We start from the raw sequence: 72,089 nt of genomic DNA, 5'->3' as shown, positions 1-72,089 counted from the left end.
CATATTCATTTTACTTGGCCAATTTTATCCTCATATCTTAAACCTTCTTCCTGGAACCAATTTCCACTTGCCTGAAGTGTATCTTTTAGAATTTCTTCTAACTAGGTTTTGCTGGTGGTGACTTAATATCTTTGTTTCAAAAGTTTTTCTCTTTAAAATTTTAATTAATAAACTTTTTTAAACATTTTTAATTTCACAGAAAAATTGAGAGGAAAATACAAAATTTGCATATTTCCCTGCCCTCCTCCACACTTGTAGCCCGCTCCCCCGCTTAGTTGACATCACTCACTGCAGTGATAAATTTGGTCAAATCATTCAGTCTGCATTGACACATCAGTGTCACCCAAAGTACCTAGTTTACATTAAGGCTCACTCTTGATGTTGTATGTGCTGTGCATTTTGGTGAATTGTGTAATGACATGTAGCTGTTATCACTGCTGTGTCAAACAAAATTGTGTCCATGCTATAACAATTCCTCTGGGAATTCTTCCTCCCTTCCACTAACCCATAGCAACCCTGTCCCTCTTCTTGTCTTCATTGGATGTCTTTTTTTAAAAATATTTTATTTATTTATTTGAGAGGTAGAGTTGCATACAGAGAGAGGGAGAGACAGAGAAAGGTCTTCCATCTGCTCGTTCACTCCCCAGATGGCTGCAATGGCTGGAGCTGGGCTGATCCAAAGCCAGGAGTCAGGGTCTCCCACGAGAGTGCAGGGACCCAAGCATTTGGACCATCTTCCACTGCTTTCCAAGCCATAGAGATACAGAGAGCTGGATCAGAAGAGGAGCTGCCCAGACATGAACTGTCTCCCATAGGGGACACTGGCACCAATATGGGACGCCAAAGGCGCAGTCAAAGGCTTAGCCTACTACCCACAATGCCGCCCCTCCATTGTATGTTTTTCTTGTGGATATCATACATTTGGAGTCCTACCCAAGTAGCTTTTTCAAATTTGTTTCTTTCACGCTGTAATATGCATTTGCAATTCCTCTGTCTTTTGCTGACTTGATAGCTCAGTTAGTTTTAGCACTGAACACTATTCTACTGTCGGTATACCACAGTTCACTTATCTGTTCATTTGCTGAAGGAAATCTTGGCAGCCTCCAAGTTTTGGCAATTATAAGTAAAGTTGATATAAGCATCCATGTGCAGGTTTTAGTATTGACCTGTTTTAAATTCCTTTGTGTAAACCTCAAAGATCTTGATCATGAATCATATAGTAGGAGTATGTTCAGTTTGGGGGCCAGTGTTTTGGCACAGCAGGTTAAATCACCACTTGTGATGCTGCCATACATATTGGAGTGTCAGGTTTAAGTCCCAGTTGTTCTGTTTCTGATCCTGCCTACTGCTGATGTGCCTGGGAAGGCAACAGAATATGGCTAAAGTGCCTTGTCCCCTGCTGCCCATGTGGGAACTCAGTATGGAGTTCCTGGCTTCTGGATTTAGCCTGCCCCAGTGCTTGCTGTTGTGGCCATTTGTGGAGTGAACCAACAGATGGAAGATATCTCTCTACCCCTCTCTCTTTCTTCCCCTGTTTCTCTCTGTGCCTCTGCCTTTTAAATAAATAAACTCTTTTAAAAAGAGTGTATGCAGTTAATTTCACTTCTTTTTTAAAGAAATTTAATTAACTTTAAAGAAGCACCCAAGATACAAACTGTTGAAATATTTACTTAGTATTTACCAAGTTGATCTTATATATATAAAGATAATTGAAAATGAATCTTGATGAAGAATGGGATGGGAGAGGGAGTGGGAGATGGGATGGTTGTGGGTGGGAGGGAGGTTATGGGGGGAAAAGCCACTATAATCCAAAAGTTGCACTTTTGAAATTTATATTTATTAAATAAAAGTTTAATAAAAAAGATAAAAAGAATTCATTATGGTTAGAAGTCCATGAGCATGCACATGGTATCTTTGGATACTTTTACATTACTTTTTTTTCTAGGTAGTTCCTGAATGCCTTTTAATGAAGTTAATAAATGACAAAATACATTGAAAAATCTTCATAAGTTCTTATATAACATTTGCCTTAAGAATATCTGAATTTGCATTTTTTTTAGATTTTATTTATTTATTTTTTTTATTTTTGACAGGCAGAGTGGACAGTGAGAGAGAGTCAAAAAGAAAGGTCTTCCTTTTGCTGTTGGTTCACCCTCCAATGGCCGCCGCGGTAGAGCGCTGCGGCCGGCGCACCGCGCTGATCCGATGGCAGGAGCCAGGTGCTTCTCCTGGTCTCCCATGGGGTGCAGGGCCCAAGCACTTGGGCCATCCTCCACTGCACTCCCTGGCCACAGCAGAGAGCTGGCCTGGAAGAGGGGCAACCGGGACAGGATCGGCACCCCAACCGGGACTAGAACCCGGTGTGCCGGCGCCGCAAGGCGGAGGATTAGCCTAGTGAGCCGCGGCGCCGGCCTGAATTTGCATTTTTCATGAATAAAACTAAAAATCAGAAAAAAAGGAAGCACCCAAGAATGATACATCTTTTGCAGGCACTTAGACATAATGATAATACAATTCTTTGAGGATAGAGGTTCTGCATGGAAAGTTAGTGCACAGTGACTCTTGTTAATTTAATAATTAACACTCTTATGTACGACTTTAGTGACCACCGGAGGCTCTTGACATGAGCTGCCTAGGCTATGGAAGCCTTTTGAGTCCACAAACTCCGTCAGTATTTAGACAGGGCCATAAGCAAACTGGAAGTTCTCTCCTGCCTTCAGAGAAAAGTACCTCCTTCTTTGATGGCCACTTCTTTCCACTGGGATCTCACTCACAGAGGTTCTTCATGTAGGACAGTTTTTGCCACAGTGTCTTGGCTTTCCATGCCTGAAATGTTGTTCTTGGCTTTTCAGCCATACCAGAATGCCTTAAGGGTTGATTCTGAGGTCAGGGTACTATTTAAAGCATTTATCATTCTATGTGTCTGCTATGTGGACTGCTTCCCATGTTGGAGCATTCATTTCTTTTTAATTCTGTCTATTATTATTACCAAACCCTTAGTCCTATCCATATGATTACTTTAACACTTAAGATGATATTTTTACCATCCAGCTTAAGAGGATTTGAGGTCCCATGGCAAATTTTTAAACTGTACCCTTAGAAGTAAGTCTTGGGGCCAGCACTATGGAGCAGCGGGTTAAAGCCCTGATCTGAAGTGCTGGCATCCCATATGGATTCTGGGTTCTAGTCCCAGCTGCTCCTCTTCCAATCCAGCTCTCTGCTATGGCCTGGAATAGCAGTAGAAGATGGCCCAAGTCCTTGGGGCCCTGCACCCACGTGGGAGACCTGGAAGAAGCTTCTGGTTCCTGGCTTCGGATCAGTGCAGTTCCGGCCGTTGCAGCCATCTGGGGTGTGAACCAGCAGATGGAAGACCTCTCTCTCTGTCTCTACCTCTCTCTGTAACTCTGTCCTTCAGATCAATAAAATAAATTTTTAAAAAACAAAAAAGAAGTCAGTCCATAGGAATGTATGCAGAGCTAAACAGCTTTACAATTATAAACATCACACACTTAATAATTACAAATTTAGGAACATGGTGATCTTTCCCACCATGTCCACCCTCCCACCCATACTCCCAACCCCTCTTCCTCCTCTCTCTTTTATTCCCATTCCTATATTTTTTTTACTGAGATCTATTTTCAATTGACTTTATACATATATGTTTAACTCTATGTTAAGTAAAGAGTTCAACAAATAGTATAAGAAAACTTCCTCAACAGTCAAGATAAGGGCTGTACAAGTCATTGCTTCTCAAAGTGTCAATTTCACTTCTACAGACTGCCTTTTAGATGCTCTATTAGTTCTCAAAGATTAGAGAGAACATGTGATTTTGTCCCTTTGGGACTGGCTTATTTCACAAAGTATGATGTTCTCCAGATTCATCCATTTTGTTGTTAATGACCAGATTTCATTTTTTTACTGCTGTGTAGTATTCTGTAGTGTACACATCCCATAATTTCTTTATCAAGTCTTCAGCTGATGGGAATTTGGCTTGATTCCAAATTAATTTCCTTTGGGTAAATTCCAAGGAGTGGGATGGCTGGGTTGTAAGGTAGGGTTATGTTCAGGTTTCTGAGGAATCTCCAGATTGACTTCCATAGTGGCTTAACCAGTTTGCATTCCCACCAACAGTGGGTTAGTGTCCCTTTTTCCCCACATCCTCTCCAGCATCTATTGTTGGTAGATTTCTGAATGTGAGCCATTCTCACCAGGGTGAGGTGAAACCTCATTGTGGTTTTGATTTGCATTTCTCTGATTGCTAGTGATCTTGAACATTGTTTCATGTGTCTGTTGATTCCATGTCTTAGCTGCAATGGGGGTGCAGATAACTCTTTCTTTCATATACTGATTTCATTTCCCTGTGTAAATTCCCAGGAGTGGGATGGCTGGGTCATATGGTAGGTCCATATTCAGATGTCTGAGGTATCTCCATACTGTCTCTCATAGTGGCTTTACCAGTTTACATTCCCACCAACAGTGGATTAGGGTAACTTTTCCCCACATCCTCGCCAACATTTTGTTGTTTGTTGATTTCTGTATGAAAGCCATTCTAACTGTGGTGCAGTGAAACTTCATTGTGGTTTTGATTTGCATTTCCCTGAAGGCTAGTGATCCTAAATATTTTTTCATGTGTCTTTTGGCCATTTGGATTTCCTTTTTATAAAAATGTCTGCTTAAGGGGCCATCACTGTGGTGCAGCCTGTTAAAACCCCAGCCTGCAGCGCCGGCGTCTCATGTGGGCGCCTGTTTGAGTCCTGGCTGCTCCTCTTCCGATCTAGCTCTCTGCTATGTCCTGGGAAGGCAGTGGAAGATGGCCTAAGTCCTTGGGTTCCTGCACCCACGTGGGAGACCTGGAAGAAGCTCCTGGCTCCTGACTTCAGATAAGCTCAGCTCTGGCTATTGCAGTCATTTGGGGAGTGAACCAATGGAATGGACAACCTCTCTCTCTCTGTAACTCTGTCTTTCATATAAATAAAATAAATCTTTTTTAAAAAAGAAAATGTCTATTTAAGTCCTTTGCCCATTTCTTAACTGGGTTGTTTGTTTTGTTGTTGTGGAGTTTCTTGATCTCTTTGTGGATTCTGCTTATTAATCCTTTATCAGTTGCATAGTTTGCAAATAATTTCTCGCATTCAGTTGGTTGCTTCTTCACTTTTCTAAGTGTTTCTTCTGCAGTTCAGTAGCTTCTCAATTTAATGTAATCCCATTTATGAATTTTGGCTTTGATTGTTTGTGTTTCTTGGGTCTTTTCCAAGAACTCTTTGCCTATCCCAATGTCTTGTAGGATTTCCCCAATGTTCTCTAGTCATTTTATGGTTTTCGGTCATAGATTTAGGTCTTTAATTCACCTTGAGTGGATTTTTGTGTAAGGTGTAAGGTAGGGGTCTTGCTTCATACTTTTGCATGTGAAAATCCAGTTTTCCCAGCACCATTTTTTTTTAAGATTCTATTTGAGAGGTAGAGTTACAGACAGTGAGGGGAAGAGACAGAGAGAAAGGTCTTCCTTCCATTGGTTCACTCCCCAAATGGCCGCAACGGCTGGAGCTGTGCCAATCCAAAGCCAGGAGCCAGGCGCCTCCTCCAAGGCTCCCATGTGGGTGCAGAGGCCCAAGGACTTGAGCCATCCTCTACTGCTTTCCCAGGCCATAGCAGAGAGCTAGATGGGAAGAGAAGCAGCCAGGACTAGAACTGGTGCCCATATGGGATGTCAGCACTGCAGGTGAAGGATTAACCTACTGTGCCACGGTGCCGGCCCCCCAGCACCATTTGTTGAAGAGACTGTCATTGCTCCAGGGAATAATTTTAGTTCCTTGGTCGAATATAAGTTGGCTGTACATGCTTGGATTGATTTCTGGTGTTTCTATTCTGTTCCATTGGTCTACCCATCTATTTTTACACCAGTACCTGGCTGTTTTGATTAAAACTGGCTTGTAGTATCTTAAAAATTGGTATTGTGATGCCTCCAGCTTTGTTTTTGTTGTGTAAGATTGCTTTAGCTATTTGGGATCTCCTGTGTTTCCATGTTTCCATATGAGTTTTAGTATTATTTTTCTATATCTGAGAATATACTTGGTATTTTGATTGGTATTGCATTGAATCTATAAATTGCTTTTGGGAGAATGGACATTTTGATGATATTGGTTTTTCCAATCAATGAATATGGAAGATTTTCCATTGTTTTGTGTCTTCTATTTTTTTCTTTAATGTTTTTTAATCCTCATTTGTAGATATCTTTAACATCCTTCGTTACATTTATTCCAAAGTATTTATTTTTTTGGTAGCTATTGTGAATGGGATTGATCTTAGAAGTTAAAAATGTAATGGCTTTGGGCCAGTGCCATAGCTCCCCGGGTTCTAGTCCCCATTGGGGCGCTGGGTACTAGTCCCGGTTGCTCCTCTTCCAGTCCAGCTCTCTGCTGTAGCCCGGGAGGGCAGCGGAGGATGGCCCAAGTGCTTCAGTCCCTGCACCCGCATGGGAGACTGGGAGGAAGTACCCGGCTCCTGGCTTTGGATCCGTGCAGTGCCAGCCGTGGCGGCCATTAGGGGAGTGAACCACCGGAAGGAAGACCTTTCTCTCTGTCTCTCTCTCATTGTCTATAACTCTCTCTCTCTCTCTGTCTCCCTCTCTCACTGTCTAACTCTGCCTAGCAAAAAATTTAAAAAATTAAATAAAAATAAAAAAAATGTAATGACTTTGAGCAACACTTGTCTATACTGTTTAGGAATGGGGGTTTGTTTTGTTTTGTTTTTGTTTTTTGTTTTTATGGTTTAAATTGAACACCTTACTTATTATAGAGTTGGTCTTCTGTGCGTAAAGTTAATCAAAATGGACGTTAGTGGAGAATGGGACTGGAAATGGGAGAGGGAAGGGAAGAAGGGTGGGAAAGTGGGTGAGAGGGCGGGTGTATGGGAAGAATTACTATATTCTTAAAGTTGTACTTATGAAATGCATGCAGTTTCTTTGAGGGGAAAAATAAATTTAAAATGAAGAGAAAAAAAGAAAATACATGAGTTATAAAAAAATATGCAGTTTTGTAAGAAACTGAGAGACCATCTTTCTTTCCAAGTTTTGCATCCCTATTACTGTGAATGAGAGAGTGTTTTGCTCCATTATCGTCTCCATCATTTGATGCTGTCAGTGTTCTGGATTTTGACCATTTTAATATATGTATAATATATCTCATTGTTGTTTTAACTTGCAATTCCCTAAAAACATATGATGTCATGTGATGTTTTTCACATGCTCACTTGTCATCTGTATATCTTCTTTGATAAGATGTGTATTCATGTCTTTTATCCATTTTTAAATCCAGTGATGCATTACTTTATTGCTGAGTTTTAGGAGCTCTATATGCATTTTGGATCAGTTCTTTTTCTTTTTATTTATATTATTTATTTGAAAGGTAGAGAGAGAGAGAGAGAGAGAGAGACTTCCATCTAGATGGCAGCAATGGCCAGGGCTGTATCAGGCTGAATCTGGGAGCCAGGAGCCTCCTCCAAATCTCCCACATGGGCATCAGGGGCCCAAGCACTCAGGCCATCCTCCACTGCCTTTCCTAGGCCACTAGCGGGGAACTGGCTCTGAAGTGGAACAATGGGGACTTGAACCATCATGCATATGGGATGCTGGCATCACCAACAGCATCTTTATCCACAACACTGCAAAGCCAGCCCCTTTGATCAGTCTTTTATGAGATGTGTCTTGGCAAACATTTTCTCAAAGAATCTATCTTGTCTTCTCACTTTTGTTTTTGAAAGATAATTTCATTGGGTGTAGAATTCTAGTTTGGCAGTTATTTTTCTTTTGCACTCTAGTCATTTTTGCTTTCTTTTGGTCTCCAAAAATTTTTTAGTCTTTATAACATTTTTTGGAAGAGAATGTTTTCTGTTTTAGATGCTTTAGAGGTTTGTCTCATTGACTTTAGATTTCTAGTTTCACTAGGATGTGCCTGAATAAAGATTTCTTTTTTGTTTATTCAGCTAACTTCTTTAGTATGTTCATTTATACTTTTTATTTGTTCTGGAAAATTCTCAGAAATGTTTGCTCTTCTTTTTGTTATCCTCCTTCTCCACAACTCTGCTTAAATATTTGTTAAATATTTTGCTGTATCCTTCATGTTAAAGGATATCTTCTGTATTTCTACCTTCTCTATATACTACAATGTACTTTCTTACTAATATTTTTCTGTTTTATCCTCTAGTTCACTAATTTTACCTTCTGCCATATCTAATATGCTTCAAAATGTATCCTCAAAAATTTCATTTTGCTTATTATATTTTTAATTTCTAAAAACTTAAAAATTTTTTTTATTTGTTTGACAGGTAGAGATATCTATATATATATATAGAGAGAGACAGAGAAAAAGGTCTTCCTTCCGTTGGTTCACCCCTCAAATGGCCGCTACAGCCAGTGCTGCACTGATCCAAAGCCAGGAGCCAGGTGCTTCTTCCTGGTCTCCCATATGGGTGCAGGAGCCCAAGCACCTGGGCCATCCTCCACTGTCCTCCGGGGCCACAGCTGAGAGCTGGACTGGAAGAGGAGAAACCAGGACTAGAACCCGGCACCCATATGGGATGCCTGTGCCACAGGTGCAGGATTAACCAAGTGAGCCATGGCGCCGGCCCCTTAATTTCTAAAAATTTTAATGATCCTCTTTTATATATTCTTTTGCGGCCGGCGCCGTGGCTTAACAGGCTAATCCTCCACCTTGTGGCGCCGGCACACCGGGTTCTAGTCCCAGTTGGGGCGCCGGATTCTATCCCGGTTGCCCCTCTTCCAGGCCAGCTCTCTGCTATGGCCTGGGAGTGCAGTGGAGGATGGCCCAAGTGCTTGGGCGCTGCACCCGCATGGGAGACCAGGAGAAGCACCTGGCTCCTGGCTTCGGATCAGTGCGATGCACCGGCCACAGCGGCCATTGGAGGGTGAACCAGTGGCAAAAAGGAAGACCTTTCTCTCAGTCTCTCTCTCTCACTATCCACTCTGCCTGTCAAAAATTAAAAAATTAAAAAAATAACTATATATTCTTTTGCTAATGTCCTATTTTGTGTGGGTATTTAAAAGTTTATTATTTACTACTTTGAATATGATATAAACTTGATTATTTATAAATTATATGAATTTAGTTATTTATAAATGTCCATTTGGTAATTCCATTATTTGGTATTTGTATGAGTCTCTGTTTGCTATCTATTGCTTTTGTTGATTTTCACTTATTGAAAATGCACTGAGGCCGGTGCATATGCCCTAACAATTAAGCTGCTGGTTGGGACACTTGCGTACCATAGTTGAGTACTTGGATTTGAGTCCCAGCTCTACTTCTGATTCCAGCTTCCCACTAATGTGCACCTCAGGGGCTAGCAGGTGATGGTTCTAGTACTTGATTCCCTGACACCCACAAGGGATACCTGGATTGAGTTCCCAGATTCATCCCAGGCTAAAATTCTTTAGGTTCTCAGTTGGAAGATCTTTCTCTTTACGTTTACTTTTGCTGGGTACTTATGGGCACCACTAGTCAGGAATCACCTCAGAGTAAACGTGCAGCCTGAGAGTTCTCAGCCGACCTAAGCTATGTTTAACCCAGGTGTAAACCACAGTGGGGGCAAGCCAGGCTATGGCTCTCACTTCTTACATCTGGTTGTGTCCCTCCTCAGTGTTATACTCTGCTTCTGTCAGGGCAGTTGTACTGCTGACCCATGTTGTGAGCTCTGAGGATCTACCCTGAACTTGGGGGTATGAAAAAGAAGTATGGCTTTTCCTCAAAGGAAGACATGCACATGGACAGCCAGTACATGAGAAATGCTCTACATCACTGTTCACAGAAAATGCAATAAAGCTCACATTGAGATATAATCTCACTCAAGTTAGATCATTTGCAGCAAAGTGTGTGGAACAGGAGGACATCCTGTAAAGTGAAACAAGCCAAACACAGAAAGACAAGTACCACGTGAATACCACGTAAATACCACATATTCTCCCTCCGAAGTGGGGGACTCTCAACATAGAATGTGTTCTAAATGCCAGTAGGGGTGGAGAAGGGATAGAGAGAGTTCATATTTAAAAAACAGAGGAATATGGGTGTGGTTCATTAATTTTGATACATATATCAAACTAATATAAGTTGTTAATCATAGGAAGCTAGGTGTGGGGTATATGGGAACTCTGTACTACTTTATAATTTCTGTTTTGTAAATTTAAAACTACTTTGAAATAAAGTGTTAAAAAGAAAAGACAAAAGTAATGAGTGTTGGCAAGGATGTGGAGCAAAGGGAACCCTTGCACACTGTTGATGTAAATGTAAATCAGTAAAGCCATTGTGGGAAATGATAAGGACATTCCTGCAAAGACTAAAACTAGGATTACCATAACATTCAGCAGTTCTAATAATGTGTACAAATCCAAGAGAAATGCTGCAGAGATAACTGCACTTCCATGTTTATTGCAACATGATTTACAACAGACTAGAAATGCAAACAACTTAAATGTCCATCAACTGATGAAGGATAAAGAAAATGTGATAGGCCGGCGCCGCGGCTCACTAGGCTAATCCTCCGCCTTGCGGCGCCGGCACACCGGGTTCTAGTCCCGGTTGGGGCACCGATCCTGTCCCGGTTGCCCCTCTTCCAGGCCAGCTCTCTGCTGTGGCCAGGGAGTGCAGTGGAGGATGGCCCAAGTGCTTGGGCCCTGCACCCCATGGGAGACCAGGAGAAGCACCTGGCTCCTGCCATCGGATCAGCGCGGTGCGCTGGCCGCAGCGCGCTACCGCGGCGGCCATTGGAGGGTGAATCAAAGGCAAAAGGAAGACCTTTCTCTCTGTCTCTCTCTCTCACTGTCTACTCTGCCTGTCAAAAAAAAAAAAAAAAGAAAATGTGATACATATACACAGCGGAAGACACACAGCTGCCAAAAAAAGATGAAATGTTGTCATTCTCAGCAACACGGATGGAACTGGAGGTCCTCATATTAAGTGAAATAAGCCAAGCATAGAAAGAGGAGTACCTTGGGGCTGGCGTTGTGGCACAGCAGGTTAAGCCTCCTCCTGCGACTCCAGCATCCCATATGGGTGCCAGTTCGTGCTCTGGCTGCTCCACTTCCCATCCAGCTCCCTACTAATACACCTGGGAAAGCAATGGAAGATGGCCTAAGTGCTAGGAGTTCAACGTTACTGGCATTGGCCTGGCCCAAACTCAGCCACTGAGGCCATTTGGGGAGTGAACCAAATAAATAATAAATCTTAAAAAAAAAAAAAAAGGCAGGTACCACACAATCTCACTCATATGCGGAGTCTTAAAAAAGATTATCTCAAAGAACTTGAAAGTGTAATGGTGGTTACTGGAGGTTAAGAGGGAAGGAGTGACAGATATGGGGAAAGTGTAGTAAATGGGGTAAGGGACAGATAGGAATAAGAAGCTCTGGAGTTCTCTTGCACCTTAGGGTGACTATAGATAATGTTGTTACACTGTATGTCCCCCCATTTTCAAAGCTAAACTAAAAAAAATAGGGGAATCTGGGTGTTGTTCACTATCTGTGGCAGATGTACTACCGTGAGATATTAGTAACAGGGAAGCTGGGTGTGGTTTATAGGTTGTGACAAATATACTAATACAGACGTATCACTATAAAGTGACCTTTCTCATCGATATAAATGCTGTTTATTCTTGATGCATATTTAACATAGTCTAAATGTCTTTTTATTTCCTTTTGTTAATGCCTATAAGATATATTTTTCCATCTGTTCACTTTCAATTTTGAACTTTTATGTTTTAGATCTGTTGATTTTTAAAACAGCCTGTTGAGTATTATCTTTTCATGGGTGCATCTAGGTATTTACATTATTTGTAATTATTTTTTTAAATATTTATTTATTTGAAAGTCAGAGTTACATACAGAGAGAAGGAGAGGAAAAGAGAGAGGTCTTCCATCCATTGGTTTACTCTCCAATTGGCTGCAACAGCCAGAGCTGCGCCGATCCAAAGCCAAGACCCAGGAGATTTCTCCAGGTCTCCCACATGAGTTCAGGGGCCCAAGGACTTGGGCCATCCTCCACTGCTTTCCCAAGCCATAGCAGAGAACTGGATCAGAAGTAGAGCATCCGAGACATGGATTTGCGCTCATATGGAATGCTGGCACTACAGGTAGCAGCTTTACCTGTTACCCTACAGCGCTGGCCCCTGTAATAATTAATATATTAATGCTTATATTAATCCTCTTGTTGTTTCCTATTTTTACATATTTATTTACATATATTCAGTATATTTTCATTCATGTAATCAATATATTTTACATATATTCAGTATATTTTTCTTTTTATATTCCTTTGAGCTAATTAGGTTTTATAGAATATTTTGTTATTTATCTACTAATTTGTAAATACATGTGCTGTTTCTCTGCTTTCAGTAATTACTCTAGCTAACTTAATGTGTATTTAATGTTAGTTAGGTCCCACTCTCACCATTGCTATTAAATACAGTTCTGGAAGTTTTAGCCACAGCCATTAGGCAAGAAAAAGAAATTAAAGGGATACAAATTGGGAAGGAAGAACTCAAACTACCCCTCTTTGCAGATGATATGATTTTTTATGTAGGGGATCCAAAGAACTCTACTAAGAGACTATTGGAACTCATAGAGGAGTTTGGAAATGTAGCTGGATATAAAATCAATGCACAAAAATCAACAGCCTTTGTATACACAGGCAATGCCATGGCTGAGAAAGAACTTCTAAGATCAATCCCATTCACAATAGCTACAGAAACAATCAAATATCATGAAATAAACTTAACCAAGGACTTTAAAGATATCCACGTTGAGAATTATAAAACCTTAAAGAAAGAAATAGAAGAGGATACCAAAAAATGGAAAAATCTTCCATGTTCATGGATTGGAAGAATCAATATCATCAAAATGTCCATTCTTCCAAAGCAATTTATAGATTCAATGTGATACCAATCAAAATACCAAAGACATTCTTCTCAGATCTGGAAAAAATGATGCTGAAATTCATATGGAGACACAGGAGACCTCGAATAGCTAAAGCAATCTTGTACAACAAAAACAAAGCAAGAGGCATCACAATACCAGATTTCAGGACATACTACAGGGCAGTTGTAATCAAAACAGCTTGGTACTGGTACAGAAACAGATGGATAGACCAAGAGAACAGAATACAAACTCCAGAAATCAATCCAAACACCTACAGCCAATTTATATTTGATCAAAGATCTAAAACCGACTCCTGGAGCAAGGACAGTCTATTCAACAAATGGTGCTGGGAAAACTGGATTTCCACGTGCAGAAGCATGAAGCAAGACCCCTACCTTTCACCTTACACAAAAATCCACTCAACATGGATTAAAGATCTAAACCTATGACTCAACACCATCAAATTATTCGAGAACATTGGAGAAACCCTGCAAGATATAGGCACAGACAAAGATTTCTTGAAAAAGACCTCAGAGGCACAGGCAGTCAAAGCCAAAATTAACATTTGGGATTGCATCAAATTGAGAAGTTTCTGTACTTCAAAAGAAACAGTCAAGAAAGTGAAGAGACAACTGACAGAATCGGAAAAATATTTGCAAATTATGCAAACTGATAAAGGATTAATAACCAGAATCTACAAAGAGATCAAGAAACTCCACGACAACAAAACAAACAACCCACTTAAGAGATGGGCCAAGGACCTCAATAGACATTTTTCAAAAGAGGAAATCCAAAGGGCCAACAGACACATGAAAAAATGTTTAGGATTACTAGCCATCAGGGAAATGCAAATCAAAACCACAATGAGGTTTCACCTCACCCCACTTAGAAAGGCTTACATACAGAAATCTACTAACAAAAGATGCTGGTGAGGATGTGGGGAAAAAGGGACACTAATCCACTGTTGGTGGGAATGCAAATTGGTAAAGGCACTATGGAAGATAGTATGGAGATTCCTCAGTAACCTGAATATAGCCCTACCACATGATCCAGCCATCCCGCTCCTTGGAATTTCCCAAAGGAAATTAAATTGGCAAATAAAAGCGCTCTCTTGCACCTCAATGTTTATTGCAGCTCAATTCACAATAGCTAAGACCTGGAATCAACCTAAATGCCCATCAACAGAAGACTGGATAAAGAAATTATGGGATATGTACTCTATAGAATACAGCAGTAAAAAATAATGAAATCTGGTATTTGCAACAAAATGGATGAATCTAGAAAACATTATGCTGAGTGAAATAAGCCAGTCCCAAAGGGACAAATACCATATGTTCTCCCTGATTGGTGACAACTAACTGAGCACCAAAAAGGAAACCTCTTGAAGTGAAATGGACCCATGAGAAACAACAACTTGATCAGCCCTTGTCCTGACTGTCGAGGAACAACTTACTATTTTATTCCTTTTAGTATTTTTTGTTCTACTTAATACCAATAGTTGAACTTTTTAATTAACACACAATTATTCTTAGGTGTTTAAATTTAACTGAAAATTGATCCCTATTAAATATAAGAGTGGGAATAAGAGAGGGAGGAGATGTACAGTTTGGCACATGCTCATTCGGACTTAACCCTAATGGTAAAGTTAGAAACATGCCAGGGGATTTCAAATCAATCCCATTAAGGTGGCATGTACCAATGCCATCTCACTAGTCAATGTGATCAGTTTAGGTTCATAACTGATCATAAAGATAGGATTAAATGTCAAAGGGATCCATAAAGAAGACCAGTGTCTTGTAATGATAACTGATAGAATTAAAAAGGAGAGAATGATCCAACATGGGGACCGAGATAAACCGCAGACTCATAGAATGGCAGATGTCCTAAACAACACTTTGGCATCAGAATCAGCCCTTAAGGCATTCAGATCTGGCTAAAAAGCCCATGAGAGTTTCACAGGCATGGAAAGCCAAGACACTGGCAAAAAAATGACCAAAATGAAAGTTCTCTGGGAGTGAGATCCCAGTGGCAAAAAGGGGCCATCAAAGAAGGAGGTAACTTTCTATGAAGGGAGAAGAGAACTTCCACTTTGATTATGGCCTTGTCTAAATAAGATCAGAGTTTGTGAACTCCAGAGGCTTCCATAGCCTTGGCAGCTCATGACAAGAGCCTCAGGTGATTACTAACGTCATAAATAAGTGTGTCAATTGTTAAATCAACAACAAGTATCACTGTGGACTTTCTTCCCATTTAGGATCTCTGTCGTTAATGTGTTGTACTATGCGAATTAATGGTAAAACTAGTACTCAAAAAGCGCTTTATACTTTGTGTATCTGTGTGGATGTAAACTGTTGAAATCTTTACTTAGTATAATACTAAGTTGATCTTCTGTATATAAAGATAGTTAAAAATGAATCTTAATGAGGGGTGGAATGGGAGAGGGAGTGGGAGATGGGATGGTTGCAGTGGGAGGGAGGTTTTGAGGGGGAAAACCACTATAATCCAAAAGTTGTACTTCCAAAATTTATATTTATTAAATAAAAATTTAAAAACATATTAGTTAATGTAACATGTTTGTTAGGTATCATAGATCTAAAGTTAATCAATATTCTCACATTTTTCTCCAGTGAAATTACTTTTAATCACATATTAGTCACCTCTCCTCTATTTATGATATTTTACCCTATAAAATGTTATCATTGTTTATAAAATCAAAATATATTTAAATTATTAATATAATATCATCTTACTGGGCTATTTTTTTTTCCTGTTTTAGATTTTCCATCTGGGCTAATTTCTTCTGCCTGAAGTTCATATTTTAGAATTTTTTAATTGAGTATCTACTCTTGATGAATGCAGTTTTATTTATTTATTTTTTAAAGATTTATTTATTTATTTGAAAGTCAGAGTTACACAGAGAGAGGAGAGGCAGAGAGAGAGAGAGAGAGAGAGACAGACAGACAGACAGACAGAGAGGTCTTCTATCCAAAAGGAAAAGAGGCAAAAATTACAAACATTCATGAGGAATGGTTCACTCTCCTGATGGCCGCACGGCTGGAGCTGCACAATCCAAACCCAGGAGCCAGGAGCTTCTTCCGTGTCTCCCACATGGGTGCAGGGACCCAAGGACTTGGACCATCTTCTACTGCTTTCCCAGGCCATAACAGAGAGCTGGATCAAAAATGGAGCAGCCAGGACTCGAACTAGCGCCCATATGGGATGCCAGTACTGCAGGCAATGGCCTTACCCACTATGCCACAGTGCTGGCCCCTGCACAGTTTTATTTTTATTATGCTTTCATTTCACCTGTACTCTTGAAAGATATTTTTTTTTTTGAAAGGTAGAGTTATAGACAGTGAGAGAGAGAGAGACAGAGAGAAAGGTCTTCCTTCTGTTGGTTCACTCCCCAAATGGCTGCTATGGCTGGCACTGCGCCGAACTGAAGCCAGGAGCCAGGTGCTTCTCCTGGTCTCCCATGCGGGTGCAGGGGCCCAAGCACCTGGGCCATCCTCCACTGCCCTCCAGGGCCACAGCAGATAGCTGGACTGGAAAAGGAGCAGCCGAGACTAGAACCCTGCGCCCACTGCAGGCAGAGGATTAGTCAAGTGAGCCATGGCACTGGCCCAGATATTTTCAGTTATTCATAAAAATCTATGTTGGCCTTTATTTTCTCTTGCTTCACCAAAGATATGTAACTGTCTTGGATAATACATTGCCATCATCTGATTTATACTGTTGGCTGTTGAGAAGACCGCTGACAATCTGTTGCTTTTTTGAAGTAAATTTGTCATTTTTTTTCTCGCAGCTGTTACTATTTTCCAAAACTTTAAAATTGTGAGGTGTAACAGTTAAAGATTTTATTTTTATTTATTTGAAAAGCAGAGTTACAGAGAGGGATATATTGAGAGAGAGAGAGAGAGAGAGAGAGATCATCCATCTGCTGTTTCACTCAATGTTTCACTAATGCTTCCCCAGGTGCATTAGTGGGGAGCTGGATTGGAAGTGGAGCAGCTGGGACTCCCACTGGCACCCATTTGGGATGCTGGCACTGAAGACGGTGGCTTTACCCACTAACTCACAGCTCCAGTTCCAGAGATGTAACAGTTAAAAAATGAATAACATCAATATGTGCCATTTAGCAAGTGGTAATAAAGGAATCACTGGTCGCCATGTATATGCTCAGATCAAGAAGGTAACCTTGCTGGCACCCCACAGCCCCTGCACTTCCCTTCCCCACGCCAGCCTGCTCCTCTTCCCCACGCCAGTCTGTTCCCCTTCCCCACGCCAGCCTGCTCCCCTTCCCCACACCAGCCTGCTCCCCTTTCCTACAGGGAGCCAGTCCTTCCCCTCCCTCCATTCTTTCCTCCCTTGCTTTGTGCTTTGGCTGTTGATGACTGCATTCCTTTTGTCCATTTTGAGCATAAGAAGTACATTTATTGTTTATGACCTCCTTATTGCTTAGTACATTTTGTAGGGTTTATATGGGCTATTGTACATATCTGTAGCTTATTTTTACTGCTGCATTATATTTCTTTTTGTGGTTATACCTTAACTTATTTGTCCATTCTATGTTTATGGTTTTGTGAGTTATTTCCAGTCTTGGGCAATTTCAGATACTGTTGCTACCTTCCTGTAGTACATTCCTGTACTTTCTCTTGGTGTGCATAAATGTACATTCATGTTGAATGTTTATTTAGGAATGTAATTACTGGATCGCATCTCCAAGTTTACTAGGTAATGGCACACTGTTGCAAAAAGCAACTGTAACATGAGCCATTTCTATCAGCAATTTATCTGGCCTCTGGAGACTCCATATCCTTGATAAAACTTATATGATTGACCTGTTCATTATTCACTAACCTGATGGGCATACGGTGGGATCTTATGGTGTTTTTTGTTTGTATTTTTTCTGTAGCTAATGAAGTTAATCACCTTTTCTTATATTTATTGACTGTTTGGATTTCCTCTTCGGTGAGGAAATTGTTCCTCATAAATGTTTGTACTTTTTGCCCCTTTTCCTTTTGGATTATTCTTGTTTTCACTGGCTTGTGATTGTCTTTATACAATGTGATTGCTTGTCCTTTGCAAGTTAAACTATATATGTGCAATTAACTTCTCTCATTTTTGAACTCTTTTTTTCCCCTCATTCTTTTCAGGGTATCTTTGGTAGGCACAAATTCTTCATTTCAATGTTAATCTGTTGAGAATTTTCAGTTGTTTACTGTTTTATTTACTAAATTCTTTTCTAACCTAAATATATGAATATATTCTAAGTTATGCTAGGAGACATAAAAAAGTTTGTGGAAAATGCACATTATCTTCTAATTCTATCTTCCTATGAACTTTTTGAAGTACCCTCATATTCTTCCCCCAAAGCTTCCTAAGTTTTTTTCCATCTAAATATTTAATTCACTTGATTTATGAGTTGTTATGTGTGAGATAGGGATATAATTTATTCTTTTTATGTAGACTGTCAAATTTGCCAGGGCTATTTGTGTAAAGGACCTGTGCAAGCTGGGTCAGTGGAATTCAGGTAAGTCCGTCCCAGGTGCCATCACTGAGTCAGATATCCCTGGGACTTAGAAACATCCCAGGCCCAGTGCTGCAGGATGCAGCGGGGTCCTTAGCCAGGTCCTCTGGTGTGAACTCTGGTGACTGCAGAGTATAGCTCCAACACTCACAGTCACAGAGCTGCAGCACTGGCAGGGCGCACTACCCATTTCCCGCACACTGATCTGATCTGATCTTGAGGATTGTGCAGTAGCAGGTGGAAGTCTGGAGCAGAGGAATGCAGATAGGGCCTTCCTCAGGTCCCGCAGGGGAATGCAGGTGTCCTTGGGACTTATCGAATCAACAGCCACAGTCCCAGCATCCCAAGATGCAGAGTGATTCTTATCCATATCTCACAGGCACAGTGCCAGCTATGCTGGGGACTTTGGACTGGCAGCTGCCAGCCTGAAGCAGAGAAGCACGGCAGAGTCCTTCTGCCCGTGAGTGCTAGCTATTCCAGGGACTGCAACACCAACAGCCACAGTTCTAAAGCTGCAGGATGGGGAAGGGATGCCCCTGGTTTCCACAGGGCATGCAAGGGCGATGCTGAGACTTGTGCCTTGGCCACCAAGCACCCTGTGCTAACAGACACACAAGGGGACTGGTCCTTTAGGCCTGTGTATAGGCTGCTGCAGGTGCTGAGCCCCAAGGAGCAGAGGGAACTTCTCTAGATCCCTCAGAGTGAGCAAATCTGGCAGGATGCAGAGGGACCTGCTGTCCACTCCGTGAAGTACCCTTGATTCAGCTCTGGGGCTTCTGGTAGTGATGGGGCTGCTTACTGTCCCTTTTCCTTGCCAGACGGTGTTCTCCTGATCTAGGAGACAGGGTAGGAGCTGTGGAATTCCTCATTCCCCTCTGCTGGCTTTTGGAAGCTCCGTGCTAAATTTCCAGTGCTTTTAATAGCTCCTGGCCCTTTATGAAGTTTTCTTAGGCAGTCTCCCTGGTTGTTGCTGTTCTTTTCTGTGATGGAGACAAGTGTAGTGCCTCTTTCTCCTGCCATCTTTTCTTTTCTGAGCTCTTTTATTATCTATTTAGAGAAGGAATATTTTAAATTTGCATTATAATCAAAAGCTTAATGGCTCTACTAAATAAAGTGTTCAACAAACGAAAAAGTAAGAAGATCATAGTAGAGCAGGAAAATAGGCAGGAGTCATGAACAATAACCAAATGCAAAGATGTTCAACTTTACTCATATAAAGCAAATTTTAAAATGTAAAATTATTAAAACCATAGTAATTTATAATTGCTATGAATTTGTTTGACAAAGAGTTAAAGAAAAGGTTGACAAAACACTGTATTTGCAGCAAAACTGATAGACACTGGCATTTTTTTTTTTTTAAATTTAGCTTCTACATACAAGGGAGAACATGTGGTATTTGTCTTTCTGGGTCTGGCTTATCTCACTAAGCCATTTTTTCAAAGTAGCTCTCTCTTTTTTTTTTTATTTTATGACTCATAAACTTTGCTTGCTGGCTGTTGTCCTTGAAAATTGTTTGTGTGCATTTTCTGAGGCACAAGATGGATTTTTTTTTTCCCTCTCCTCCAGAGAAGTTTGGGGTTTGCTCCTCTCAGGTCTATGGGCCCTGTTTTTCTGGGACTTCTGCAAATCAGGTGTCACTTCTGGGCATCGCTGGTAGAGTTAAGCCTTGCTGACCTGGTGCGCATGGGAGCCTTGCTCTGCTGTGCAAACAACACAAGGAAATTTCACTTTGCTTTTTCTGCCCCTCTCCCTCCCCAACTTGGTTCAAGACCACAGCACCACTCTCTGCAGCTCTCAGACTTTTAAGGAAGTAGAGTGGTTGAAACCGGTTTGTTCTGATGCTGCGGGTAAGGTTCACTGTGGAGGACTCCCACATGATTCCACAGAGTCCCTAGTGGCCCAGCCTAAGAATCAAAGTACAGATCTTTGTTGTGTTGATTCACGCCTCCTAGATGTAGGCAGCTTTGGTACTCTAGTACACCTTTGGGACTCTAGTATACCGCTTCTGTTTACCCATTGCTGAGCAACAATGTCTACAGATTCTTTTCAATTGTTATCTTATTTTTCACCCAGGTTCACCGTGATGCGTGTAAATGCGATTTTCTTTTTTTCCTCATAAAAGTAGTTCATTGACTTTCATTGTACCTTTTGCCAGATTTGGAGTATCCTCAGCCTTATAACTGCAAGTATTGTGTCTACTATGCTTGAGTCTCCTCTCTGCAACCCCAGTCACATTTAGGTGGAGCTGTCTGTCTTCATCATTTCTTCACCTCACCCTCCTGTTTTCTGCTCTTTCCCTGTGCCACTGCTTAGCTGTCTAGCACTGCTGGAAAATGACCACAAATTCGGTGGCTTCAAATAAAAGAAATTGATTTTTTAAAAGATTTGTTTATATATTTGAGGGGCAGAAGCAGAGAGAAAGAGAGAAGTCTTCCATCACTCCCTAAGTGGCCACAACAGCTGGAGCTGGACCAGTCAGAAGCCAGGAGCCAGGAGCCAGGAGCTTCTTCCCAGTCTCCAATACAGGGGCAGGAGCCCCAGGACTTGAGCCATTTTCCACTGCTTTCCCAGGCCATAGCAGAGAGCTGGATCAGAAGTGGAGCAGCCGGAACTCAAACGGGGGCACCCATGTGGGATGCTGCCACTGCAGGAGGTGGCTTAACCCACTGTACCACAGTGCCGGCCCCAAGAAATTGATTCTTTAGTCATTCTGAGGCCAGAAATCCCAAAATCAAAGTGTCCTCAGGGCTGGTTCCTTATGGACACTCTAAGGGAGAAGCCATTTAATGCCACTGCCAGGCCCTGGTGGTCGTCAGCGGCTGCTGGCCTTCCTTGGTTGGTAGACACGTCCCTGTCATCTCCATACTGTCTTCACCAGGCATTCTGCTCTGGGCTTTGCTGGACCTGTTTTTCAAATCTCTTCTCTTTTGTCCTTCGAGGAGACTAAAGATAGGATTCAGGATGTACCCTATGTCTAGGATGGCTTCATCTCAAAATCTTTTTTTTATTTTTTCTATTTTTTTAAAAATTTTTTTTTTATTTTTTGACAGGCAAAGTAGACAGTGAGAGAGAGAGAGAGAGACAGAGAGAAAGGTCTTCCTTTTCCATTGGTTCACTCCCCAATGGCCGCTGCAGCTGGCACGCTGCAGCCAGCGCACTGCGCTGATCCGAAGCCAGGAGCCAGGTGCTTCTCCTGGTCTCCCATGTGGGTGCAGGGCCCAAGCACTTGGGCCATCCTCCACTGCCTTCCCGGGCCATAGCAGAGAGCTGGCCTGGAAGAGGGGCAACCGGGACAGAATCTGGGGCCCCGAATGGAACTAGAACCTGGTGTGCCAGCACCGCAAGCAGAGGATTAGCCTATTGAGCCGTGGTGCTGGCTCATCTCAATATCTTAAACTTTATAGCAGCCGTATAGATCCTATTTCCAGATAAAGCTATATCCATATGCATTAGGAGTTTGGATCTGGACATGTATTTTGGGGGTACCCAATTTAGCTGCATTCTGATTAATTTTCTCTTGTAAATTAATCTCTAATCTCCTGCTTAGTCATCCTTTTTATTTACATCATATCCTCTGTAAAACTCATTCAAATTTAAAAATTTTGAGTTATTATATTTTCAGTTTTCAAAATGCTGTGTCTGTGGCTGGCATTGTGGTGTAGCAGGTAAAGCCACTTCTTATGATGCCAGCATCCCTTATGGGCATTGGTTCATGTCCAAGCTGCTCCACTTCTGATCCAGCTCCCTGCTAATAGCCTGGGAAAAGCAGCAAATGGTCCAACTGTTTGGGCCTCTACCACCACGTGGGAGACCTGAATGAAGCTCCTGGCTCCTGGCTTCGGTCTGGTGCTCCCCTGGCTGTTGCCACCATGTGGGGAGTGAACCAGCAGATGGAAGATTCTCTCTCTCTCTCTCTCTCTCCCTCCCTCCCTCCCTACCTACCTCTCTCTCTGTAACTCTGATTTTCAAATAAATAAATCATTAAAAATTTTTAAAAATCAAATGCTGAGTATTTTATTCTTTTTTTATTTTTTAAAAGATTTTGACAGGCAGAGTGGACAGTGAGAGAGAGAGACAGAGAGAAAGGTCTTCCTTTTGCTGTTGGTTCACCCTCCAATGGCTGCCACAGCTGGTGCCCTGTGGCTGGTGCACTGCACTGATCCAAAGCCAGGAGCCAGGTGCTTATCTTGGTCTCCCATTGGGTGCAGGGCCCAAGCACTTGGGCCATCCTCCACTGTACTCCCAGGCCACAGCAGAGAGCTGACCTGGAAGAGGGGCAACCGGGACAGGATCCGGCGCCCCGACCGGGACTAGAACCCGGTGTGCTGGCGCCGCAGGCGGAGGATTAGCCTATTGAGCTGCGCCACCGGCCTGAGTATTTTATTCTTTTTTAAAAATTTATTTATTTATTTGAAAGTCAGAGTTACACAGAGAGGAGAGTCAGAGAGGGAGAGAGAGAGCCAGAGAGAGGTCTTCCACCCAATGGTTCACTCCCCAATTGGCTGGAGCTGTGCTGATCCAAAGCCAGGAGCCAGGAGCCAAGAGCTTCTTCCGGATCTCCTATGTGGGTGCAGGGGCCCAAGCACTTGGGCCATCCTCTACTACTTTAGCAGGGAGCTGGATTGGAAGTGGAGCAGCGGGATCTCGAACCAGTGCCCATATGGAATACTGGCACTTCAAGCCAGGGCGTTAACCCACTGCGCCACAGCTCCGACTCCTGAGTATTTTATTCTTTTCACATATTTTAATGCTTGTGTTTTTTAAAAGGTTTATTTACTTTATTTGAAAGGCAGAATTATAAAGAGGCAGAGGTACAGAGAGAGAGAGGTCTTCCATCTGCTGGTTCACTCCCTAGATGGCCACAACAATGGCCAGAGCTGTGCCAATCCAAAGCCACGAGCCAGGAGCTTCTTCCAGGTCTCCCACACAGGTGCAGGGGCCCAAGGACTTGCCATCTTCTACTGCTTTCCCAGGCCATAACAAAGAGCTGGATCAGATGAGAAGAGCCTAGGACTAGAACTGGCGCCCATATGGAATGCCTGCACTGCAGGTGGTAGCTTTACCAGCTATACCATAGCACCAGCCCATTTTAATGCTCTTTTAAATGTGCTTAAATATAGAAAAAAATGCCTACTTTTTATTTTATTTAAAGTAACCCTAATATCTGAAAGTTTTGTGATCTGTTTCTATTGTTTGTTGTGTCTCTTGGTTCTTAGTGCCCTGTTTTCTTTTTCATTTTTTAAAAATACTTATTGAGGCGTTATTGACATACAAAGACTTGTATATATTTTTTAACTTTATTTTTTTATTTAATAAACATAAATTTACAAAGTACAACTTTTGAATTGTTGCGGCTTTTTCCCCCATAACCTCTCTCCCACCTGCAACCATCCCATCTCCCACTCCCTCTCCCATTCCATTCTTCATCAGGATTCATTTTCAATTATCTTTATATACAGAAGATCAACTTAGTACATACTAAATAAAGATTCCAACAGATTGCATCTACACAGCCACACAAAATATAGAGTACTGTTCAAGTAATAGTTTTGCCGTTAATTCTCATAGTACAACACATTAAGACAGCTCAGGACTAAACTTGTATGTATTTAATGTCTACAACTTCATGTGTTTGTAGCTAAGTATACACCTGTGAAATAATCACTACAATATATAACTCATATATCCATCTCCCTCCAAACTTTCCTATGTCCTGTTAATTTTCATATTTTTTGTGATAACACTTAACATTAGATCTTTCATGTTAGTGAATTTTATGTATACAATACAGTATTGTTAAGTATAATAGACACTATGCTGTACAATAGATTTCTAGGACTTGTTCATTTTGCATGCTATATACTTAAGGAAAAGGGACACAGTCCGAATGAATGTATTCAAGAAAAATAAATTTGCAGAGGTGGGTGGCCCACTGACAGCGTGCAGACAGACTGAGCATGAGACAGAGGGCCCAGTCCTCCATCAGGCTGGGCCTAATGAATCTTAGGCTAGGCTAAAAGTGTTTATAGATTCCTCCCGGGGGAGGATGGGGAATGTAGACAGAGGTGAATTTCTCCATACAAGCTTTTCAGGTGCAGAGGGTGGGATGGGCAAAGTACACGGTGTGAGACTGAATTGGTCTCTTGAAAGAATACAAGAGTAACGGAGTCCATTGGGGAATTTGATTTACTTTCGGGAAAGGAACTAAGGTGCTGAGGCTCATGTCCTTGTTCCATCATGTACCCTTTGATTAAAGCATCTTTATTTCCCCTTTGCTCTATCTTCTGACCACCATCATTCTGCTTCTGAACATTTGAATATTTTAAAATCCTCATGTCATTGGCATTATGTAGTATTTGTCCCTTAGCATGTTGTTAAGATTAATATATTTTGTCACAAAAGGCAGACTTTCCTTTTTCACAAAGGAAATACTTGGATTTCTTCTGTTTCTAATGTATTTTCACTGTGAGCTGTTCAATATCAGTGAATACTTGCTTTTCAAAGCTCATGAAGACCTGATATTCACGTGAGTTCCTTCAGAAACTGATACATTCTATGTCCACCAGGGCCTGGGATAACTTCCAACTGAACCACAGTAGTTCCTTCTTATCTACAAGGAAGACATTCCAAGATTCCCAGGGAATGCCTAAAACTGCAGATAGCAATTGCTATGGTTTGAATGCTCCCAGCAAAGCTCATGTTACAATTTAATCCCGATGGTGAGGTGCAGGCAGGCTTCATTCTGTTGTGCTTCACGTTAGAGGTGTGTGTTTTGTTTTGTTTTGTTTTGTTTGAACAGGTGTTTGTGCAACCTTGCTTTGAGCAAATCTATAAGCACCGTTTTTTTTCTAACAACATGTGCTCAGGTCTTCTTGTCAGATTTCGGTAACTCTAAAAAATATTTCAAACTTTACCACATTTGTTATGGTAATCTGTGATTGCTGGCCTTTGATTTTGCTATCATAATTGCTTTGAGATATCACAAAACATGTCTATGTGGGGCCAGCCTTGTGGCATACCAGGTAAACATGACACCAGCAACACCGGCTTCTCATACGGGTGCCAGTTCCAGCCAGTTCCCTGCTAACGTGCCTGGGAAAGCAGCAGATGATGGCGTAAGTTCTTGGGCCCCTGCCACTCACATGGGAGACCTGGAAGAAGCTCCTGGCTGCTGGCTTTGGCCTGGCCCAGCCCCAGCCCCAGCCCCAGCCCCAGCTATTGCGGCCATTTAGAAAGTGAACAAGAGAATGGAGATTCTCTCTCTCCCTCTCTCCCCCCTCTCTTCCTCCCTTCCTCCCTCCTTTTCTCTCTCTCTCTCTCTCTCTCTGTAACTCTGCCTTTCAAAAAAAAAAAGTGATAGAGAGAGCAAAACTAGAAGTGATTAAACTTAGTGAGGAAGGTATATCAAAAGCCAAGGTGGACAAAAATATAGGCCTCTTGTACCAGTTAGCCAAGTTGTGACTGCAAAAGACATTTCTGAGGGAAATTAAAAGTACCACTCCAGTGAACAGATGGGTAATAAGAAGGTTAAATGTCCTTATTATTGATACGGAGAATGTTTTAGTGGTATGAATAGAAGATCAAACCAATCACAGCATTCCCTTAAACCAAAGTCCAATCCAAGGCAAAGCCCTAACTCTTTCAATTCTTTTTCTTTAAGATTTTATTTAATTATTTGAGAGGTAGAGTTACACACAGAGAAGGAGAGGTGCAGAGAGAGAGGTCTTTCACCCCCTGGTTCACTCCCCAATTGGCCAAAAAAGCTGGATCTGTGCCGATCCAAAGCCAGGATCCAGGAGCTCCTTCCGGGTCTCCCACACAGATGCAGGGGTCCAAGCATTTGGGCCATCTTCTACTGCTTTCCCAGGCCATAGCAGAGAGCTGGATCGAAGCAGAGCAGTCAGGACTCATACCAGCGCCCGTATGGGATGCCAGCGATGCAGGTGGAGGCTTAGCTTACTATCACAGGCACCGTAACTGTTTCAGTTCTATGAAGGCTGAGAGAAACGAGGAAGCTGTGTAAGAGAAGCTTGGATCTAGCAGATGCTGGTTCAAAGGTTGAAGGAAAGACGCCATCTCTGTAAAATGAAAGTGCATGGGGAAAACTGACGCTTTGAGATGTGATTTCTGAACAGCCTTTGTCTTGACTGTTGAGGGACAGTTTTTTCTTTTTTTCCACACTATTTCTTGAACTCTTTACTTAGTGTAGGGTCAATCTTATGTCTATAAAGTTAATTGAAAGTAGATCTTTGTTAAAAAAAAAAAAGAGAGAATGGGAATAGGAGAGGGAGGAGGAAGAAGGGTGGGAGTGTGGGTGGGAGGGAGAGGGAAAGATCACTATGTTCCTAAATATGTATATATGTAATACATGATTTGTATACCTTAAATAAAAAGTTTCTAGGTAAAAAAAAATGTACCTACACCTCAATGAAACCTTTGAAGAAATAAAAAATAAAAAAGTAACTGCTGCTGCGGAAGCTGCAAGTTACTCAGGAGATCGAGCTGCAATCACTGACCGATAAAGACCACAAAGAGGAATCACCTCACCCCGGTCAGGGTGGTTATTATCCCCAAATAAAAACATACCAAATGCTCCAGGCCCGTGTTGTGGCGTAGTGAGTCAAGCCACTGCCTTGCAATACCGGCATCCCATGTGGGCACTGGGTTGAGTCCTGGTTGCTTCACTTTCAATCCAGCCCCCTGCTAATGTACCTGAGAAAAGCAGCGGAGGATGGCTCAAGTGTTTGGGCCCCTGCACCCACGTGAGAGATCTCGATGAAGTTCCTAGTTGTTGTGGCCTTCTGGGAAGTCCACCAGGAAATGAAAGATTCTCTCTCTCTCTCTCTCTTTCAAATAAGAAAATATAGATATTACTTCACTGAATCATACCATGTGCATGACAATATGCCCTTCTCTCCTTTTGTTTCAATCATTGTCATGAATTCTTCACTTTGTAATACTACTATCTGTTTTCAGATATTTATGGGATACCATGTGCTGTTTCAGTAAATGCATACATTGTGTAGTATATATCATGGGATCCTCAAACAGTTACTATTCCGTTATGGCTCAACTCACAATAGCAAACATGGAATCAATCTAGATGTCCACCAACTGATGACTGGATAAAGAAAATGTATCATATATAAACTATGGAATACTACTCAGTCATAAAAAAGCATGAAATCCTGTCTTTTGCAACAAAATGGACACAACTCAAAGCTATTATGCTTAGTGAAATAAGCCAGTTTCAAAAAGACAAATATTATTTTTCTCTGATATGTGACAGTTAATATAGAATACAAAAATATAGGAATGAAATGAACATTTTGGGATATGATTGTCATTTTTAGCCCTTGTCTATACTCATGTAGAACTGTGGTCTTTATGGGATACAATGTGATGTTTCAATGAATGTGTAAGTTGTGTAATGTATGGTATGCAAGTGTCCCAACCAGTAGCTTAATTGTTAGGGCATATGCTTAGCATTTAAAACTAATGTTTAAAGTTAATTATCAGCTATTAGCCATAGAAAGGCATACAATAAGTGAAAATCAACAAAAGCAATAGACAGCAAACAGAGACTCACACAAATGCCAAATAATGGAATTACCAAATGGACATTTATAAATAACTAAGTTCATATAATCTATAAATAATCAAGTTTATATCATATTCAAAGTAGTAAATAATAAACTTTTAAATACCCACACAAAATAGGACATTAGCAAAAGAATACATGAAACAGGATCTTCAGTTACTATTCCAAAATAGCATAAACGTCTGCAATTATTTCATAATTCTATTTATATACAAGCACATAGTGCCTTAATATTGTCTAAAGTCACTTTACTGTGAAGTAGAACCCCAGAACCTCAAACTGCAACTTAGTACCTTTCCTCACTTCTCTCCTCCTGACTCAATCTCTGGTAACCATTTATACTTTTAACTTGTGTGAGATCACCTGCATTTTAAATTCCACATCCAAGTGAGATAATATACTTGTCTTTCTATGCATGACTTATTTCTCCTAACATAATAACATGCTGTTGTGAATGACAACATTTCATCCTTTTCATGACTGGGTAGTATCCTATTGTACATGTACCATATTGTCATTTTTTGGCAATTGTGAATAGTATTGTAATCAACATAGGAGTGAAGATGTCTCTTCAACAGATTAATTTCTTGGATATATAGCCAGTAGTGAGATTTCTGGATCATATGGTAGATACATTTTTAGTTTAGATACATTTTACCTTCCATACAATTTTCCAAAATGGCTGTACTAATTCACATTCCCACCAACAGAGTGCAAAGGTTCCTTTTTCCCCACATCCTTCCAAATTTATTATTTCTTGTTTTTTTTTTTTGATAATAGCCAATTTAACTGGGATGAAGTAGTACCTCACTGAAGTTTTGATTTGCCTTTGCATGATGATTAGTGATGTTCAGCATTTTTTCATGCATCTATTAGCCATTCATTTGTCTCTCTTTGAGGAATGTCTGTTTACATCTTCTGTTCATTTTTAAATTGTATTATCTGTTTTGTTTTCACTATTGTTTGAGTTTCTCATACATTCCAGATAGTAACCCCTTGTCAGATACAGGTTGCAAATATTTTTCCCATTCTGTAGATTGTATTTTCACTCTGTTGATTATTCCCTTTGTTCTACAGAAGCTCTTTAGTTTGATGAAATCTTATTTGCATATGTTTTCTTCCATTACTTTTGCTTCTGGGATCAAATAAAAATTCCTTACCAACTCCAATTACCTACACTAGGTTTTTGTCACATAGTTTCATAGCTTTGGTTCTTACACTTAAGTCTGTAATCTATTTTGAGTTCACTTTTGTACATAGTGAGAGCTAGGGGTCTATTTCCTAGCAATATTTATTACAAAGTCTTTTTTCCAAAGTGCATTCTTAGAACCTTTGTCAAAGATCCGTTGGTGGGGCTTATGCTGTAACATAGCAGCTAAAACAGCAGCCTGCAGGGCCGGCATCCCATGTGGGTGCCAGTTTGAGTCCCAGCTGCTCCATTTCCAATCCAGCTCTCTGCTGTGGCCTGGCAAAGCAACGGAAGATGGCCCAAGTGCTTGGGCCCCTGCACACGCATGGGAAACCTGGAAGAAGCTCCTGACTCTTGGCTTTGGTTAGGCCTAACTCCAGCTGTTGCAGCCATCTGGGGAGTGAACCACTGGATGGAAGACCTCTCTCTCTCTCTCTCTCTCTCTCTCTCTCTCTCTCTCTGCCTCTGCCTCTCTGTAATGAATAAATTAAAAAAAATCTTTGGAAAATAAAGATCAGTTGGCTGTAGATGTATGAGTTCACTTCTAGGGTCTCTTCTTTTCTATTGGTCTGTGGATCTGCTCTTATGCCAATACCACGCTGTTTTCATTATTATATTTTTGTCATACATTTTAAAGTCAAGTAGTGTAGTCCCACCTGCTTTGCTCTTTTTGTTCACAATTGCTTTGGCTAATCAGGGTCTTTTGTGGTTCCACATAAATTTTAGTGGTGTTTTCTCTGGTTTTGTAAAAAATGGTATTGGGGCTTTGATATGGAGTGCACTGAATCTGCAAATCACTCTTATTACCATGGATGTTTTAATGATACTGAGTTTTTCAATTCAAGATCATAGGATGTTGTTCCATTTCTTTGTGTCCTCTTCAATTTCTTTCACCAATGATTTATGGTCACCAATGATTTATGGTTTTCATTACAGAGATTTTTCACCTCTTTGGTTAAATTTATTCCTAGTAATTTAATTTTGTGTGTCCATGTCTATTGGAAATTGGATTGTTTTCTTGATTTCTTCGTCAGATGATTCGCTACTGGTGTATGACAATGTTACTGATTTTTGCTCACTGGTTGTATCCTGCTTGCTGAATTTGTGTACTAGTACTAAGAACTTTCTGTTGGATTTTGGGGGATTTTCTATTACAAGATCATGCCATCTGCAAACAGTGATAATTTGGCTTCCTACTTTCTGATTTGGATATCCTTAATTTTTTATTTTGCCTAAGATCTAGCTAGTATTCTTAGTGTTACATTGAATAAAAACATTGAAAGTGGGAATCCTTGTCTTATTCATATTTTAGAAAAGTTTTGACTTTTCACCATTCAGTATAATGTTAGATGGTGGATTCTTATATACAGCCATTATTACGCTGAGGTGTGTCCCCTCAATACCTAAAATGCTCAGTTTTTTATTAACCTGAATGGAAGCCTTTTCTGCATCTACTGAGATGATCGTATAATTTTGTCTTTCATTCTGTTTATGTGAGGCATCACAGTTATTGGTTTGTATATGTTGAACTATCCTTGCATCCCTAGGATGAATCCCACTTGGTCATGATGAATAGTACTTTTTTTTAATTAAACTTTTATTTAATGAATGTGGTTACAATGAATGGGTTACAATGGCTTCCCCCTCCCAAAACTTCCCTCCCACCCACAACCCTCCCCTTTCCCGCTCCCTCTCCCCTTCCAATCACATCATGATTCATTTTCAATTCTCTTTGTATACAGAAGATCAGTTTAGTATATATTAGGTAACGATTTCAACAGTTTGCCCCCATATAGCAACACAAAGTGAAAAAAAATACTGTTGGAGTACTAGTTATAGCATTAAATAAGAGTGTACAGCACATTAAAGACAGAGATCCTACATAATATTTTTTTAAAAAATTAATTAATTTTCTATGCCATTTCCAATTTACCACCAGGTTTTTTTTTTCATTTCCAATTATCTTTATATACAGAAGATCGATTCAGTATATAATTAGTAAAGATCTCATCAGTTTGTACCCACGCAGAAACACAAAGTGTAAAAATACTGTTTCAGTACTAGTTATAGCATCTCTGCACATTAGACAACACATTAAGGACAGATCCCACATGAGATGTAAGTACACAGTGACTCCTGTTGCTGACTTAACAATTTGACACTCATGTTCATGGCGTCAGTAATCTCCCTAGGCTCTAGTCATGAGTTGCCAGGGCTATGGAAGCCTTTAGAGTTCACCGACTTTGATCTTATTCCGATAGGGTCATAGTCAAAGTGGAAGTTCTCTCCTCCCTTCAGAGAAAGGTACCTCCTTCTTTGATGGCCCCGTTCTTTCCACTGGGATCTCACTCACAGAGGTCTTTCATTTAGGTCTTCTTCTTTTTTTTTTTTTCTTTTCCATGGTATCTTGACTTTCCATGCCTACAATATTCTCATGGGCTCTTCATCCAGATCCAAATGCCTTAAGGGCTGATTCTGAGGCCAGAGTGTTGTTTAGGACGTCTGCCATACTTTTAAAGTACCATTGGATTTTATTTGCTAGTCTTTTGTTGATTTTTGCATCTGCGTTCACCAAGAATATTGGCTTATATCTTTCTGTGTTGCTGTTGTTGTTGTATCCTTGTCTGGTTTTGGTAACAAGAAAATGCTGGCTTTGTAGAATGAATTTGGGGGGCCAGCACTGTGATGTAGTGGATAAAGCTGCCACCTGCAGTGCTGGCATCCCATATGGGCTCTTGTTCAAGATCCGGCTGCTCCACTTCCAATCCAGCTCTCTGCTATGGCCTGGGAAAGCAGTACATAATGGCCGAAGTCCTTGGGCCCCTGTAACCACGTGGGAGGCCCAAGGAAAGCTCCTGGAAGCAACCAGGACTCAAACCAGCATCCATATGAGTGCTGGTCCTGCAGGCAGTGGCTTTACCTGTTCTGCCACAATGCTGTCCCACCCCAAATTTGGTGGAAGACTTTTATTACTGATTTATTCTCGCCACTCCCTGTTGGCTTGCTTAGCCATTCTATTTCTTATGGCTTCAACGTTAGTGAGGTATATTTATGCAATAATTTATCCAATTCTTTTATGTTATAAAATTTGTTGCCATTAATTGTTCATTGTAATCTCTCACCTTCTTCAGTACTTCTGTTGTATCCATCACAATGTTTCCATTTTTGTCTCTGATTTTGTGTATTTGAATCTTCTTTTTTTCAGTTAATGGTGTGTCAATTTTATCTTATCAAGGAACCAGCTCTTCATTTTATTGATCTTTTTAAAATTTTTGTATCTATGCAATTTATTTATGCTCTGAGTTTTGTTATTTATTTCCTTTTATTAATTTTATATTTAATTTGTTCTTGTTTTTCTGATTTCTTAAGTTCAGTGTTAAGTTTTTTATATGAGCTCTTTCTGCTTTTTTTATGCAGACATTCATTGTTACAAATTTCCCTCTTAATACTGACTTCAGGGGCCCTGTGGTGTATGGGTAAAGCCACCGCCTGCAGGGCTGGCATCCCATATGGGCACCGGTTCATGTCCCAGCTGCTCTGCTATGGCTTTGAAAAGCAGTAGAAGATGGCCCAAGTCCTTGGGCCTCTACACCCATATGGGAGACTCAGAATAAGCTCCTGGCTCCTGGCTTTGGATTGGCGCAGCTCCAGCCATTGTAGCAATCTGGGGAGTGAACCAGCTGATGGAAGACATCTCTCTTTCTCTCTCTACCTCTGCTTCTGTGTAACTCTGCCTTTCAAATAAATAAATAAATCTTTTTTAAAAAAGAAGAAGAAATGGAGCAGCTGGGACTCAGATAGGTGCCCATATGGTAGTCCAGCATTACACGCAGTGGCTCACTCCACTAAGCCACAATGTTGCCCCCCCCACTACATCTTTTAATTGGAGAATTTCATCCATTTATATTTAAAGTAATTATTGATAAATAAAATCTTACTGCTGTGATTTTCATTTTTTTTAGTAATTTTATGTACCTTTTTTCTTTGTCTCTCTTTTTTTATTTTAACAGGCAGAGTGGACAGTGAGAGAGAGAGAGAGAGAGAAAGGTCTTCCTCTGCCGTTGGTTCACCCCCCAAATGCTGCTGCGGCCAGCGCACTACGGCCGGTGCACCGTGCTGATCCGAATCCAGGAGCCAGGTGCTTCTCCTGGTCTCCCATGGGGTGCAGGACCCAAGGACTTAGGTCATCTTCCACTGCACTCCTGGGCCCCAGCAGAGATCTGGACTGGAAGAGGGGCAACCGGGACAGAATCCGGGACCCCAACCGGGACTAGAACCTGGTGTGCCGGCGCCGCAGGCAGAGGATTAGCCTATTGAGCCGCAGCGCCAGCTGAGCTGCTGCTTTCAATGTCAGCATCTGATGTAGAAGCACTGGTTCAAGTTCTGGCTATGCCGCTTTGGATCCAATCCCTGCTAATGTACCTGGGAAGGCAGCAAAAAATGGTTCAAGTACATGGGTCTCTACCACCCATGTTAGAGACCACGAATGGAATTTCTGGCTCCTGGCTTCAGCCTGGCCCAGGTGGAAGGGCATTCTCTCTCTCTCTCTCTCTCTCTCTCTCTCTCTCTCTCCCCATCTCTCTGCCTTTAAAAATGTTGACCATTTATCTGTGTTTTCTTTCAGTTTGTTGAGTTTCCTTAAAGCAGCTATTGTGAAATCTTCATCAGAGCATTGAAGGATTTAATTCCTAAATAATTGTTTTATGTACCTTATTTTACTTAGGTGAGGTCATAATTTTCTGAAAGTCCTTGATGCTTGTATGCCATCATCTGCACATGGAAGGTTTAGTTATACTGACCTGGCTTTGTTTATGGGCGTCTTTCTGGAAATTCTAAGCTGCCTGTTTATTTTCTCTGAACCTATAGATACATTCTTTTTTTAAAGATTTAGTTATTTATTTGAAAGTTAGAGTTACACAGAGAGAGAAGGAGAGATAGAGAGAGAAGAAAGTCTTCCATCTGCTGGTTCACCCTTCAGATGGCCGCAACAGCCAGAGGTGGGCCAGGAGCCAGGAGCTTCCTCCAGGTCTCCCATGAGGGTGCAGGGGCCCAAGGACTTGGGCCATCCTCTACTGCTTTCCCAGGCCATATCAGAGAGCTGAATCAGAAGTGGAGCAGCCGGGACTTTGAACTGGTGCCCATATGAGATGCCGGCACCGCAGGTGGTGGCTTTACCGGCTACGCCACAGCGCTGGCCTCAAACATATAGATATATTCTATTTCATCATTAAATACCCCTTAAGTCAAGGTTTTCTTTGGGTCTGCTGTTGATGTTTTTAAACTTTTTCAGTACTACAGTACTCCCCAAGTTCAGAATTGGCCCCGATCCATGGGTCATATGTTGTTCAGGGTGAACTGGGTGGGGGGGAGGTTGCTTATAAAATATCCCTATAAGCCTCTTCCAGGGGCTGCGACAGTCTCAGACTTCTAGTTCTGTGACTATCACTGCCACAATGTTAAGTAAAACTTGGAACCCACAGCCCACTGTGGCCAGTAGAACCTTGGGGTAGGGCTAAAGCCTACCCTGCCATGATCTGTCTGCTGCTGAGGTGCTGAGGTGCTTCACTGCCCAGTCACTAGTGATGCCAACTAGTGCATTAATACTGATCAACTGGGTCCACAGAATGCCACCCGACATTGAGGCAGGTCCAGAGGCTCTGTCTGTAGGCAGTGGTCTCTGGACAGACACCAACGGGATATGCTCAATGTTGGTTTTTTCCAGCTTGGCGCTGAGTTCCAAAGCAGTCTTGTGACCCCTTGCTGTCTGTACAAAGTTGTAGAAGGAATCATACAGGAACCCCCTAGCCTCCCAGACAGGCACTGGTGGGTCACATCGGGATCCCACAGTCATCAGGCCCTGTGTAACCTTGGAAGTGCACACCATGCCCATGTGAGACTGGTGCTGCTACACACCAAAATGATACCATCCCACCAGGGTGAAGGTCCCCACATGATACTGGGGAAAATCTAGAACCTCCAGGATCCAGAGGCACACCTTGGGACAGGCACCATTAGGTTTGCTTAGTGTTGGTCTTTACCATCTCAGCACTGAGTCTTGAGGCATCATCCTGTGGGTCCTTGCTGGCTAGAGGATGGGATGAAGACACCTCGAGCCACACAGATGTGCCAGACTGGGTTACACTTGGGCTCCACAATCACAGAGCCTCCTGAAATCCACAGAGTGCATGCCAAGCCTGACTGAGGCCAGAGGTGATGCGTGCCAAAACAAGCTTTTCCCACTAGAATGCAGGTCCCTGCCTGATGAAAACTCAAGTCTTGTGACTCAGTCATGAGGCTTTATTGGGTGCTGGGTCTCTATGCTGTGGCCTTGTTCTGATTGCCAAAGTGTGGTCCTAAGCTCTCTCTTCTGCTCTTTCCACAGTGACTGGAGTTCAGCTTCACTTTCTGCCAGCAGCTTTGGGGGAGGCGGGGGGCAGGAGCAACAGAAACCCAGTTGTTTGTGGAGGCTCCAATATTTTGTCTGTGGGTAGGGATCTGGGAGAAGGTACCGTGGAGTCCAGTCTAACTCCAAATTTTATCACAATGGGACTGCCAGGTGGATTCAGTTCCAGCTCCCCTCCTCCAAGTAGAAGGCATTTCTATCTTGCACTCCTTTGAGCTGGAAGGGTAGAGATGCGAGGAACTTTCCTTCCTGCTTTCTTCAATGAGACTTTTCTTGCTACTGAACTAAAATAAAGCAGTGCAGCATCTCACCTATCTTCTGGAGCTCTTGCAAAGGTGACTTGGTGTGTGAGTAACTGTTCAAATCATTGTCTCTCTAGGGTGATGGAGGCTGGAGCATCTTAGCATCCACCACCTTGCTTCCTCCTCTCTCAAAATACATTATTGTACTGTAGATCTTAGCAACCTCAATGAGTGATTTTTTTTCTTTCTTTATTAAGAACTTTTACATCTTTAAAATTTTTATTTATTTGACAGGGAGAGAAAGAGAGAGAGAGAGAGAGAGAGAAAAGAGAGAGAGAGAGGATACTCCCAATCACTGGTTCACTCCAAATGCTAACAATGGCTAGCTCTGGGTGCCAGTAACTCAATCCAAGTCTCCCACATGGATATCAGGGGCCCAATTACTTGAGCCATCACTATTGCCTCCCAGGGCTAATGACAAAAACTGGAGCCAGCTTGAACCCAGGTACTCCAATGTGGGACATAAGTGTCCTAACTGTCATCTTAAGTACTAGGCCAAATGTCCAACCAAAGAACTGTCACCTTTTCACTTAAAGGAAATATCAGAATTGCAAGCATCACTACACTTGTGCTTTGGATTCATCAGTAAGCAAAATACAGATTATTTGAACATGAGTACCATCCAGCAATTGCCAAATGACTCCTGGGTGAGTAGTGCATATGTTGTGGAAACACTGGAGAAAGTGATGTTTCAGGTGTAGATGGGCCAGCACACATTTCAACATGCTGCTGAGAACAGTGTGTAATTAACACTTGTGAATTACTTATTTCTAGAATTCCAATTAATATTTTCTGACCATAGTTGACTGTGGGTATCAGAAAATGTGAAAAGTAAATGCATGGGTTAGGAAGGACTGCTGTACTTTAAACCAAATTATTAGTTGGAGAGTTTGCTGATGACATTTAGACTCTATGATCATCATAGTATGGATTCAACTTTTCAAGAATGCTGCCCCTGTCAACCTAAATGACAATCATGGAGAGATTCTTCAAAGAATATTATTATTTGTTAAGAAATATCAGAGCCTTGCAGTGATAATATGTGTGCCATACTAAACCACGAGCATATTCAAGGGGGTTGAGGCAAAGGAACAGTTTAAAAGCAAAAATGAAGGGAATTATATAAGAATACATTATCTCAAAAACAAAAAAGAAGACAAAAAGAGGGGTAGAGAGAAGGAAGGTGGAAGGGAGGAGGGTAATATCTTTGTGTTCTTGGACTTGTATCTAGAAATCATGTTAATCTGTTAAAATTAAATTTTAAAAAGAAAGATTTTGAAACAATAATCGTTCATCACCAGGATTAACAACAAGTGTTGTATCTGTCTAAGAGTCAAAAGAGAGTTGCCAAGCAGATCTCCTTGCAGAAGTATGTGTATAAGACTGGAGTGGTCTTTGGGCAAAGTGTGTATGTGTGTGTGTGTGTGTGTGTTTTAATTTGAAAAGTGGAATGTCAGTGAGGGAAAGACAGACTGACAGGAGAAGAGAGAAAGAGAAAAAGAGAGAGAGAAAGATCTTCTATCTGTTGGTTCATTCCCCAAATAACTACAACAACTGGGGCTGGACCAGGCTGAAGCCAGGAGCCTAGACTGCATCTGCGTTTCCCACCTGTACAGCAGAAGCCCAAGTACTTAGACCATTTTCTGCTACTTTCCTAGATGCATCACCAGGGGGCTGGATTGGAAGCAGAGCAGTTGGGAGTTGAGCCAGCACACCAAAATGAGATGCTGTTATCACAAATGGCAGCTTAACATGCTAATCCCTGGCAGTCTTGTGTGATAGTTACTATCAGGCAATTATGCAAGAGAACTCTTCCTTTATCTTCCATCATAACCTGCTGGCTTGCCTTAATTTGTGTGTGTGTGTAAGGTTGATACATATGACTCCATTTGGATTCCATATCAGAACCAGAAATCCTTTTTCTCTTTGAGTCAATTTGGATGGTTTCTCTTATTCTAAAAAATTATTTATAGTGTCTATATTTTTTTCAAAATTATTGGCCCAAAGGCAGGCATTTAGCCAATGGTTAAGACATAATCTAAGACACTCAAGTCCCTCATTGAAGTTCTTGGCTCTGGTTCAGATTCCAGCTTCTTGCTAATGCAGACCCCGGGATGCATAAGTGATAGCTCAAGTAATTGGGTTCCTGCTGCCCATGTGGGAGACCTGGATTGAGCTCCCAGCTCCTGGTATGACCTGGCCCAGTTGAACTGTTTCTGGCATTTGGCAGATTGAACCAACCAATGGGATCTCTCTCTCTCTCTCTTCTCTCCCCCCCTCCCTCTCTGTTTTATTGTGTAAAAAATAAATTTTTAACATTATTGGCCTGAACTTGCTCACTATATTTTTTTCATGAGCTTTAACATCTTTTTTTTTTTTTTTTGACAGGCAGAGTGGATAGTGAGAGAGAGACAGAGAGAAAGGTCTTCCTTTTTGCCGCTGGTTCACCCTCCAATGGCCGCTGCGGTCGGCGCATCTCGCTGATCCAAAGCCAGGAGCCAGGTGCTTCTCCTGGTCTCCCATGCGGGTGCAGGGCCCAAGGACTTGGGCCATCCTCCACTACCTTCCCTGGCCATAGCAGAGAGCTGGCCTGGAAGAGGGGCAACCGGGATAGAATCCGGCGCCCCAACCGGGACTAGAACCCGGTGTGCCAGTGCCGCAAGGCGGAGGATTAGCCTGTTAAGCCACGGCGCCAGCCGAGCTTTAACATCTTTATCTGTGGTTTTGGCCCACTTTTTTTTTCAGCTTCTGTATTTCAAAAATTTATTTATCTCAAACTATAAGCTATCACTGAAATGACCCATTTTCCTTAAAAGGTATGATATCCTAAAACAAAACTTAAGATGCCAGTTCTTCTTAATCTCATTCTCTAACTTCTCTATTTTTTGCTCTATGTTAGTTACATTCTAATTTTCTATTTTTCAATGTGTGCTTAACACACAAATAATTCAGTTTAGCTTGCTTTCCTGAACCAACAAATATGGTGTGTTGGCAATCTTTTAGATGACCTCCAGTAATCTCCTTCCCGGGTCCTCAAACTTCTGTGTATTCCCACACTGAAACTTGGTCTGAATTTTTCATCTGTTTTAAGGTATAGAATAGGGTGGAACCAGTGGGGTGGCACTTCTGAGTGAGGTTATAAAAGGGCTGCGGGTTTTGTTTTCAGTGCTGCATCTCATCATCTCTCTAGGATGTCCACTATTGGGGAAACCAGCTCTTATGTCATAAGGCAGCCCCGTGGAAAGGTACATCGGGTAAACACCTGAGGGCTGCCAACAGCCACGCGAGCAGTTGAAAGTGGGTTTCTTTCCAGCTGAGACTTGAGATGGCTGAAACCACAGCTGACAACTTGAGTGCAGTTATGTAAGAGCCTATGAACCACAAACCAGGATCACCCAGATAAGATGTTCCCAGACTCCTCACCTACAAAAACTGGGAGCTAATAATTCTTTGTTGTGGGGCCAGTGCTCTGGCATAGGGGGTAAAGCTGCCACCTGCAGTGCCAGCATCCCATATGGGTGCCAGTTCAAGACCTGGCTGCTGGCCGGTGCCGTGGCTCACTAGGCTAACCCTCCGCCTTGCGGCGCTGGCACACCGGGTTCTAGTCCCGGTTGGGGCACCGATCCTGTCCCGGTTGCCCCTCTTCCAGGCCAGCTCTCTGCTGTGGCCAGGGAGTGCAGTGGAGGATGGCCCAAGTGCTTGGGCCCTGCACCCCATTGGAGACCAGGAGAAGCACCTGGCTCCTGCCATCGGATCAGCGCGGTGCACCGGCCGCAGCGCGCCTACCGCGGCGGCCATTGGAGGGTGAACCAACGGCAAAAGGAAGACCTTTCTTTCTGACTCTCTCTCACTGTCCACTCTGCCTGTCAAAAAAAATAAAAAAAATAGGCCGGCGCCGCGGCTCACTAGGCTAACCCTCCGCCTTGCGGCGCTGGCACACCGGGTTCTAGTCCCGGTTGGGGCACCGATCCTGTCCCGGTTGCCCCTCTTCCAGGCCAGCTCTCTGCGTGGCCAGGGAGTGCAGTGGAGGATGGCCCAAGTCCTTGGGCCCTGCACCCCATGGGAGACCAGGAGAAGCACGTGGCTCCTGCCATCGGATCAGCGCGATGCGCAGGTCGCAGCGCCAGCCGCGGCGGCCATTGGAGGGTGAACCAACGGCAAAAGGAAGACCTTTCTCTCTGTCTCTCTCTCTCACTATCCACTCTGCCTGTCCAAAAAAAAAAAAAATTAAAAAAATTAAAAAAAAATAAAAAATAAATAAAAATAAAAAACCTGGCTGCTCCACTTCCAATCCAGCTCTCTGCTGTGGCCTGGGAAAGCAGTAGAAGATGGCCCAAGGTCTTAGGCCCCTGCATCTCATGGGAGACCTGGAAGAAACTCCTGGCTCCTGGCTTTGGATCGGCACAGCTCTGGCCATTGCGGCCAATTGGGGAGTGAACCAGCGGATGGAGGACCTCTCTGTCTCTCTCTCTCTCTCTCTCTCTCTCTGCCCCTCCTTCTCTCTCTGTGTGACTCTGACTTTCAAATAAATAAATAAATCTTTAAAAAAAACTAAATCTTTGTTGTTTTCAGCCACTACATTTTGGAGTAATTTATTATGCAACAATATATAACTAATACATCTGGCTTGCCAGCAAGAGAGTCAGGCTGAGTAAAGGAAGGTATGTTTGAGATATAAGAATGAGAAGTTTGGGATTGAGGTCATAAGCTATTTTATTTATTGAAGAATTAAAAATAGCACATTAACAAAACCTTATCTGATAGAGAAGTTATACTAGAGCTCTTCTGAATGAGATTATCTGCTAATACACCAGAGATATTGGACTGCTGAGTTCTTCCATGACTATGTAAATCAAAGGCTAAAAGATATTTGCAGTCAAGATATGAATCACTGGATAGTTTCTTTAACTGGAAAGACTTACAATAATAAGGACATTTAACAAAGAAGTTGAAATGAAACCTCACCCTTTGGGGAAAGAGTATTCTGTTAATTCCTGTAACCAGAGCATAAGGAAACATAGGGTTGTGTCAAGAATCCAGTGAGCCTGGCCCCAGAGCTTTCCTCTGCTTTCTTTTGCTTGACTTTGGAAAGCAGACTGGATGTGGTTTAGAGGCTAGAGACTGATTTAACAATAGTAATTTGCAAAATATCAAATCCTAGATTTGCCCTTGGGTTTTGGCCTACTAGCGCCATAAGTTCTCTTGGTCTCTCACTTCTGTAAAACACCCAGGTATTCTACCACCTTGCTTCCATTAATGGATGAATAGTTGTCTTGCTGCCCGAGATGGGAAGTATCTGACCAACACCCTCTTCTCCAGTTGTATAAGACAGAGACCCAAGCAGAGAAGAGATGAAGGGAAGATGATGACAACAGTGCAGCAGGTGATTATTTAGGGCTTCATGCTATAAATGGTTTTAGATTTCCAAAGATGAGACAAATCTCTCCAGCACAGGGTGGTTGCAGGTCACAGTCCTAGGACCCGGGTGGATTTGTCAATCTGGCAGTTCAGGGTCAGTGCAAAGGACATTCCCAACACCTGAGAAAAGAGTTGGGAAAATGTGAAGTCTTCATATGAGTAGTCATTCCTTCCACAGCTCCTGGAATTAGCACCCCCCCCCCAAAAAAAAGAACATATCTGTCACACAGAGACCACTATTCCCACCATAGCTTCAACTTCCCTCAAGTAACTCTCCTTTGACTTAAGAGAGCAGTAAGGAGAGAAATGGTGGCCATGATGGCAAGAAAACATCTCTGTCTTCTTAAGAAGTCAAAGCAGCCCTGCTGCTGAGATAGTCCCAATTTTGCTCATTGAACACCGCGCAATGAGTCATCACCATCCACACCCTATGCTTGCACAGTTTCCAAGCAAAGAAAAATCATCTTTCTCTGAACTTTTTGACTAAACCTTAACTAATCTTTGATATACTCAACACTTGGGTAGAAACATGTTAGAAATATCACATAATGAAAAAACACACAAAGCTCCCCCCAATCCACCCTTTATAACTAAACTGATGAAATTGCTATCATCAACTCCTTCTTACTATGCTAGGTCAACTGCTCCCGTGGAACACTTCATTGATCATAGTCTTTTCCAGACTGGTTGAGTGAGGGACAAGCGTGGGGTTTTGCTTCATAGATTTTAAGCTGACTGTGAGTCACAAATGTCTCTGAGGTCTAAGTTGACCAGGTAGATGTTACTACAGCATGCTTTCTGTGTGCCTTAAATCAAATTTGTAATAACATCATTTGCTAATTGACCAGAGGAACTTACCTAATAAAAGCAGCCAACACTTGTTGAATATATGCTATGTGCCTGGTATTGTTCTAAAGCCTGATGTGACTTATCCCACCTAAACATCACAGCATTCCCACAGTTAAGTTCTTACCTGAACCACACATATACAGATGGTGATGATGCCAATATACAAGAAGTTGGATTGAAACCACTGTTGTGCTTTTATGTAGCAACCCTGGAAAAAATAACAGGTATGGATGATAGTACACCATGATTCAACCTTATCAAGAGGATTATTTGGGAAGATAGTCTGTATTTTCCCTTATGTAATGCAAAGAGACGGGTTTCTTTGCATGGATATAGAATCAGGTATAAGGTAGGGAATACTAAACAAGAGACTTTTCAATGACACCTAATACAAAAGGTTTAGATCTTTACTACCTGTTAAATCAGCTCCCAAAAGGCAGGGCAGCAACAAATGCCCTTGTGTTCTTTGAATACTCGGTGTTGATCTAATATTAACAAAGGATAATATAGCCTATGCAGTCCTGGGATTGATTTGCATTTCAGTTTCTGCTTCAACAACTAGTAAATCTGTCAGCCCTACAAAGTTCCAGGTCGGATTTTAGTTGGTGAATGAGATAATTAAGAGTTTAAATAAAGAGGGCAATAATAGAAAATTTGCCAACAGGATTACCTTAACTTGTGGATCTGAAGGGCAAGATGCTGGTCGGGTATTGGGCCAGTCACTTGTGCCATTTACACCACAACACTGCAGCTGAAAGCCAAATCCCCCCCAATATAGGATGGTTAGAAAATCAACAGGAAAACTAGACCTCTGAGGAAATGGTTAAGCTCTTCAGATCTGACTCCATAGCAGAAAGTCCTGAACTGGTCTGACTACATGGGCTCCTTGGAACAAAGTACTTTCAAACATGTCATACCATTTTATTCATATAAGACTCCTGTGAACTAGAGAGGGCATGCTTAATGCATTCAAATTTTACAAAGCAATAAGTAGGCATCCATAGGACTTTACCATGAAAGGTTCAGTTTGACCACACCTGGACCCACCAACCACTCTGAAGATAACAGACAGCAGGAGAATCAGATAATATGTGCCTGTTTACAAGGTACACCAGGGAAATGCCAGCTCTCATAGTCTTATCACAAGGTGAAAACTACTTCAAGCCCCTTGATTCTCTGGGTTTGTGGGAGGCAAGACTCTCTGACACTAAAATATCTAGAGTAACCAAACAGCCAGATCCAGGAAGTGGGGAATCCTATAGTACCAATAACCTGTTCTTTCCAAAAAACAGGTAATATGTGCAGAAATGAATAGTACTGAAGATTAAAATAGTCACCCAAATGTGACATAGGGAACTTGTTTGGGTCTAGACTTGGACAAATCAATTAAAAGACTTTTGAAAGAATTAAGGATTTGGCTGCAGACTATGTATTAGTAATATTAAGGAATGATGGGCCGGCGCCGCAGCTCTAATCCTCTGCCTGCGGCGCCGGCACACCGGGTTCTAATCCCGATCAGGGTGCTGGATTCTGTCCCGGTTGCTCCTCTTCCAGACCAGCTCTCTGCTGTGGCCCGGGAGTGCAGTGGAGGATGGCCCAAGTGCTTGGGCGCTGCACCCGTGTGAGAGACCAGGAGAAGCACCTGGCTCCTGGGTTCGGATCAGCGCGGTGCGCCGGCTGCAGCGGCCATTGGGGGGTGAACCAACGGAAAAGGAAAACCTTTCTCTCTGTCTCTCTCTCTCTCACTGTCTACTCTTCCTGTCCAATATATATATATATATATATATATATATATATATATTAAGGAATGATAAAAATTTAGATATATTGAAAAGAAGTTCTTTTTTCATGAATGGGATGATATATAGTGTTTGAGTCAAAACATTCTAGCAAAGAAAAAGTGTAAGAAATTAGAGGAGATGACTCTGGCAAAATGTCAACTGCTGAACTTGGTGACATGTACTTAGAGAATCACTTGCAGTTATTCTCTTTATTTTGTATATTATGAAAAGTATATAAGATATTTTAAAACTGAACTGGGAAAAATATGGGGTTGGGGATCTAGGGAGATTCAGTGATATTTTCCCAAGGCTGCCCACTTCTTGTCTCCACACTCTAATTCCTGTGCCATTTCCTCTATTCCATGCTAAACAAGCATGTGGTCAAAGTGATATTGTTGGAGATGCAAACTGTGGCATGAGGAGTAGGATGCAGGAGGGTTTGTGTGACTTTGGGATTTGTAGGGATTTCTTGTGTCATATATGCCTCTTTTCAATTAAATTTTAGAAAATAAGTAAACTAATCCAGTAGTATGTCTTTGGGTCTTCTTCACATCAGAGTAGAACTTAAGCAGTGAGCCAATCTGAGTTAGCACAAGATGAATGAGAAGATAGAGAGAGAATTTTGTGTCAACAGAATTGATTCCTGTGCTCCCTTGTGTGTGACAGCCAAGGCATTAGTCCGGACGCCAGGACTGTAAGCATTAGATTCTGAAACTTCCAGGCAAGGTGCAAGCCCCAGGTACTAAGGCTGGAAAACAAGGTCTGGGCTGGTTTGAGGGTTTGTCTGTACTCACAAATGACTGGATGGAGTCCCATGCCACCTTGGTGCTGTTATCTGATTGGTAACGTTGGATGCTGTCAGTCAGACCATCAGCCACATACTTGTTCAGCTAGACAGGGTGCATGCCAGCAGAGAAAACATTGTAAAAAGCAGGTGAGTTCAAGGAATAAGGAGTTCTAGTATAGGTGGCTTGGATTTCAGATTTATTCAGATTTTGTAATATTTCCATATATATGACAGGCTATGTTGGGGATTGGGCCCAAATCTAAACCTGAAACTCATTTCTGTTTCACATATACTTTATACACATAGCCTGAAGTTATGCTATGGTTTTAGTACTTCTGCATTTTGACTGCAACCTATCAGCATGAGGTCAATCTGGAGTTTTACACTTGTGGTATCATGTCAGTGCTCAAAAAAATTTCGGAATTTGAAGAATTTTGGATTTCAGCTTTTTGAAGTAAGGATTCTCACCCTATTATAGCTTAGTGATCCACTTGCTCCTCCCTTCCAAGTGGTCTCCCTAGAACTGAGTGAGAGGAGGAATTTATTTTTATGGGAAGAATTGCTGCTGATGAGATGGAATAGAAGAAAGAAGTATCAGTGGACTCTTGCCCTTTAAGAGCTTGGGTTTTAAAAGTCATGAGGGGCTGGTGCTGTGGCGCAGTGAGTTAATGCCTAGGCCTGAAGCGCTGGCATCCCAGATAGGTGCCGGTTCTAGTCCTGGCTGCTCCGCTTCTGATGTAGCTCTCTGCTATGGCCTGGGATGGCAATGGAAGATGGCCCAAGTCCTTGAGCCCCTGCAACTGTGTGGGAGATCCAGAGGAAGCTCCTGGCTCCTGGCTTTGGATCGGCGCAACTATGGATGTTGAGGCCAATTGGGGAGTGAACCATCAGATGGAAGATCTCTATCTCTCTCTCTCTCTCTCTGCCTCTCCTCTCTCTAACTCTGACTTTCAAATGAATACATAAATCTTTTAAAAAATAAATAAAAGTCATGAACACATTGTACCAAAGAGGTACCTATACCACAATATTTACAGCAGCACTATTCACAATCACTAAAATATGCAATCAGCCAAGATGCCCATCACCAGATGAATGGATAAAGAAAATGGAGTATATATAAACATATATATATATATACACAAATGTATATATAATAGAATATTATTCAGCTATAAAAATGAAATTCTATCATTTGTGTCAAAATGGTTGCAATTGGAGGACATCAAGTTGAGTGGAGTAAGTTGGACACAGAAAGACAAATACTGCATGTTCCCCCTTATATGTGGGGGCTAAAATTTTTAAAAATCAAAAAACAAAAACAGAAAAAGAAATGTCTCTGTGTATCAGTGTTGCTGCAAATACTGTTTTGACAGACGACGTTCTGCCATTCAGATACATGTGGAAAAGTAAGTAGGAGAAAGATGAATTTGTCCTTACTGTTCTTTCCAGTCCTTCTTCACCACACCAAGCACAATGTCCTTCAGGAAATTTTTCATCTGCCGATTAGAGTTAATCTCTCTCCCCTCCATCCTTCCACTTCACTTCTATCCCTACTATAGGATATATTTTATTCTAACTTTTTCTCCAACTGCACACTCCCCACTTTCAGCAACACAACAATGAGTTTTGTTCTGTGTAACATACCTTCTGTTCATATACGAAGAGCAGAATGGCCAAGATCACCTCGGCAAGTAGGATGATGAGCAGCAGGACAAAGAACTGGGGTAAAGCAGAGACACATTCACAGCACTGGTCCCAGATCCCATCCCACCCCCTCTCTGCCCTGGGAGCAGGTAGGTCTCGGCAGAATGCTCCTGTTCTTGCAGTCTCCTGCCTTTGTAGACCTCTTTATTTTGTGAGCAATGTGTATTCTGTTCTTACAACTGGACACTAGAGGGCAGACTAGCTGTCTTGTAGCTGTTCTCGCCCACTGATTGTGCCTTTAAGAGCAGCAAGTCCCTGTTGCATCTTCAATATCATCTATTGGGCCAAAGGAGCAATTTTGGCATCACCATATATAATAAGTTGCACTGAGGGATAATAAATTAAGTCATGTGTCTTTAGAGTTTGGGTCCTAATCCTTTCTGTTAGATATGGCTACTTCAGGGTAGAGGGCAGGTAATCCTGAAGGCTAACAAGAGCCCTGGACAGATGAGGAGTTGAGTGGCTCTAATCATGGTTCTAACTCACATTTGTCTCCACCTTTAGATGCTTACTCCCTTTATGCAAATCGCACACAACAGAAAACACATGTTCAGTCATTTCTTCTCTTTTATCAGCTCCTTCATGTTGTGGAACATATGAAATATTTATCCCATGCCTCTTATTTCCCATCTCTGTCTAAGAACTGAAGATGGGGACTGGTTTTTTTTTTTTCATTCCTTTTCTTGGCTCCAGTTTATGAGTTGACTCATAGGGGAAGAAGATTAACTGAAAGACTCAAGAAAGAACCAAGGTGCCTGGGAACCCCTGGCCGTGGAGAGCAGCACTTGCTGTATCAAGTCCTATTCTGGGGACACTAGAGAAACATGGAGCCCTTCCTTCACAGTGCTTCCAGAGAAAACCCAGAGTCTGCAGTGGTCCTCAGGACACTGAACTGACACGGAAACAACTGGAGCCTCCAGTATCTCTCACAGTCAACCTCTACAGGTATAGCTGGAGCTCTTGCTGAAGTTGGGCCACTCTCACTGTGGAGTACCTTGTGCAGAGATGAGTTAAGGAAGCATCTTCTGCCATTTTAGGGGGGCTACCATGCTCTGAAGACTTGAGATTATTTTTCCACCAGTTAATGACTTAAGAGTCAGATCCTGACAGTACATTCTAATAGAAAGAGGATGTAAATCGAGGGATGAGACTTGATCTTAACCAGATATGAAGAACAAACAGGATTCTATGAAGGAAAATTCTAATGACATGGTCATGATTAACACTGTCAAAATGATGCCTCCTCCCACTTATCTCTGGGACCCACACCAGAATACTATTAAAGGTCTGGAGTCACTGATCTGAGGTGCCAATCCCATGGCCCTGTGGTTTCCTTGTGCTTAAGTGACTAACTAGAAACATCTTATGTGCCACTTGAGGCATTGTCTTTCCCCATGTAGGGCACTACATTTCCAGTAAGGACTCACCGACATCAGCAGGCACTTGTTTTCCTTGATAGATCCCATGCAGCCCAGAAAGGCAACCACCATGATAATGGAGCCCACGATGACAAGCACATTGCCCAGCGTGAGGAAGGGGAGGTTAAAGAAGAGCACCCCGAACTTCTTGTGGATCAGGAGGTAGATCCCAAAGCTCAAAACGCAGCAGCCACAGAACTGAAAAGAACATTCCAAGGTGAAATATGGTTCTTGAGTTATCTTTTCATATTTAACCTCCTTCAGATTGGAATCACTTTTCTTCCATTGGTTTGGTGCAGACTATTGTAAACAACCTCTTTACCCAGCTTCCCTATGCTCCCAGAAGAGAGGCAATCCCAGCTTCTTTGTATGGACTCCCACCCACATCTCTTCTTACCCATTTCCAGATACCAAAGAAAACTCACTGCTATGGGCCACAGACCTAATTCCAGGCTTCACATATTCTACTTCTCATTGCCTCAATTGCTCATATGTGGCCTCCCTTTTGGAAACCAGGACCATGTAGAGGAGATCCCCCAGCTGAGGAAGTTCATCTTTCTATATAGAAACCAAGCTAATAGTGATCTTCTCACATACACCTAAGTACAGACTCATCCTGTATCTGAAATTCAATTGCTGAGTCTGGTACATAGACCTCTCCAGAAAAGATACACTCTATTTCAAGCAGCTATTCTTCCAAGGGGCCCAGAGAAGGAAATGCAAGAACAGAAAGAGGCACTCAGTACCCAGAATGCAGTCTTAGGCTTCTCATGTAGCTGCCATCACTGAGCAACAGTAGCCTGAAGCTCCCAGAAAGAGGTGGCTCTACCATTAACTACTGCGCTGGTACCTTTTGATTTTGTAGGCTCATTCTGTGATAGGATGGGAAGAAAGGAGTAGCTTATTACTCCTTTGCTCTCAGACAGGATGGGTTGGATATAACCCAAGGGTGCATGGGCTACACTCAACCCAGACACTCCAGTAGAAGGGGAGAAGGAGAGGTTAGCTGGCAAGACTTGAGCTGAGTCCTGTTGCCACACTCAGAAAATACACACTTACCCAGAAGAGTAGGTTGAAGAAAAACAGGACATACTTCAGCAATTTCAAACTACTCATGCTCATGCCGTGTTATTCTATCCCTAAAAAGTAGAATGAAGAGAGATAAATTAGTGGCCAGACTCTACAAGGTGGCATTGGAGACTACAGTGTACAGGTGTTCAGGGTTCAAGGGTCACCAGCATCACCTTGCCTTTGAGCTAGGACTTGACTTGTCTTTGAAAATTTTCTCAGGCTTCTTGTTCTCCTAGTTTCTGAATTGAGGTACCAACAGGCTCATCTAGGGCATTCACTTTGCTCCAATTCTACAAGCCAAGGATGCTTAACATTGAATTAAGCAGTATTGAAGAAAACAATAGAGCTATTCTCAGAAGGTGAGTCACAGCGACATAGGTCAAGCCAGTGCTTTGAGTTTATGTGCAGCATTGGTGAGCAGAGCCTGGGAAATCACTCAAGAAGGCAGCACTGGAGTCAGGGATAGGCTGCTGGTCAGTTATACCTGGAGAAGGCCAGCACCTCCTACAATGCTTTGAGATCCCTATACATAGCAAATCTGCTTTGCACATGTGTCCACGTGAAAGTGGAGGTGAACATACACAGGCCTCATTCATTCTTTTACTGCAGAAACATTTCTGGTCTTTTGTTCTCACGGTTAGGGGTGATACAACCCTGAATAAGCAGTAGCTATTCCCTGAAGATGTCTATGTTATAGCTGAAATAAAACAAGTCAAATAAACAAGCAATGGGAAAAGCAGTGGAAGAGGCCCAAGTGCTTGGGCCCTTGTACCTATGTGAGAGACCTGGAAGAAGCTCCTGGACTGGCCTAGCTCCAGCCATTGCAACCATTTGGGGAGTGAACCAGTGGATGGAAGGCCTCTCTGTCTGTCTGTCTGTCTGTCTCCCTCTCCACCCCGCACTGTAACTTTGCCTTTCAAATAAATAAATCTTAAAAAAATATAATCTATGATAAATAATAATTTCATCTAAATTGTATTAATTTACCCTTTAGAATGTGCCATTTAGCAGTCTCATTTCCAAATTCTTGAGAATCCCTAATACCCTTTTCACAAGTATAGTGCACAAATTCTTAAGAATCTTTAAACCCTTTTATCAAGCAATAAAAGATAAAATATGTCAAGTCCCTAAGGACAGCACCAAATACCATACAAATTCAAGGAGTTTTAGCTACACTACTCACAGAATATTTCATGGGCAAGGTGACAATTTGACCCATTCAAATGGAAGTAGTTATAAGTGGCCAAACATTATTAAGATTTGCTATACCTAAGCTTTGCTGTGGCTACTAAGCACTTGAAATTTTACAAGTTTGAATTAAAATGTGTTTGGAAGGGTAAAATGCACACTTAGGATTTTAAAAAATTATATTAACATTTGTATATTGATCACATGTTGAAATGATAATATTTTGGAAATATTGAGATAAAATACAATATTAAAATTAATTTTATCTTTTTCATTTCAGCGTTCTCATTGTGAACTATCAAATAATAATATCAAATAATATCATATATTTGAGATATGTGCCTCTTGCTAAGATGACTTAACAGGGGCCGGACTTATCTTCTAACCCAAAAAACTTAAAAATGCACAAATAAAACGATGGTTTGAGAGTCACTGGATTTGAGACAACAAAGGAAATCAATCCCTGAAAGATGGAAAATAAATGATGTGAGCCCTGTGACTGCCCAGCTTACTGCGTGGACAGTTTCCAGACCATGGGACAGCCTGGCAGACTTCTTGGAGAGAGTCAGAGCCAAGATTGTAAGGAGACAAAGGTCGCTGGGCCTCCCAGCTGAGAGAAATGTAGAAGGGAAACCTGCACTGAGAAGAAACCTCAGAGATGTGCAGGGGGCACCTGCATTAGTTTCTTCTAAATGCTGCAACAATTACCACAAAGGTGGTGCCTTAAAACCATTGTTATAGTTCTAACGTTCAGACCTCCAGACTCAAGTAGTTGGCAAGACTGTATCCCTTCTGACAATTTCAGAAGAGAATCCATGTCCTTGCCCTTGTCTGCTTCTTTTTTTTTTTAAATTAAACTTTTATTTAATGAATATAAATTTCCAAAGTACAGCTTATGGGTTACAATGGCTTCCCCCTCCCAAAACTTCCCTCCCACCCACAACCCTCCCCTTTCCCGCTCCCTCTCCCCTTCCAATCACATCATGATTCATTTTCAATTCTCTTTATATACAGAAGATCAGTTTAGTATATATTAGGTAACGATTTCAACAGTTTGCCCCCATATAGCAACACAAAGTGAAAAAAAATACTGTTGGAGTACTAGTTATAGCATTAAATAAGAGTGTACAGCACATTAAAGACAGAGATCCTACATAATATTTTTTTAAATTAATTAATTTTCTATGCCATTTCCAATTTAACACCAGGTTTTCTTTTTTCATTTCCAATTATCTTTATATACAGAAGATTGATTCAGTATATAATTAGTAAAGATCACATCAGTTTGTACCCACGCAGAAACACAAAGTGTAAAAATACTGTTTCAGTACTAGTTATAGCATCTCTGCACATTAGACAACACATTAAGGACAGATCCCACATGGAATGTAAGCACACAGTGACTCCTGTTGCTGACTTAACAATTTGACACTCCTGTTCATGGCGTCAGTAATCTCCCTAGGCTCTAGTAATGAGTAGCCAAGGCTATGGAAGCCTTTAGGGATTCCCGACTTTGATCTTATTCCAACAGGGTCATAGTCAAAGTGGAAGTTCTCTCCTCCCTTCAGAGAAAGGTACGTCCTTTTTGATGGCCCTGTTCTTTCCACTGGGATCTCACTCACAGAGGTCTTTCATTTAGATCTTCTTCTTTTTTTTTTTTTTTCTTTTCCATGGTATCTTGGCTTTCCATGCCTACAATATTCTCATGGGTTCTTCAGCCAGATCCGAATGCCTTAAGGGGTGATTCTGAGGCCAGAGTGTTGTTTAGGATGTCTGCCATTCTATGAGTCTGCTGTGTATCCCTCTTCCCATGTTGGATCTTTCTCCCCCTTTTTGATTCTATCAGTTAGTATTAGCAGACACTTGTCCTATTTGTGTGATCCCTTTGATTCTTAGACCTATCAGAGCCATCGAATGTGAACTGAAATTGATCACTTGGACTAGTGAGATGGCATTGGTACATGCCACCTTGATGGGATTGTATTGGAATCCCCTGGCACATTTCTAACTCCACCATTTGGGCAAGTCCGATTGAGCATGTCCCAAATTGTACATCTCCTCCCTCTCTTTTTCCACTCTTAAATTTAACAGGGATCACTTTTCAGTTAAAATTTAAACACCTAAGAATAATTGTGTGTTAATTACAGAGTTCAACCACTAGTACTAGAACAACAACAACAACAACAAATACTAAAAAGGATAAAGTATTACATTGTACATCTAGAGTCAGGACAAGAGCTGATCAGTTCATTGTTTCTTATAGTGTCCATTTCACTTCAACAGGTTTCCCCTTTGGTGCTCAGTTGTCACCGATCAGGGAAAACAAATGAAATTTGTCTCTTTGGGACTGGCTTAATTCACTCATTCTCTGGTTCCTTATATCACTCCAACTTCCTACTCTTTTTCTCCTGCTTCTTTCTTATAAGGACACATGTGATTAAACAGGCCCCAGCCAGATAAACCACAATAATCCTTCCATCTTGAGATATTCAATTCTATCAATCTGCAAAGTCGCCTTTGCATTACAAGGTGCATCAACATTTTGGAGCTGGAGGACTACCAGCAGTGCTCGTCAAGAATTTAACCAAGTGCTTATTAGCACATGTGTGTGAAGAAACTATCCAAAGCTAGGCATCGTATTGTCTAGCACTCACTTAGAGCCCAGATTAGTGTCTGTTCTCTCTCAAGAGAATGTAAAGCCTCAAGACTCACAGAGTAAAGTACAAAGAAAGGCCTGGCCTCGAGAGTGGGAATATAAAGCTCTAGAATGAATACTGCTCCAGCTAAGAGAGCTGTAAAGAGCAAGGCCATAAAGGACAAAATTGGAGAGCAAACACCACCTAATTTCATTACTTTCTATAAAGCTACAATAATGGAGACAACACAGTATCTTTGTTGAGATAAATAGAAAACACAGAGGCCGGCCTTGTGGTACAGTAGGTTCAGCCACCACCTGGGACGCTGTCATTTCACGTTGGAACACCAGCTCAAGTCCTGGCTGTCCTGCTTCCTATCTAGTTCACTGCTGATGTGCCTGGAAAGCAGCAGAAGATGACCCAAGTACTTGAGCCTCTGTCCCCTGTGTGGGAGACCCAGATGGAGTTCCAGGTTCCTGGCTTTGGCCTGGCTCAGCCTCAGCTCTTGTGGCCATTTGGGGAGTGAATCAGCAGATATCTCTCTGTGTTTCTGCCTCTTTGTCTGTCACTTTGCCTTTCAAATAAACAAAATAAATATTTTAAGCAGTAATGGAAGAGTATAGAATTGAGACATATATGGAAGACTCATTTTCAACAAAGATCTAAAGTCAGTATATTAGAGAATGAAGGATAGCCTAGGGAGATTACTGACACCATGAACAGGAGTATCAAATTGTTAAGTCAGCAACAGAAGTCACTGTGTACTTACATCCCATGTGGGATCTGTCCTTAATGTGTTGTCTAATGTGCAGAGATGCTATAACTAGTACTGAAACAGTATTTTTACACTTTGTGTTTCTGCGTGGGTACAAACTGATGAGATCTTTACTAATTATATACTGAATCGATCTTCTGTATATAAAGATAATTGGAAATGAAAAAAAAAACCTGGTGTTAAATTGGAAATGGCATAGAAAATTAATTAATTTAAAAAAATATTATGTAGGATCTCTGTCTTTAATGTGCTGTACACTCTTATTTAATGCTATAACTAGTACTCCAACAGTATTTTTTTTCACTTTGTGTTGCTATATGGGGGCAAACTGTTGAAATCTTTACCTAATATATACTAAACTGATCTTCTGTATATAAAGAGAATTGAAAATGAATCATGATGTGATTGGAAGGGGAGAGGGAGCGGGAAAGGGGAGGGTTGTGGGTGGGAGAGAAGTTTTGGGAGGGGGAAGCCATTGTAACCCATAAGCTGTACTTTGGAAATTTATATTCATTAAATAAAAGTTTAATAAAAAATACTGGAACAATTAGATACCAATATGCAAAAAAAAACACAAAAAATTTTGGATCTATATCTATCATTGAATTAAAAAGCAGCTAAAATAGATCATAACTATGAATATTTTAGAAAATACAGAGAAAACATTTGCTAGCTTGATTAGACAAAATGGAAGATGCCAAAAGTGGAATTCATGAAGTATTTAGTAAACTGAATTTACCAAAAATTTAAAAATTCTGCTTTTCAAAAGACAGTATTAGGGAAATGAAAAAAAAATGCACATGAAAAGGAGAAAATATTTCCAAATCAACGTAAGATAAAGTGTTTTGGCTATGGGTTGGATGAGTTTATCCTTGTCACCATTTGTTGAAACTGAGTGCCAATGTAAGGTTATTGTGAAGTGGTGGAGCCTTTAAGGGGATACTAAAGCCTTAAAGAGATTAATGCGTCATTTGTAGGAATGAGTTATTGGGTTAGTTACCACAAGTGTGCTATTATAAAGCAGGGCTGATTTTTGGGTTTTGCTTCTTTTGCATATAAGTGTTTGCAGTTACACTTTCCTCCATAAGCAAAGAAGGACAGGCTCTCCCAGGAGCTCTACTTTTTGACTTCTTGGCTTCCAGGACACATGAATGGACACAAACGTATTTCCTTTAAGAATTACCCAGTGTCAGGTATTCTGAAATGGCCACAGAAAATTGGCTTGCAGCTTATAAACAGGTACAAAAAGAACTCTCAAAACTCAATGGTCTAAAGATGAAGAACCAATTTAAAAATGGGCAAAAGATTTGCATAGACACTTCACCAAAAAAGATGCATGGATGGCAAATAAGTACATGAAACAATTCTCTGCCTCATTTGTCACTAGGGAAATGCAAATTAAAGCCATGGTGAGGTGCCACTGCACTTCTCCTTTTTTAAGAAGTGACCACAGCAAGTGTTGGTGAGGATGTGGTGGAACTGGAACTCTCTTAAACTGTTGATGGGAAAATAACATGGTATGTCTATGTTAAGAAAGTTTGCTGGTTTTGTCAAAAGTTAAAAATATAACTTATATGATCTAGCCATTCTACTCCTAGATGCTTACCCAAGAGAGGTGAAGGCATATGTCCATATAAAAGCTTGTATAGGAATGTTCATAGCAGTCTTATCTCTAATAACTCCAAATTGGTAACAACCCAAATGTCTTTCAACAGATGAATATATAAATAAACTATTGGATAACTGTACATTGGAATACTACTCAGCAATAACAAGGAGTGAACTATTGATACATTCTACAGCTTAGATGAATCTCAAAATAATCGTGGTGAAAGAAGTTTAAAAATATATATATTGGGTCTAGCATTGTGGTGCAGCAAATTAAGCTGCTGCTTGCAATGCTGGCAATCCATATAAGTGCTGATCCAAGTACTGACTGCTCCAGTTCAGATCTGGCTCCCTGCTGATGCATCTGAGAAAGCAGCCGAAGATGTCTGGTCCCCTGCCACCCCTGTGGGAGACCTGGATGGAATTCCCACATCCTGGAAATTGCCTAGCCTAGTTGTGGCCAATATGGTCATTTGTGGAGTGAGCCAACAGACAGAAGATTTCTCTTTCTCTCTCTCCTCTGCCTATCTCTCTCTGTACCTGTCTACCTTTCAAATAAATAAATAAATACTAAAAGAAATACATACTGTGGGAGGCCAGCTCTGTGGCATAGTGAGCTAAGCCACCACTTGCAGCGCAGGCAACCCATATGGGTGCCGGTTTATTTCCCAGCTGCTCCACTTCAGATCCAGCTCCCTGCTAATTGTTCCTGCAAAATCAGTAGAAGATGACCCAAGTCTTTAGGCCCCCATACCCTTGTGGGAGACCTGGAAGGAGCTCCTGGCTCCTGGCTTCAGTCTGGCCCAGTTCCAGCTGTTGAGGTCATTTGGGGAGTGAACCAGCAGATGGAAGATCTCTATTTCTGTGTCTCCCTCTCTCTATATAACTCTGCTTTTCAAATAAAATAAATATTTTTAAAAAAATACATACTGTGTAATTCCAGTTATATAACATTATATAAAATGAAAGCTAATCTATAGCAATAAAAAGCATCTAGGGATGTGGGTGGTGTAGGGTAGGAAGTGAGTGGAAGGGGAGCGGGGAAGGATGGGAGAAAAGGATTATAAAAGGCCAAGAAGAATCTTGGGAGAGTAGTGAATATGCTCATTGTCTGACTGTGTGATGGATTTGCACAGACATACACATGTTAAGGGCCTTTCCTAACCTGCTCCTGTCCACTACTTCAAACTCTTACAACACTCCCTGTTTTACACATGAAAACTCATCAAGCACCACTACCACTGATTTCAACATCTCCTTCCTCACAATTGTTCATGTGGTCCTTTGTTGAAATTCGCCCTTTTCTCTATCTCTGATCTCTTAATCTGGTTAGTTACTAATCATCCTGATGATTCAGCTTGCGTCACTTTTCTGTGAAAACTTCCCCAATGTGTCTACTTCACACTCAAATCTCTCTGCCTCCGAGGGAATGCTTTGTCTCTGCCATCACTAAACACTTGGTCTAATCTTTGTTTTTTAATACTGTGCAGAGTCTTATAATCAGCAACAAAAAACAGATACGGAACAACCTCAACACTTGCTTTTCTATGTATCTCTCTAATCACTAGAATGACAACTCCTTGAACATAGAATGTTCTACTCATCCTTGAATCCTTGAAAGGTAGCATAATGCCATTGAATGAACAAAGAACTGACCCTTGACTTAGCCACCCCAATTAACATGGTGCAGTAGAATGGACATGGTAGAGTTTTTATTCTGCTAATAAACCAATATTTTTAAAAAGTTTTATTTACTTGTTTGAAAGAACTACAGAGAGGCAGAGAGAGAGAGAGAGAGAGAGAGAGGGAGAGAGAGAGAGAGAGAGAGAGAGAGAGAGAGAGAGAGGTCCTCCATTCGCTAGTTCACTCCCCAATTGGCCACAATGGCTGGAACTGTGCTGATCCAAAGCCAGGAGCCAGGAGCTTCTTCTGGGTCTTCCACGTGGGTGCAGGGGCCCAAGCACCTGGGCCATCCTCTACTGCTTTCCCAGGCCATGCCTGAGAGCTGAATTGGAAGTGGAGCAACTAGTCTTGAACTGGCACCCATATGGGATGACAGCACAGCAGACAGTGGCTTTACCTGCTATGCCACAGTGCTGGCTCCTAAATTGTTGTGGTTTTTTTTTTTTTTTTTTTTGTACATAGGCAAATAGTTTATTCATCAGTAACAGAAAGCTGTTGCACTGTATTCCTAAGAGTCATGTCAGCACCAACACCCTGTGATCCTGTGATGGTTGCTTCAGGCCTGTGTACCCTAATGGTCCACAGAGCACCAGCTACTGTGGTTCCTCAAACCCGAGGGCATCACCACTGATTCTTTCCTTCGCAGACAGGAAGAAGAGCCTCTTCCTGTTCCCTCTCTTATTTTCTACTTAGCCTCATACCAAATTGAAGAAGACAATCTGCCTAGGTGGTGGAGATTGTCATTGCCTTCTCCCACACACAGGACGGCTCCGGTTCCCTTCTAACCTGAGAGAGAATGCTATCCATTTCCCCTTCCTTTTCCTCGCTGACGCTGGTCACCACTTCCCACCACCATCCAGAGGAACCGACACGTCTCCTGCAGTCAAAGTCTAGGCCTCCCAACCTCATGACTCACAGCTTCATGCAGAAAGCCGCTGATACCGGTTTCCAGGAAACCTTCGTTAGCAAGCTACGTGTTGCCATGGCCCAGAGATGAGCTTTGCTTTTCAGTTTCCTCCAAGCAAAGAGCCTGGGCTACTAACCTGTCTTGTGGATATCTGGTTCTACACCTCTCTGCTTTGAGCTATCCCTGGAGCACCACCCCATCTAGTCTTGAATTTAATCAAGCTTAGAAGTGGCTAAAGCTGGGCCGGCGCCGCGGCTCAATAGGCTAATCCTCCACCTGTGGCACCGGCACACCGGGTTCTAGTCCCAGTCAGGGTGCTGGATTCTGTCCCAGTTGCCCCTCTTCCAGGCCAGCTCTTTGCTATGGCCTGGGAGTGCAGTGGAGGATGGCCCAAGTGCTTGGGCCCTACACCCGCATGGGAGACCAGGAGAAGCACCTGGCTCCTGGCTTCGGATCAGCACAGCTCTGGCTACTGCAGCTAATTGGGGAGTGAACCAGCGGATAGAAAACCTCTCTCTCTGCCTCTCCTTCTCTCTCTGTGTAACTCTGCCTTTGAAATAAATAAATCTTTTGAAAAGTGTTATGTGCCTTTTGTAAAAAAAAAAAAAAGAAAGAAAGACATTGAAACAGTAATACAAGTACAGAGAAGAAAGCTTGAAGTTTCCTAATCATCCCAGAGATGAACACCACTAATATGTTTGCGTGAACATCTTCCCAGACATTTCTCTACACACAGATCTGCTCTCCTATGCACATACAAGAGCTTGGCATTCACGGGGCATTATGACTTCTTTACCCTTCCCACCCAGGCCTGTGAAATCTTTGATTTCACTGCGAAGAAAACTGAGAGTGTTATTCACAAAGAGTTTTTTCTAAATAGAAGGGAAAATCTCTTCTGTGTGAGCATCTCCAAAGTAAGAGCTTCTTGCTCATATAAATTTATATAAATAATAAATAGTTCACTGAACCCCCTGAAATGTCAAATTCCTCCTATACATATCTTATTTGTAGTCCTCATGTCAACCCTACAACTCGGATGTCATTAAACCCCATTTTCCAAACAGAAAAGCAGAGACTCAGCCTTTAACTGGCACAAGATCACCTATCCAGCAATCACCAAAGGCAGGGTTCAGCCCAGGGCCTTTCATCCACAAAGTCCACATTCCTCCTCTCGTCCCAGGTTCTGGTATAAAACTCTCACTTCCTAACTCAACTCATTTGCTATAGTGTAATAGGCATCTAAATTGGACCCCAGCCATCTTTCGTCAGTTCAGGCCTCAAGTGTGAACTCCTGGAGGTATGACTGGGGAGGTAGAGGGGCTATGAGTAAATGTTTCAGATGGACATTTGGCTAGTGCTAAGATACCAGTTAGAACACCCGCACACCATAGCAGGGTGCCTGGGTTTGATGCCCAGCTCCACTCTGATTCCTGCTTTTTGCCAGTGCAGATCATGGAAGACAAAAGTGGTGGCTCAAGTAGCTAGGCTCCTGTCATCCGCAGGGAGATCTGGATTGAGCTCCTGGCTCCAAGCGCTAGCCGTTGCTGGCATTTACAACCGGCAGATGGGGGCTATCTCTCTTTATCTCTCTCTCTGCTTCTCAAATAAATTTTTTTATTTAAAAGGCATATACTTATATAAGTGAGGGTATGATAAGCAGTTGTAAGGGGAGAGATGACAATAAATAAAACAAAGCAAAAATACCAACTTTTATGCATAATTTCCTCTAACCTCTCTGTAACCAATCATAGAATGTATGTGTCAATGTATTCCCCTCTGGAATCATGGTCTAATAAAAATTCTTTCCCTTCAAGAAAAAGGAGAGAATATTTGGTGATTTGCAAAAGAGAGAAATAAGGCAAGAAGAAAAAAGAGAAAAATTGAAGAAATGCAGGTGACCTTGGAAACTTACTGCCTCCCATCTGGGAGCTTAACAAGCTGCGCAGTTGAGCTGGGACAGGGACCTTCCTAATAAGGGCACTCCATAAATCAGAAAGAGTTGCCTAAACAGTTACCACTGTACACAGCTGATGAACTAGAGGTTCTCTGTTCTTCTTTCCCTAAAAATATGCAGAACTTTGTAGCAAAAAGTTTCTCTCTTAGAGGCCTGCCTATAGTGTACACAGGCAGCAACACCAGCTTAAACAAGACTCTGTGGGATAAGGAAAGCCACTTCTTTTCTATTCCTACCACAGTTTGAATAACCTGGATCTAATCATGGGAGCACATCATCAAACCCAAACAGAGGGAAATTCTAGAAAACAACTTGTCCATGTTCAGCAGTATGTAGAATGTCAGTGTTTGAATTAAGGAGACAAAGAGACACGATAGTCCAGGGCAGTTCAGGGTCAGAGAGTTCTTTTTGCTTTGAAGAATGTCAATGAGAATCATTGGTAGAATCTGAATAAAACCTATAAATCACTAATAGCATTTTTTTTTTTTTTGGACAGGCAGAGTGGCCAGTGAGAGAGAGAGAAAGACAAGAGAGAAAGGTCTTCCTTTTGGCTGTTGGTTCACCCTCCAATGGCCGCCACGGTCGGCGCGCTGCGGCTGGCGCACCGCACTGATCCGAAGCCAGGAGCCAGGCGCTTCCCCTGGTCTCCCATGTGGGTGCAGGGCCCAAGCACTTGGGCCATCCTCCACTGCACTCCCTGGCCATAGCAGAGAGCTGGACTGGAAGAGGGGCAACCGGGACAGAATCCGGCGCCCCGACTGGTGGAACCCGGTGTGCCGGCGCCGCAGCTGGAGGATTAGCCTATTGAGCAGCGGCGCCCGCCACTAACAGCATTTTATCAGGGTTAACTTCCTGATTTTGATAGTCTCAAAGTGATTATGTAAGAGGATTGTTTTCATTTATCAGAACACACACGAAAGTATTTATGGGAAAAAATCATAAGAGTAATTACTATCATATGAAAAATCCAGGGAAGGAAAAGCAAATGTGGTAAAATGTTAATCTCTGGGACATCTGGATGAAGGGAGTTCAGACATTCTTTGCATGATTTTTATAACTGTTCTCTAAGTCTGACTATTTGTCAAAACAAAAGCTAAAAAATAGAATTGAAAATGAATAATGATCCAAGGTATTCGTTATTTTAAAAAAGATTTATTTATATATATGAAATACAGAGCAACAAAATCTGCTGTTTCACTTTCCAAATGGCTGCAACAGCCAGGTCTGAGCTAGACTGAAGTTAGGAGCAGGAGCTCCATTCTCAATTCCCACAAGAGTGACAGAGACCCGAGCGCTTGGGATATCAGCCACTGCCTTCCCAGGCTAATTAGTAAGAAGTTGTAAAGGAACTGGCACTCTGATATGGGATGCTGGTATCACAAGCAGCAGCTTAACTGACTATGCTACAATGCTGGCCCCGATGGAAAGGGTTCTTTTTTTTTTTTTAACTTTTATTTAATGAATATAAATTTCCAGTGTACAGCTTATGGATTACAATGGCTTCCCCCCCCCATAACTTCCCTCCCACCCGCAACCCTCCCCTCTCCCGCTCCCTCTCCCTTTCCATTTGCATCAAGATTCATTTTCAATTCTCTTTATATACAGAAGATCAATTTAGTATAAAGATTTCAACAGTTTGCACCCACATAGAAACACAAAGTGAAACATACTGTTTGAGTACTAGTTATAGCATTAAATCACAATGGACAGCACATTAAGGACAGAGATCCCACATGAGGAGCAAGTGCACAGTGGCTCCTGTTGTTGACCCAACAAATTGACACTCTAGTTCATGGCGCCAGTAACCATCCTAGGCTGTCGTCATGAGTTGCCAAGGCTATATCAAGATCACTACAACTTTAGTCCTTGATGGTATAAATATCGAGATTTTACAATTGTTAGTTTTAGAAAAATGAACCATAAGTCAATTTTTCAATTTCTCTATGTGCTCCTGATGTAGAATAAATGTTAATCCATGAGTTCAAATACACTTGAATAAGTTTTCAGCCTCAAAAACATTTCTCATGCTTACTCTTCAATTAAGTTTTCCCAAAATAGAAAATGTCAAGCAAAACTGTGACAAATTAAATATATATATTAAGTATTTGATTAGCTAACATTGATTGCTCATTAGTGGATTTATTAACGCATATTTGCCTGATTATATAAAAATGCACCAGAAATTTATTTATGTAAACAAAGACATGGAGCTGGCATTGTGCATAACAGGATAAGCCACCGCCTGAGAGGCCAGGATTCCATTGTGCACTGGTTAATGTCCTGGCTGCTCCACTTCTGATCCAGCTGCCTGCTAAAAGCCTGAGAAAAGCGGCAGAGATGGTGCAAGTGTTTGGCCCCTGCACCCACAGTGGAAACCAAAAAGAAGTTCTGGCTCCTGGCTTCAGCTTGGCCCAGCCCCAGTGGTTGTGGCCATCTGGGGAGTGAACCAGCAGATCTCTCTCTTTCTCTCAACTCTGATTTTCATATAAATAAAGAAATCCTTTAAAAAAGCAAAAACACAGTCTAATGATGCCTATTGATGAAGAAATATCTGACAAAAGGAATTAGAGTATTGGGTGGAGGAAACATCATTCTATAAAGAACCAGGAGACAGTTTAAATAGTTAAGTAGTCCTATGACGTTAGTCAAGTCACTTTATTTGAAAAACAAGCAGATTGGAAAGTTCTAACAGCTAACATTTATTGGGCTCTTGTGAGCTAACGACTTTATTTGAACCTAAATAATTTCTAAAGTCCTTTTAAACATGGACCATCTAACACTTGGAGCATAGCGCTCTCGTTGCAAATAACTATAGAAACACATGCTTGCTGCATATTTTCTTTTACAACAATTCTTGGCTTCAGCTGTGGCATATGATGCTACTGCTTGCACAGAAACTCTGTTGTGAGGTCACTAAATGGATAGTGATAGAGAAGACTTGCCTCTGTGTCCCAACATACTTTCATGGTTTCCACTCGGATACTCACCCACTGGTTTTGGTATTACATACTTTCCTGTCTCCCCAAATCCACTTCCAGATAGCTCTCCAAACTGACCTCCCCACTCCAGCTGCAGTCTTTCCTTCTGCTGACAAAACAACCTCCCAGAAAGTCAGCTCTACCCAGCTGTTGGGTTGCTGGGGTCACTTTGCTCTGGGGCTCAGCACCTGCAGTGACAGCTGGGTTTCAAAAGCTTTACATAAGGGCAGATGTCCAGACTCTATAGCCCTGGAGGATTTACACACCGTGGGTGAGCTCTCAGTGCAAGACGTGTTACAGGCTGACTAATCTAGGAACACAAACTAACCACAGTGTTTCCTGGAAAAGAAGTTGAAGAAAGAGAATGGTTGTAACCTTGTGAAAAGCTCCACCCTTCCTTCTGACCTAAAGGAAAAAAAACTAAGTTGAGGAGAAGAAAATCTGCCCCTTCAGCTTCATCTCAAGCTACATCTCATCAATTCTGTAACGAGGATGGGCTGTATCCCCAAGATAGAGCCCTGCCCATGGGGAGGCCCACCATCTGCCAGGTCAGTGGACCCTTGCCCTCCACCTTCATGTGTAAAGTAGGAGAAAGGACTTCCCACTTCCTGTGGTCCTGCCAATCTGGCTTGTGATGCGACAATCTCACTTGCTCACTTTCATTTGTGCGGGTCTCAGGTTCACCTGTAGAGTGCTTTCTGTCTGGAATGCCAGTTCTCCCAGGCTCCACGGCAAACTCATGCTTCTTTGAAAGTGAATCTCAGCACGCATATCCTCTCCCAGCGAGTCTCTGGTACATTGCTAAATCACCTTCTGTGTGCACTGTCCCTCCAGCACAGAAAGAGCACATTGCATTGTGCTTATGTATTGCTGCGTCAGCTCTCCTTGCTGGGTTCTGCAAACGCGTGGAGATCGATGCCCACATCAGCAGTCTTTGTGTCTGCAGCACTGGGCACAATGCTGGGCCAGGGGTACGTTGTAGTTCCAGGGCCGGGAAGAAGAACAGAAGTCTGAGGGTTTCTGGGAAGTCAGGGGTCAACCAGAGGTCATAAGAAACTAAGGACCAATGGATTTTGTTCTTTCTAGTTTGTACTTCTTGTCAAGGGACAAAAGTGGGATCACTCAGATGGCAGTAAAAGTAGCAGCAAAGGGATGGGTTTTGAGTTATTCCCTGTAACTACAGATATACAACCCTTCTGTTTAAAAGTTAAATATTCTTAACAGTCCCACACAGGAAATGTCACAGGAAATCATGTTTCAGTTCATCTTCTACTCCCATTCAACCACAATTTCAAAACAGTGCAGATTCTGCTTGAGATTGAGAAAGCAAAACTTGAAGCTAGAATTCTGCTTTGGTTCAGCTGGCTTCCAAAATGCCTGCACAGTTATCTCTTATCTACCATGTAAATTCCTTAGGGGCAGGACTCCCTGTTGAACAGATAACTCACTTCTATCCTGTCCCCACCAGTACTCTCCACAGTATTTGGCCTCAGGAGGCACCTAAGTCCTGGTGATTAAGATGGTTCCTCATCTTCTAAGCCACGGCCCAGGAGCCCCTGAAGTACCTCAGAGTCTAGGACTCTCTCCCGTCACCACCCCTCCTCCACAGCTACGTGAGTGTGGTCACAGGGGACTTTCCTCTCTTCCTCCCAGAGCCTAATCAAGCGAGATTCTCGCAGGCCTTTGGAGAAGAAAGCTCCGACACAGAGCTCCTGTGGTGCCCAGCAACTACCGTGGTGGTCAGAACCAGAGCTGGCTACCCTGACTGAGTCCATGTCACCTTGGACATTAGTTATGGCACACTGAAAGTTGTGGCTAGGTCAAGTTTGTGGGTTGTGTTTCAAATTATATTTACCAGCATTCCTGTTTTGCGTACAGGGGCAAGTTAATGTGGGTATGCCTTAAGGACCACTGCACACTTCCTGCAGGGACACTAAGCATCCCTTAGCGCTATGTAGCTTTCACCTCTTAACATCCAGTTACTAAAAATAAATACGTACTTTAAAAAATCATCCAGGTACTGAACACATCTGATGTGTTCCTTTAACTATCCTTCTATTTAGCGGCTCTGGGGAGTCACAGTGGAAATCACTAACTTCCCTTTTGAAAGTTTCTCAAATGAAAAAGACCCACGTCTCCCAGCGGCCTTTCTACATGGCTCCAGCCGTGAGTTCTCTCCTCGCTTTAAAATCACAAGACCAATTTTCTAAAGACCTGAGCACAAGGAAATATTTCCAACTTCATCTCACACAGAGAGCTCCAGGCATCAGAAGTTACCGGACAAAGCAACTCGAGCATTGAATGCCAGGCCCAAAGAGATATCAGGCAAAAGGAGCTTGATTAAATGAACGTTTGGGGGCCTGGCTGCCTTTGGAGACGTCACTGGGATCTCAGTGGCCGTCTCTACTTCTTCCTGCCCTCAGCACTTGTGAAACAAGAGTTGTGGATCTCAGAGTTAGTACAAGGATGTAGAGACTCATAGACAGATACCCTCCCGTACACAAAATGATTCAGAGCTCTGCTTTTGAACCAGTTCAATGTCATCAGTCTTACCTTATTCAGGCACTGCTCCTCAATCCTTTAGGGAGGCTTCCGTGATTATACTTGAGGTGGCTGTGACAAGGCTGCTAGCCCGGATGTCGGCAGATATTTGTGTAAAAGGAGAAGTGAAGGGTGAAAAAAATTCGATCACATTGTGACGACAGGAAGCCCAAATGAGCGGAGGGAGGAAGTGAGGTTGAGTCCTCCGGCTTTAGCTTCAGAGAGTCAAAGCTTCCCCTGAGGTTTTTCAGAAGCTTTCTGCCACAGTCTACCCTAAACTGCTTGCTGTGATACAGAGGAAAAGCCAGGACCAAGATGTAGGAACCAGCCTGTGACCCACTGAGGTGGGTCCTGGGTGACCTCAGACATGATTGTTGTTTGGAAAAAAGAGACTGTTTCCCAATCAAAGTGGGACCTCAGAATTCCCCATGGGTCTGCTCAGGAACAAGGGTGCCTGGCCCCATGGCCAGCATCTCCCACTCAGGTGAACTGAGCGACAGGTGGGGCCAAAGAATCAATGCTCTCTAAAGCTTCTGAAGACCAAAGTTTAGCAATGCCTTCCTGAAGGTGCTGTGCCCTCTCCACACGCTCTTCAGCTGGCTTTGAGCAATCTCTGGGCTCCTCTTGGGTTGGGCAAGACTTTTCTGCCTCAAAAGCAAGAGTTTCCTTATGTGAGAGGATGGTCACGGGCAGTTCCCAAGGCTCAGTTAAGGGGCACTGGTAGAAAAGAGGTAGTTAGTAGAGGGAGCCCTGTCTCTGCAGCCCACAGGTCTGCTTTCTGTCCCTGCTTCAGCTCGGCCAGCTGTGCCATCTAGAGCACGTCTCAACCTCTCAACCTAAACGTCTTGATAGTAACACCCAACAGGAAGCCACTACTTACTGTTCCTGTTCTATCCCCATTTGTAGATGAGATTGCAGAGGCTCAGAACAGTTAGAGAATTTATACAATCACGCAACCAAGAAATGGCAAAGCTGGGACTCAAATTCACGAAAGCTGTTTGAGAAACATTATGACCAGTAGATTTTAAAAAAATCGTTTCCAGTGTCCCCTTTGCTTCATCTACTGGAATTTTCTTGGGCTGAAATGGTCAAGGGAGAAGTGACAACCCGATTGTGTCACTGGCAGCTTGAGACTTGGAACAAATCACTGAGCCCCCGTTTCTTCCTCTGATAAGTGGATACATGGATGGCTCTCTCTCCTGAGGGCTTGACCTGGAAGCTCACACGGGACAAAGTCATCTCTCTCTGTCTCTTCTTTCACCCTGAGACATGTAAACTCTGGAGTGTTCTCTGACCAGGGCTGGCTCATGGGGAAAACTGAGTCAAACAAAGAGGGAAAGGCTTTTTTCTTTTTTGTTTTACTGCAGAACTTTTCAATCCTTAATATTCTCTAAGCAGAGGAAACACTGCTGAGATTTTCCCAAACTTATCTGATGCTGGAGCAATGTGTGTGTGTATGTGTGTGTATACACACATGCACAGGCACACATACACACATGTGTGTGATCTTTCTGAAGAAAACAGCTTGTTGATATAAGTCAGGTTGTGCCATCCTAAGCTCCCCTCTCTGGGGCGTCTGATACTGCCCTCCACTTGGGGCTGTGGCTCTGCTGGGCCCTCCCTGTGGAGCTGGGGAGAGGCTCCCCTCTCGACTCCCATTTTCCAAGTTACTGCACCCATTCCTCTGGCTTCCTTTGCTGTCACTCCACAGGGTCACAACTCTGCACATGCGTGGCCCCAGCACTCATTTCTACCCCATGTGCATCTACTCAGGTGTCTCTCAGGCTCCTGAGTTCAGCACCCTGATCCAGTTACCCCCAAGCCAGCGTGCGCACCATGTCCACCACCCCAGAGGAGAGCTGACTCACCTCCCAGCTGCTCACATCAGAAGCCAGGGGTCTGTTTAAGCTTCTGGCTCTGGCACAACCCCGCCCCTCACCAACTATGTCCTGTGATGTCCTGCGAAGTATACTCCTGCCAAGCACTCTTCCAGCCGGGTCTCTTCTCTCCAGCCCCACAGCCATTACCTTGATCTCCACCTCTCACCTGCTGTCAGATGCTGGCGCTTCCTCGCTCTGCCCCAGGAGCAGAAACGTGCCTTCAACATGCAAAGTTGATACAGCACTGGCCAGCTTCAGCTCCCAGCCGGCCCCTCCCTTCCTATCCCCACCTCCACACCACACCCTGGATAACACAGGACACCAAATTCCTCTGATTTGTTTGAATGACTCAGTCTATTCTCTCTTTTTCTCTCTCCCCACACTCCTCCAACCCCATCTTCTCACCTGACTCATTCCTAGCTATCTCTCATATCTCAGTTTCTCCAGGAAGCCCTCCAAACAAGACCAGGCACTCCTGCTACATGTTCCCATTGCCTGTCCCGTCACTCATTGTTCCCCTTTGGCGACTCTCCCCACCAGACTCAAAGTTCTGACATTCTGCTTGGCTGTGTGCGTGTTGAGTGATCTTGCTCGGTATTGCGTTTTTAGTGCCTCCCGTCAGGTCTGGTGCCAAGAGCAGTGCTCTATAAACATTTGACTACTTTCTGGTAGTGTGAGTCCTACAAGTCAGAAGGACTAGAGATTTGGGATAGGAAGAGGGAGTAAGAGGAAGAAAGAAATAAGTAGAAGGAACATCCGTGGATGGGATGGGCAAGAATTTCTCAGGCCAGGAGTTGCTCACAGGAAAGGTGGATGGCCATTGTAGTGGGGGAATTTGTCCCACCAGGAAGGGCTCATTCAAGTGCTTGATGTTCAGGGCTGACCTTGGCCCGAGGGTGGGGCAGGGGTGGAGAACAGGATCCTCACTTAGACCCAAACCTACAAGATTTTGTTGATAACTAATGTTGCTGTTTTAAAAAGCTGTGTTTATTTATTTGAAAGGCAGAATGACAGATAGGGAGAGATCTTCCATCCACAACAACTGGGGCTGGGCCAGGCCAAAGCCAGGAACCAGGAGCCAGGAGCCAGGACCTCTATCCTGCTCTCCAACATGGGTGGCAGGAATCCAAGTACTTGTGCCATCATTCATTCATCATTCATTTCACTGCATCCCAAGTGCGTTAGCAAGAAGCTGAACGAGAAGCAGGAAGTAGGAAGTAGTCAGGACTCAGACCTGTCATCTGGCCTGGCGTGTGGGCGTCCCACGCAGCAGCTTAACCCACTGCACCACCATGCCTCTCCTTGATGCTGCCTTTGACCACCAGACGTTTACAATGCATTGGAACATGAGCAAGAATGTGGGGAACCCATGCCGTTGGGTAACTGGCAAGAATGCTCAAAAGCTTTGAAAAAACTACATTAGAAAAAGGATTTAAAATCTTTACTTAATATATACTAAATTGATCTTCTGTATATAAAGAGAATTGGAAATGAATCTTGATGTGAATGGAAGAGGAGAGGGAGCAGGAGAGGGGAGGGTTGTGGGTGGGAGGGAAGTAATGGGAGGGGGAAGCCATTGTAATCCATAAGCTGTACATTGGAAATTTAAATTCATTAAATAAAAGTAAAAAAAAAAAGAAAGAAAAGAAAAAGGATTTAGCAGAATCTCAGACTCACGCTTTGCTCTTCTTGGTGCATAGAACACTATCAACCACCACAAGTGATAATGAAACCTGCGAGTTCAGGAAGCTCAGCCAGAGTTGTAATGCTCCACTATTATAATGAAAGCCTCCAGCCAGGAATGTCTGAATGGAGAGGCCCTGCACTCACTTCTGCCACAGAGAAGACCCAGAACCACAATGGCAGGAGCAGGTTTCCAGGAGGTCGACTGAGAGAAAATGTCAGTGAAGAACTGATGGGAACTTACACAATAGGGACTCAGAAACCCGGCACACAGAGAGGAGCAAAGCACACTGCAGCTCCAACCTGGGCTCCCTGTCTAAGTGGCTTCACTTCACTGGGGAACAAAATAAGAGGGAAAGCTCAGTCACCCCACCGCTGCTGCAGACTGGCAGTCCCTCCTGCAGGAGAATCTCACTGTCTCACTGGTTGTAAATCCAGTCTAAAAAGCCGACGGGGGTCTGAGTGACTGCTTTGCTCGGAAAAAGGAATCCACATGGCTCACCCCGTCCCCAAAGCCCAGACCCGAGATGCTGCGGCACAGCCCCTGGGAAATGCCATTCTGCCTTCGGGCCAGGAGGCAGCCCAGTCATTGCCAGGCCACGGAGCCAGTGTGCTTCATAGGGCAGAAGCAGCTGCAGGATCGCTGGGCACAAACCCCACGAGCCAAGCTTGCTCTACAGAAGCTCCCCTCTAAATCCTGGAGCTCAGTGGCCACAGCAGCAACCCCCAGTGGCTGGATCTGACTAAGTTCCCATCTTAGCTCAGGATCCTGTGTGACCAGGGCAAAAGTCCCAGCATCACCCCTGCCTGCCCCGTGAGCCTGGGGGCAATCCCTTTTGTGTCCTGCAGCTCTGGGACCACAGCTGTCGATGCTACAACCCCTGAGTAGCTCTCACTCGCTGGTGGGACCTAGAGGAGCCTATCTGCATTCCTCTGCTTCAGCTTGGCAGCTGCCAATCCACAATCCCCAGCATAATCTGTGCTTGCCCCCACGAGCTGCAGCCTTCAGCTCTGGGACTGGGGCTGTTGGTTCTGTATGTCACAGGGAGGCTTGTGCTGACTCCATGGATCCTTGAGAAGTCCCTACTTGCATTTCCTGCTCCAGACCCCTGTCTGCCAGTGCACAACTATCTGCATAACCTGCACTCACCTTATGGGACCTGGTCAAGAACCCCACCACATCCTGCAGCTCTGGGTCTATTACTGATAATTCCATAAGTCCCAGGGGCACCTGTCTTCTCCTAGTGAGTCCTGGAGAAAGCAATATCTACATTCCATTGCTCCAGGCTTGCACCTGCCAGTGAAGAATCTCTAGCATAATCTGCTTTCACCCTGTGGGCCTAGGTTGGGTCCTGCAGCTCTGGGACTGGGATTATAAGATTTATATTCTGCATAGTCATCTGAGTATACCCTGGGTAAGGATCCCACTCCATGCTGCAGCTCTGGCTTTATAACTATGCTATAAATACCAGGGACACCTGCACTTATCCTTGGGTCCTGGAAAAGGTCCTACCTGCATTCCACTACTTTAGGTCTGCACTGATAGTGCATAATCCAATGCACAATTCAACATGGCCTGCAATGACCTGTGGAATGTAGGCAAGATTCCTTCTAAGTCCTACAGCTCTGGGGCTAGGACTGTTGGAGCTGTATTTCAGTCACCTGAGTTCACCCTGTGAGACTTAGGGAGGGTACTCTCTGCATTCCACTGTTCCAGATCTGTGCCCAAAGCACACTATCCACATTAGAAACTGTGCTCCACCCATGGGAGCTGGGAAAGGTCTCCACTACATCCTGACGCCCTGGGACTGGCACTGTTAGTTCCGTAAGTCCTGGAAACAACTGTACTCACCCTGTAATACTTAGGGAAGGCCCTATCTCCATCTCACTACTGCAAGCCCATGCTGCCGGAGCCATAATCCTCATTATAATCTACTCTTTTCTCACAGGACCCAGGCAAGGTAACCTTCTGGTTCCACAGCTCTGAGACTGTGATTTTTAGTGCTGTTGTCCTCAGAGTCACTTGAATCCACCCTACACTTATGGGAAAGATCCTGTCTGCATTCCACTGCCCAATGCCCACATATGTCAGGGCACAATCCTCAGAATAACCTACATTCACTATACAGGTCCTGGGCAAGAACTCAGAGTTTTGATACTATATGATGCCACAGCATCATCCCTGCCCACACAGAGGACCCAGGGAAGGTCCCACTCACATCCTACAGCTCCAGGAGCACAACTATTGGTGCCACAAGTCCCAGTATCACACGGGACTACCTGGTAAGATCAAATAAGAGTCCTCCCAGCGTCCCCCATCACCAGGAGCGTGGCCACCACCATCACAGACTTGAGTTTGATTGACGCCCAACTCTCTTGGGGCCTGAAGATCCACCACTTTGTAAACTTGTGTCCTCTTCAAAATCACACAGTGCCCCCATGAATACTACACACTAGGCAACTGTGACATTCACATACACTGCTGGTGTTTATTATGGCTGCAGAAATCATTGAGAGGCTACACTTGGGCTTACCTAGAACCGGAGTCAAAGCAAATACCAAACTGATACCTTGCACCATCTGAACAAAACAGTCTTTTCTAATAAAAGTTACTCCATAAGGAAGCAGATGTCACATGGGATGTGCAGCATCAACACACGGATATAAGAAACAGGAAGAAGCAAGGAATCACGACACCTCCAATAGAACACACTAGCTCTCCAGACAAAAATAGACTGCTCTGAAGAAAAATCCATAAAATACCACAAAAAAGAATTCAAAATTAGGGTCAGTGCTGTGGCGTAGTAGTCAAAGTCTCCACCTGTGGCACCAGCATCCCATATGGCTGCTGGTTTGTGTCCTAGCTGCTTCTCTTCTGATCCAGTGCCGGCTTATGGCCTGGGAAAGCAGTGGAAGATAGCCCAAATGCTTGGCCCTTGCACCCATGTAGAAGACATGGAAGAAGCTCCTGCCTCCTAGCTTTGGATCAGAGCTGGGCCATTACAATCATTTGGGGAGTGAACCAGCAGATGGAAGACCTTTCTCTCTGTTTTTCCCTCTGTCTATAATTCTACTTCTCAAATAAACAAGTAAAAGCTTAAAAAAAAAAAAGAATTCAAAATAATGGCCCTAAGGAAGCCATTATTTTGAGGAGAATACAGATAGATAATCAAAGAAATGAAGAAAATAATTTGTAATGTAAATTTAAAATTCCACAGATAGGCCGGCGCCGTGGCTCAACAGGCTAATCCTCTGCCTTGCGGCGCTGGCACACCGGGTTCTAG

The 72,089-nt window shown here is 42.7% G+C and overlaps 1 protein-coding gene across 1 annotated transcript; it reads right to left on the bottom strand.

Moving 5' to 3' along the window:
• Positions 1-40,636: 40,636 nt before the first annotated feature.
• Positions 40,637-65,337, bottom strand: CD53 (CD53 molecule). Its single transcript, XM_062193476.1, has 8 exons — positions 65,255-65,337; positions 48,961-49,040; positions 47,911-48,099; positions 46,424-46,498; positions 44,784-44,879; positions 42,879-42,959; positions 42,333-42,416; positions 40,637-41,479 (listed from the first exon to the last, which is right to left on the bottom strand). Exons 2-8 carry the CDS (start codon positions 49,021-49,023, stop codon positions 41,408-41,410), a joined length of 660 nt encoding a protein of 219 aa, XP_062049460.1. The 5' UTR covers positions 49,024-49,040; positions 65,255-65,337; the 3' UTR covers positions 40,637-41,407.
• Between the last annotated feature and the right edge of the window lie 6,752 nt (positions 65,338-72,089).

The sequence above is a fragment of the Lepus europaeus genome, chromosome 5 (genome assembly GCF_033115175.1).
Source record: "Lepus europaeus isolate LE1 chromosome 5, mLepTim1.pri, whole genome shotgun sequence".
In the NCBI taxonomy this organism is placed as follows: domain Eukaryota; kingdom Metazoa; phylum Chordata; class Mammalia; order Lagomorpha; family Leporidae; genus Lepus; species Lepus europaeus.
This window is presented reverse-complemented; position numbering and strand designations above follow the sequence as displayed.

Excerpts from the sequence above, each read along its gene's own strand:
- CD53 (XM_062193476.1), bottom strand. The coding sequence starts at position 49,023 with ATGAGCATGAGTAGTTTGAAATTGCTGAAGTATGTCCTGTTTTTCTTC. Across the intron at positions 44,880-46,423 it reads TCTTCGTATATGAACAGAAG|CTGAACAAGTATGTGGCTGA; the intron begins GTATGTTACACA and ends CACCCTGTCTAG. Across the intron at positions 41,480-42,332 it reads TCTGTATATGTGTGGTTCAG|GTGTTGGGAATGTCCTTTGC; the intron begins GTAAGAACTTAA and ends CTCTTTTCTCAG.